This window comes from Mus musculus, chromosome 11 (genome assembly GCF_000001635.26).
Source record: "Mus musculus strain C57BL/6J chromosome 11, GRCm38.p6 C57BL/6J".
In the NCBI taxonomy this organism is placed as follows: Eukaryota; Metazoa; Chordata; class Mammalia; order Rodentia; family Muridae; genus Mus; species Mus musculus.
In genome coordinates this window covers 17,969,062-18,041,150 of record NC_000077.6, presented here as the reverse complement: position 1 = coordinate 18,041,150, position 72,089 = coordinate 17,969,062, and the positions used below count along the sequence as shown (strand labels likewise).

Sequence of the window (72,089 nt, the reverse complement as noted above, 5' to 3'; positions counted from 1 at the left end):
GAAACCAAAGCCCATGCTATATGGATCCTTTGAGCTGGTAATCAATGGAAATGACCGAGCAGTTCTGAAATAGGAGGAGCAACATGGAATAAAAAGGAGGACTACCTAAATACCTACCACAAATGCACAGAATAATTTCCTAGAGTTATTTCTTAGCTACACAGAGAACGGGTTTTAGTTGCTTTATTTAAGAACTAAAGATCTAAAATGCTTACATTGAGAGCATTTCTCAATACACACAGGCCATCTTACAAGCAGTAAAAGCAAATTCTGGGCCACCGAATAAAATATGGAATCAAAGAAATGGGCAGAGAGTGTATTCTTTCAACCCTTCATATAAACAGGTTCTTTAAAGGTTTGTCGGTCATTATGTATTAGGCCGTATCCTAGGCACTGACTGAGGCCGAGAAGACCAGGGAACAAAACAGAAAAAGAAAAAGAAAGAATACATCTTCCATTCTCTTGGAGGAAAATGAAAGAAATATTTCTAAATATATACTCTATTGTAGATAATAATGTGGAAAGGACGGTGTGTGTTGAGAAAGCAAACTGTTGGGAAACGTTGTCGCTTTCTGCCTTTCTAGAGAAAGAGCAATGCCCGAGCTTGTTTTTTTGCTGCTGGGATAAACATTGAACAAAAACAACTTGGAGGAGGAAATTATTTCATTTTCACATCATAGTTTACCTTTGCAGGAAGTCAGGACAGAACTCAAACAGAAACTTGGAGACAGGAAATGAAGCAGAGGTCCTAAAGGAAGACTACTTACCGGCTTCTTCTCATAGCTTGTTAGGCCTGACTTCTCCTTCTCCTTCTCCTTCTCCTTCTCCTTCTCCTTCTCCTTCTCCTTCTCCTTCTCCTTCTCCTTCTCCTTCTCCTTCTCCTTCTCCTTCTCCTTCTCCTTCTCCTTCTCCTTCTCCTTCTTCTTCTTCTTCTTCTTTTTCTTTTTTTCTTCTTCTTTTTTTATTAGATATTTTCTTTATTTATATCTCAAATTTTATCCCCTTTCCTCATTTTCCCTCTGAAAATCCACCTATCCCCTCCTCCCTCCCCCTGCTCACTAACCCACCCACTCCTGCTTCCCTGTCCTGATATTGCCCTACACTTGGGCATTGAGCCTTCACACGACCAAGGACCTCTCCTTTCGCTGATGTCCCACAAGGCCATCCTCTGCTACATATGTAGCTGAAATCTTGAGACCCTCTATGGGTACTCTTTGGTTGGTAGTTTAGTCCCTGAGAGCTCCGGTGGGGGTAGGGATACTGGTTGGTTCATATTTTTGTTCCTTCTATGGGGCTCCAAACCCCTTTAGCTCCTTCAGTCCTTTCTCTAGCCCCTCCATTTGGGACCCTGTGTTCAGTCCAATGGATGACTGTGAGCATCCACTTCTGTAATTGTCAGGCACTGGCTTGACTTTTATACAATGCAGAAACAACAGACTAGGGATGGTACCTCCCACAGTGGGCTGGGAACCCCCCCACATCAATAATTAATCAGAAAATGCCCCCACAGTCTTTTCTTTTAACAATTGAGGTTCCTCCTTCAAAAATCAGCTCCAGTGTATGCAAGTTGACTAAAAACTAACCAGCATAGGCAAGTTTTATGGATTTGTATCTAGACTTAATCAAACATATTTAGCAAAGTCAGTTATTATCTGATTATTTACTGTGGAGAGAGCACTAAGATTGACCATAAAGTGGAGAGATGGTTAAGAAATATTCTCAAGGATCGTATAGGCCAGAACAATGGTCATATTTTTACAGTACAGCCATCTTTCTCCACTGAAACCTCCCAAGGGAATCAAGAAATGACTTCCCTATGAATTCACTAGAAGGAAAGACTGGTCCTTCCTCCTATGCATCAAGAGAGTGCATGAGTGACAATATACTCCACTTGGAATAATGGATTGAGGCATTTGTAGTTTCTATCATGTAAATGAGGGAGCTTTGAAGAATAAGGTAGAAAGAAGCATAGAATAAAGAATCATTTTTACTTATTTTTGCTTTTATAATTGTTTGGGTTTTTTAAAGAAGTATTATATATTATATTTATGAGTATTTTGACTACATGTATGTCTGTGCACTACATGCATGCCATGCTCCCAGAAGCCAAAGGAGGGGTTCAGATCTCATGGATCTAGAGTTGCATGATTATTAGCTGCTATGCAGATGCTGGGAATTGAACTCAGGTCTTATGCAAGAGCAACAACTGCCCTTAATCACTGAACCATCTCTCTAAGTCTCCTTAGTCCCTAGGTTTTTTTTTTTTCCTGGAGATGTTGCAACCATTTTGATGGTTGCTACAACATAAACATGTTGAAAATAGTAAGACATTTTCACTTTTATAATTCATTTTTACTAAATATGTACATTAGAAAAAAGATCTGTATAATATTTACTTAATTAGATTTAACTGTCACCAATTATCTTCCTTAGAATTTTATTTGAGGTTAATCTGAAACTGAAATGATCTGAATTTCACTAGACTGTCTACCAAAGAACAGGGAGTGGCATCTGTCCTGTGTTTGTTAAGTCATTTTGATAGAGTTGTTCCACATACGGCTTTGCCCATTCCCCAGCGCAGAGATGTTTTAACTGTTTAACAGTGGAAAACTGACTTACCTGAATTGTTTTGTCATTTGCTTGGTGATATACTGAGCATGCCCAGTGCACTTGGCTACTTTTTCAAACTTTTAACCCACTCCATCTCCCACATTTAGATGGAATGAGTATCTTCCCTTCAGAAAGATTTTTGTATCTCTTCATAAATAATAGGCGGAGGCAGCCTTTATGCATGACTACCAAAATTATTCGGTGAAAGGTCAGTGGGAAATTTTATAACAAATGTATCAATCTGACATCACCTAGAAAATGACTTGGGAATTAGTCTGACAGCGTACTTATTGATACCCTGAGATAGGTCGGACACAGCACTATTTGTCCATTGTACTTACTACAAATTTGAATCTTAACCTAATCAGGAAAAGCAAGTTAAACCACACCATAAAGGAGCAACTAATCAACTCCATCCCTCAGAAAGATTTTTTTTTTAATGTGCTGCTCAAATGGAAAGTAGAGGTGAGGAGGAGCCGTTGTGGGATAAAGGAAGGTAGATGAAATCACAGTCAAATGTGATTACACAGTGTCAACTCCACCCAGTGATTTCCACAGTGAGCCTCTTGGATCTTGGCATGGCCATAAGCCTATAAAACCTTGTGAAGCTCTTTGCATTGGTTTGCCCCAGAACCAGTAGACATGTCTAATCCAATGCCTAAGAAGTCTGCTTTATTGCCTCTCCCAATCTTTCTTAACTAAATCCTTAACTGTCATTTGGTGATGACTTAGTCTTTGCTGTTAAAGCAGTGTCTTGCAACTAATAAAGTAAGTATGCACATTTGCATAAATACTCTAACCTCAGAAAAAATATTGTTGAACTAGTCCAATAACAGTGTGAAAGAAAACTTGAAAGTGCCTCATAATAATTTCAAACTTGCCAATTTAAATTGGGTCTTGGAGATTGGAACATATCACAACCATACCCAGACCATAACCCAATCTGGCTCCTTTATCAGAAATCCAGCTCTAGGTTGGGTGAAGTTGGACTCATCCCTTAGTGTCATGTCCAAGAGCATACACATTAGTAATTAGTAATTAGCTACTGAACATTAAACAGGACCAGTCTTTCTTTCTATGTATGGGGTTTTATTTTTGCTTTATTTGATTTTGTTTTGTAGTCCTGGAGGTTGAGCTCAGAGTCTTGCACACGCAAGGCAAGCACTCAACTACTGAACTATATGCCCAACTCTCTACACATGGATTTGATCATTCCCAGCAATCCCAGGAAACCTGACTTGCTAAGGGCATTTCACACAAATCAGACACTGAAAGCCACTGTGTTCATCCCACACTTTGTGCTGAGCTGTCTGAGACAGAATTGTATCAGCAAGGACTCGAATGCATAGCTTAAAATGATTGATTCAAGACTAAGCCAGCAAGGCTAATTTCTTACAACGCTAGTTACATATGTTTGCATTAATATTCCTTTAAAGAAATCCAGCTGAGAATCATTATTTACTGAAAGGCTTACAAATTGCATCCCATTTGATGGCTTTCATTGCAGATTCTTTTGTAGAAACGTAGGAAATATTTAAGTGACCATGTAAATGCTGTGCAACATTTCTAATGAGAATTTTAGTTACAGTTACATCAAAGATATGCAAGTGTATTTCTTTGTTACTTTTTGGTTGCTGTGAGAAAATACCATCACAAAAACAACCCAAGAAGAGAAGAGCTTAGTTTACCTCCCAACTCCAGGGGATAGCCTCTCATAGTAGGAAATATAAGGTCACAAGTGCCAGAGGTAGCTGGTCACTTTGTGTCTGCTGTCCGAAAGCAGAGAAGAGAATTCTACTCTCCCGCCCTATTTCTCCTCTGAATTTAGTCTAGGACCCTCAGAATAGTGTTGCCAACACTTAAAGTAGGTTGTCTCCACCTCAACTAACTTAATCTAAATAATGCCTTGTAAGCATAACCAGGAAGCTGTGGCTTAGGTGATTGTCTAGTCTCTCTGGTTAATAATCACTACAAACCATCACAAGTGTGCCTCTTGACAATGGAACAGCTAAAACCACATCACTACTAAGTTATAACCTTCTTCTCCTTCTCTGAGAGGCTCGTGGCCACCTCATAATGCAAAAATGCATTCAGCCTGACATCGAAAGTTCCCATAGTCATTAAGAGTTGGACCACTGTTTAAAAGTTCTAGTCTTTGTAAGACTGTAATGTTAGAATCCAGCTTCTGCGGGACACAATTCTTCCCTTCTAACAGATAGAGATGGCACCCCACTGAAACAGTGTCTATGAATATCTAGCCAACAGTCCTCCAGGTGACAGGATTTCTCACCTGGAGAATTGAGTTTACATCAAAGGAGCTATCAGTGGCCATGCATCCTCCTGCTGTGAAACCATCTCCATCCTCAGAAAAGAGGCTCCTGCTGCTGCCATGGTTACTTTCTTCAGAGCTCCTGTCAAGCTGTCTCTGGTACTGGGGCTCAACTCTCCTTAGAGACTTGAGAATGCTATCACATGTATGTCTGTTTTGGGCATTAGTATCTCTGCTAGTAGATGTCTGACCCTCCCCCCAGAAATGTATATCTTTGTCCATCTTAAACCTGCATCTGACACTTTTCACTCTTCTGAAACGTATAACAGTTTAAGTATGTGTGCTCTTCTAAACTAAAAATCAAGTCACACAACACAAGAATAAATTGTCACAAAATAAATATCCCTATTCCACAAAGGGGGAATTGAAGCACAGCAACAAAGGGTCAGCCCAAAACCCAGGAAGAAAAACATCAAATCCTGCATCACCCTGTCCAGCATCTGGAGCTCAAAATGGAATCATCTAAGCTCCAAAGGGTTTAATTAGCCTTGCCCCACCCCAGCTTTGATGTCTATGGCACAAATAGTTTCTCACTTGAACTAGGTCCATTTCTATATGCAGCTTTCCTCCTCAGATGTCACATAGTTTGAACATCTTAACACTCTGGGGCTTCACTATAACTTGTCTCATTTTCTCAGCCTCCCATGCTGGCCTCACAGGACCTCCTTGTAGGAACTTCAAGCCAGCCTTAGATTACCTGGCATTAGCATGTCTCAGGAAATATGGAGGAAGATTCCAGAACACACTGAATATCGCATCTGTCATGCCTAAAGCCCAGCACCACATGGTTTAAGATGGCAAATTCTGCTGCCTGATACATGCAGCCTAGCCTCACCATGTCACTGTAGTAGCCTCTGTATGCCTCACCATGTCAGGGAACCCGTGGTTCCCAAAGCATGAAGCAGCCTGTCGCACTCCTTCCAAAATCAGGATGCAGAAAGCAATGAGTGCTAGTATCCTGCCTGCTTTCTCCATTTTTTTCAGTCTAGAACTCCATACCATTGAATGCTACTGCTACCATTAAAGTGGGTCTTACCATGATGATCAATCGAATTTAGAAAATATTTTACAGGCAAACCAAGAGGTTTGTCTATTAGGTGGTTCTACATGCTGTCAAGATGACAATTTGTCACAGAAATGAACTGATATATTACCACTTTTACCCAAGATATTTAGTTTATCTTAAAATCCCCTAAAAGCTGTCAAGAGACTCCAGTCTGATTTACTGTTTGCTCCTTTGCAGTCACATGGCGTTCTTTAATATCACCAGTCCCTTCTTCACCGGACACACACTTCACATAGCCCCCCTTCATGGTGTTTGAGTTCAGGATATGGGTTTATTTTGGTTTGCTTCTTTAGAGGTGTTACAGGAGTTCTGAGAATATCAAGACAACTCAAGGATGTAGAACTATCAGTGACTGAAACTCATTGCCAGTATGATGTGTTGATTCATCTTTTAGGGAACACTCTTGTCCAAACTTTCATAATACAAATGCTCTTGAAGTCGTTTACTGTCAACAATCATGAGAGTGTCACCTGCTTTATCAGATGCTTTTCCAAATGAATATCTTTAGCCATCATGATAACTATTGACATACATGTTATGAAACTAATTTAAAATATGGGGGGAAATGAGGTTGTGAGTTTTCAGTTCATATAAGAGGAGAGTCCAAAGGTGTACACCACCTCAAAAATCTCTGCTTTGTACAACTGTTTGGATGCTGTGGCCATACATTATTTGTATATTATATGTTTTAAAACAAAGGCTGATATATCATCAGCTCATAGAGCCCTTGCATGCATGAAGCAATGGCTTTGTTAACTATCTCCATAAGTGAATAAATAAGCTAATATTAATTAATTAATTAGTTAATTAACTTGCTTTCTTTCTTTAAAGGGGAAAATTCATTTTCAATATTCTAAATTTGGAGTAAGAAAGATGTCACAGTAAAACTCTTACACTTTCTAATTCCCCTTTAGCATGCTTAAAGTGGTATAAATTCACAAATGGCTTCGAGCACTTAGGTGAAGCTATGAACCCCCTTTAAACCAGGAATTCAGTGTCTATCATGACTGTCAGAAATCTGAAGAATAACCCCGATTTTTCTTCTGCTTTACCATTGCCATTTCTAAGTTATCTCACACTCTATTTCCTAGGAAATTAAACAGATGGTTCAGGCATTGCATTGTTTGAACATGCTGATGAGCATACTCAGTCAGTCTTAACGCTTGGCACTGTCTTGGCTAGTTTCTTACCACTTATGTAACTAAAGAAAAAAAATACCTGCTACTTCCTCTAAGATTATCGTGGTTTCTTCTACATATGAATTCTGGCCATAGTCATCAATGAGTGCTGGCTATATGTCAAATCCTTAGAGATAATTTCAGATGAATTGACCATCTTAATTAAATCTTCAGAAACTATCTGAGAATTCTCTTTTCCTTCAAATATAAATGTTCTCTTTCACACTGGATTCACTTACATGTGCACCTGCTCTAGCTTACCCTTTAATGACGTTATCAATATTCACGTCAAAAGAAAAGACCCCGGTAATGAACCGCTGTGGTCATTAAAGGCTGCTAGCGCTTTCTTTGGCCACTGAGTAGGTAAGTAAATTTGAATAAAATTTTGTAGATCTCTAACATACCAAAGGGATTTGAAAACTCCAGATATGTACCAGTAAATAAATAGTTACTTTGAACTGCCGTTATATCTTTCCTTTTCCAGCTACTTTTATAGTGACTTATTCTAAGCATGTAGTCCCAAAACAAACAAACAAACAAATCCTAAAATATTTACTAACTGATCCTTTATTAAAAACAAACAAACAAACAAATGGCAGAATTGAGGGGAACTTTGGTTCCTGGCGATAGTTTAAAAATATTGAAAACAAAGAAAGTTTGTGTTAGATAGCCTTCTCTTAGCCAGGAATGTAATACTTCCTCTCATCTCGAGCATTTATGACCATGGTGATCGCCATGGCTGCTGAAAAGCCTTGAGGCATCTTTTGAGTCAACAAAATTAAATCTCACTCACAGCGTGTCTGTTGCTCAGATTCATATTCATAAACCCTCAGCTCTCATTTTTAAAACCATGTAGTCTTCTGGTCTCTGGTTAGAGGCCAATGAGAGAAGACAAGCATTTCATACATTATCCCTCCCACCTGGTGGCAGCTTGGCCATCCTTTTGCTTTGTTACGTTTTCTCCCCAATTTTGAATTTCTATCTGTTCCTTTGCCATTCTATTGCCCTGCTGAAATGGTTAGACTTGTAGTAAATTATAACTGACACATACACATATTTTAACAGTCAGAACATTAATTGAATGGAGTGTTTCACTCTCATACTGATTCACTAGTGTGGATGAAGATGGTTTTGAGATACAGGTTTAGAAATAGAAAGACTTGTGTTAGCCTCCAGTCTCCCCATTAGACATCCCCATGGCTATAGACCGATTGCTTCCACCTCTCTGTGTATTGATTTCTTCAGTTGCTAAACAGGGAAAACTCTGAAAGATGTAGACAGGACGAGCTTAAGAATATCAGTAGAAGTTGGGAAAAAAAATAGACACTTCAAATGTGCCGTAGACAAATCTAAAAGTGCCAGAACATTTCCAAACCATGAATATAAGTTAGCGGCACCACCAAGAACCAGAAACATCTTAGAAACTAGAGCATATCCTTTCAAAGGATAAATATAACCAGGGAGTCTGTGGCAGAGCACTTGCCTAGCTGGTTTCAGGTCCTTGGTTTGAAACAAAACTACCAAGTGATTAAAACCGAAGAGACTAACATCACCTTAGATATGCAATAAATATCCCAGGATGAAAGTGAGTTAGGATTTCCTCATGCCTCTATGCAGAGCTAGGGATCTCCATGCCTGTTTTTCTCAAGGAGATCCCAGGGGCAAGCAGTGTAAGCAACTAGTCTAAACACAAACAAGAATTGCACGAAACACGTTCACCTTCATAGTTCAGAGAAAATGCAGATGGAAAAACTGCCAGCCTAACAAGCCAGCTTCTAAAAGTCTGCCTATGTTATACACAATTATCATGTCTTATAAAATGTTGCCATGAGTGCCAGACTATAGCTTGATGATTTTATGTGGGTTTTGACTCTGCCCTTCAAGGAAACAGGTCTCATGTGATAAACACACTCTGGATGAGCTCCATGCTCATGCATCATGAGGCTGCATGTTCTGAGCTACAATTGCTCAAGCCCACATTTCCAAGAAAAGAAGGGGATGCTCGTCTATCCGCTCAAATGAGCTGATAGATCACTGTAGGCTTCTTATCAACCTTGATTTTGAATCAAGTGTGAGGTTTCCCCAAAATGCCAGTCTTGTCATTTCTTCCTAGCAACCCTTGACACTGTGGAGGATGTCATTTGGACAGGCAGGCATCAGGAGTTACATGTCACTAATCTTGTCCCTGCACTGCTAGTCAAAATGGACATACTGCACTCTTATGACCCCAATCATCAGTAAAGCCACACAGAGCCATGTATATTTGGTGTCTGATGGCAACATTACAGAAGGGGAGAACTTTGGTTTTCCTGACTTTCAAAGTAGCTGTCAGCTAGCAGGCTCACACACTGATCAAAGTAAATAGTCATAGTACAACCTGTTTCTAACCACTACTGAAATTTATTTTGTTATCTACATCCATTACAAAACTGTGTCGTGTATACCTTAAATATATACAATGATTTCAAAATCATCTCTATTGTGTAATAGCATTTCAGAAAGTCTTTAGGATCAGACTGCTTGCCCATTTGTCAGCATCCCCTAAGCACAGTACTTTAGACATGTTCCACTGTCTGATCCAACAAATGTTAAAATAGATGTCATTATGATGTTTGTTTTCTAGAAACTAAGACACAAAGAGATGAAGTAATTTCTTCCTCAAAGTTATAGTTTGTCCGTGATGAAAGCGGGCTGTTGACCACCATATTTTCCTAACTCACATCTTACACTTGCTTCCCTTTTTTTGGGGGGGGGGAGACTTTCCGTTCTACTTTCCTCTAAGTTTCAAATTGCTATGTGCATTCATTTGCTCATGCATTTACTTATTCAGCAGATTTATATCAGGTAGTTATGCTAAACTCTGAGGCTGTAGAAGGAGTCAGAAGAGGCAAGGTCTCTCGGGGACCTCATGATTTGGAGAAGCGACAAATAAATACATAATAGGTAGCCGGACAAAACAATGCTGAGATTATACTAATGCAAAACAGGAAGCAAACACTTGTGTGTAAGAATATTAAATTTAAAAATTCCTGGGATATTCAAGACACAGAAATAGACAAGATGAAGCCAAAGTAGACAGAGGCCAGCTCATGATGGACTGTAAAGACCAGATTGCCTTATTTTCTAAGTGGACTGATGAGTCATTGACAAGGTGAGTTTATTTTATTCGGCTCATTTTATTCACACTGCCTTATGGTAAAGAACTGGCCAGCCATGATGGTGGTATATATTATCTCAATACTCAGAAAGCTAAGATACAAGCATTTTTAGCTTAAGACTCACAATGAAAGGACTTACAATCAAAAGAAAGAGAGAAAACCGATACACGCATGCAAACACATGCACACACAAACACACACACACACACACACACACCATGTATACCAATGAAAGAACAATCCATACAATGTCTGGCATCAATTACACTTCTTTGAAATGACTGTATGTACTACATGGAATGTATGTCATTGTTCTTTTAATATTAAACTTAGTTCCTTATTATCGATTGCTTTGTGAGTAAGAAGAGTGCAGATGGAAATAAGAGAGTACTCCAAACTACAGGTGTATGATGGCGCCAGAAGCATGTGTGAGAGAAGGATCTGTTGAATAGACACCTATCTATAAATTCATTATCCAGAAGAGGCTTAAGAAGGGTCCATGTGACCCTGTTATCATGGTTGTACCTCCACTGAAGAATTAAGTTTACCCCTAAGGAAAATCGCCAGTGTACAGTCTCAATTAGATAGAGCCTTTCTTCTACATCAAAGCCTGGCACAATACTCTATCATTGGTTTTCCATAATATTTGTTGACAAGGAGAGGGGATGGAGGGAGGAGGGAGGGATGAGGACTTTTGGCTGTAGGCTGACATCTTTATGTCTTGGTTTATGTCTTCTTGGCTGCTTTTATATTTTCAGTACTCCTCAACCTATCTTTCTGGGATTAAAAAAAAAGAAACCAACATGACACTTCTGAAAGATTAATATTTTCATTTCAACATTTCTGAAAGTATTTCAATGAAATTGCTTTCAAATGGTTTGTTTTATATTAGATCATTGAGAGATAGATTAATGTCATAAACGTACATATGAGCAAGCAATATTTTTGTCTCCTATGTGCACCTACTGTATATTTCATATCCTCTAATAACATCAAATCACTAATTTAAGTCAAATTAGGGAAAGGGCAGTATAATAATTGCTGTATTTTCAGCTCCGTTTTAATAACAAATAAGGCTTTCTTCCTTTCTTCTGGGAGATAATGTGCCTTTTCTTCTGTTAAGCTATATTAACACTGCTCTACATGAACAAAAAATATTTTTAGTGGCTGTGTTATTACTGAGAAATGCATTGGGAAATGCAAAAATATTTCACCTTTATGTTGTGGAAAATAAACACTGTGGTTTAAATAAAATTTTTTACAACTTTTGACATGTTCCATATGTAATGTTTCATACACATCTATATAAAGAGATTTTAGCTTTGTCCTGAGTTTGGTTTGTGGGTTGTGGGTTTGTTTTTAATTTTTGTTGCTGTTTTATTTGTATTTTGGGGTTTTGTTTATTCACATGTTTGTCCGTTTGACACAAGTTACAGTAATCCAGAAGGCACTTCAGTTGAGGGAGTACCTCATCAGATTGGCCTGTAGGCAAGTCTGTGTAACATTTTCTTTATTATTAGGTGGTTTGGGAGGACCCAGACCACCATAGGTGGTGCTACCCCTGGCCAGGTGTTCCTGTGTTGTATAAGATAACAGGCTGACTAAACCACAGGGAGCAAGACAGTGAAGCAGCATCCCTAGGTTACCTCTGCTTCCTTCTTACCTCCAGATTCCTGCTGATTTCCTGCCATGAATACCCCTTGTAATAGATGATGAGGAATGATGAAATAAACCCTCTCCTTCCCCGCTTGCTTTGTTCATAATGTTTGATGACAATAGAAAGCAAAATAAGGTAAGTGTCAACCAAGAGTGAGACGCAGAACTAGGAGGACCTTAGTTATTGCCCAACTACCTGAACAAAGCCCAGCAAATCGAGGAAAGGAGAACCAAAGCAACCAACAGTTCATAGAATTCATTAAAGAAGCAGTACTTGAATCAATCCAGTGCTCAAGCCATTACTGAGCACTACCTGATGGTCCCTGGTGGGCAAGAAGAGTGTGTTGGAGGCATCAGGCCCATGTAGTTAATCTTAATCTCAACACCAACTTTCCCTGTGAACTGTGACAACATATGTAAGCCTGGTCTTACTTCGTTAAAAAGAACTTTAATGATGCCTACCAAATCATAAATGAGGCACTTACCCTAAAATGCTGGAACATAGTAAGAGACAAGCAACTGTCATTTATTGTGAGTTAATATTGGCACTGTCGTGCACCATTGTTATCATGTTCAGACTTAAATACGCTCAGAAACCCTTTGAGCTTGCTAGTGATTTCTTTTTAATATCTCTCTCTCTCCCCCCCCCTCTCTCTCCCTCTCTCTCTCTCTCTCTCTCTCTCTCTCTCTCTCTCTCTCTCTCTCTCTAAGTACCCTACTTGTATGTATGCCTGCATGACAGAAGAGGGCATTAGATCCTGTTACAGATGGTTGTAAGCCACCTAATAGGTGCTGGGAATTAACTCAGAACCTCTGGAAAAGCAGCCAGTGCTTTTAACCACTGATCCATCTCTCCAGCCCCTTCCTAGTCATTTTTAATTGACTGATTGGGTAAACTTTGAATCTTAAACATTTATATACAGGCTTAAAAGTCTGGTTATAAGTTGTCCTAATTTTCTGATTTAAGTACATGAAATATTAAGTATGACTGTTGACAAACTTTTAAATTTTAATGAATTTTAACAGTGTATTACAAAGACAACACACTAGAAAATGAGCAAGAAGTGCCCCTTTCCACAAAAACCAGAGACCTTATTGCCATGGGATGGGTATCACTAAGATTTGTAAAATGTGAGATAGGGGGTTCATGATATGAAAGAAATGACAAAAAAAAAAGAACTTTGGAATAGCATAGGTGACAGGAGCACAGTTAAAAAGAGCAAAGAATGGCTTCGTGGAAGAATTACTGTTTGTTCCCAACATTGAATGATAGAGAAGTAATTTGACCAGCTGCAGATTCTTCATTTTCTAGACAATCCTAAGTGGTCAAAGGCTATGCAAAAACCCATATACTTCACAATGGGGAGAATACTGGGACATGCTGGATAGTACTATGTACACAGTCACTATGTGGGAGATAGGAGGAGAGCAGGTGAAGGAAGGAGGGGCTGAAAAGGTAGGTCTGGCCTGAAGAGTCTTGCTACTGAATGAAAGATGGAGATGCCAAGCTCTATGGGGCCAAACCACTTAACTTTTACAGAGTAACTGAGATAAATCAGTGAGTAACTGCATTGAGGTCATTACCTGGAATGTGGAACTCAGTAATTGTTAACAACTGACACCATTGTTGGCATATGACCCTGATAGGTACCTAAAGATCTACAGAAGAAATGAATAACTATCTAAGGATGCACTCTGAGTAAAGTACTAGGTTGGGGAGATGATTGTGTTAGATTTCTAAATAATTTGATGTCAAATTTTATACAACTTAATCATCACTAAATAAGGAAAATTTTCTTATAGAAAAGAAAGTGTATCAATTTGTCTGGCTGATTGAAGATCAATAGTGTATTCCAGCACAAATTCTATTGATGAATTCCTTTTAATGACTATATATATATATATATACATATATATATATATATGTGTGTGTGTGTGTGTGTGTGTGTGTGTGTATGCACGCACACATATATGTATATATATATGTATTATTTTTTCTAGTTGAAAAAATGCAAAGTGCTTCTAGTTAGAACATGAGATTCCTTAACCTGAGCAACATCTGTTTCCATATCTTTCTGCTTAGAATGACTTCTCTCCCAAAGTCTGCTACCAGAACTCTTCAAACTTTTTATCTTTTAATAAACAGTTATTTTGTTTATGAAACACCCACATTTACCTGTTTTTTCAATACTTAATTTATTTCTCAAATATAGTCAAATGTATTATATCTTTGATATTGTATAGTTATCTATGATAGCTTCTTGGGTACCTTTTATAACACCACATCACAATTAAAATTTAAGTGTTTTCTTAGTCACTTTTCTATCCTCCTGTGTCTTAACTTATTACTTCCAAATTAGAATTGCCCAACTATCATTTATGGATTGACTACTACAATGCATTCAATGAGCAATATACTGAGGAAAACAGCATTAGAATATTAGATCAGCATTTGCTCTAGCATCTTCAGCATATTAATTTGTGGTGGCATTATACAAAGTCCTCGTCCAGTTTCTAATTTGTCACCTTCTTAAATAGTGCTGTAGATCCTCAGAAAATTGTTCTATTTCTTGATAAGAAATTTTGTTTAGAGAATGATTCCAAAAAAAAAAAAAAAACCAGTCTTAGCTCACATATTTCTGATCTAACTATGGAAATGATTATTCCTTCCCCTAAAATTCTGATGGGTCTCTGACATCTCTTATTGTACTTTTTCTCTAATAATGGGATGATTTGAGAATTTTAAACAACCTACTTTTATCATATTCATTCCCTACTCCAACTCACAACTCCTCCCAGATCCAACTTCTCTTCCCTACCATTCTCCACTGTGTGTGTGTGTGTGTGTGTGCCTAAGCTATTAGCACTCTCAGCAGATGCCATTGTACTCTAGGTTTTACAATATTTTCTGTCCCTCTTCTACAATGTTCTTTAAGCCTAAGAACCCCTAAGGTGTAGGGGTTGTGCTTTCCATTTGGCCAGTTGAGGCTGTCTATGATGACCTCCAGCTGCTGCCAATAGAAGCTTCTTTAATGAAGGGAGAAGTAGAGTACTCTCGCCCTGCAACATTTTTTTTAAAGTTTTATTTACCCAGAAAATAAAATGAGGGGCTGGGAATTCCAGGCTCACATTTTTAAAAATCTGCTTTCAACTACATGTTGATGATCTGTGTTTTATCAGAAAATCTTAAAGCTGAGATTTAAAAACAACATTATCAATTCAGCCATAAGCAGAATTGTTTTAGTGACAAACAACAACCATTTCTGGATTGTCCTGGATTGACTACTACAAGTCGTGATGTTTAAAACAGTCAAGACATATTTTACCTACAAAATCAGACATCAAGTTCTCCTTGTCTCTGATTTTATAAGTATCCAGGTTCATATAATTGTTATACTATTTGACTTAGCTGTTTAGCTATGATGGTGTAAGAGTATAGAAAATATTACACACACACACATACACACACACACATACACACACACACACACATATAATGTCTTCAGAAAGTATGATTGGAAAGTTATATATAATTATATAAACATACATTTATTTATATATAACTATGTAAAATACATAATTATAATGTTACAATACATGTAAAACTTTCTAGTCCTATTTTCTGAAGACTTCATCAATAGTTTAACATCAAACAATAACAAGTTCAACCCCTTCACCTTCATCAAGTAGTGGAATTCCTACCTGGGACAAAAAAATGAAGAATAGAAACTTGGAAAACTCATACAAATACTAAAGCCATAATATGTAACTTTTTCTCAAAATCATCACAGTATATATACACTGTTTGGTTTCCCTTTCAGATGCAAACATATATATTTTGAAGTTTAATTTTAAGTTCTTCAAAATATACCATCCAAGAATACAATTTGAGAAGTAAATTATTTTTATGCTTGAAAAAAAACTCTCATATATGTATACAATATATCTTGGTCATAACCACCTTCCAATCCCTCTCTCCACTCCCCCCAGGTTCCCAACATATCCCCCTCTGAACTTTACAACCTCCTTTTAAATTAAGCCCAACATGTCATGTTAACACTGACCACATGTGCAGGGAATAGCCTCATCTAATAGAGCATGAGATACCTATCAGTAGCCAAAGACCCAAAGAAAATGATTTGCTGTCTCCCAGCAGCCATCAACTGCTAAACACTCCCCAAGTGGGGTTGGACCTCATGAGCCTCTCCCACACCTACATAGCATTTCTTAAAATTTACTTTTGCTTTTATTTATGTGTTTTATGCATGTCTGTGTGAGTGTATACTGCCTATGTGTAGGAGTCCAAAGAAGCCAGAAGAGGATGGAAGTTGTATCTTTTGGAGCTGGAGTTACAGGTAGTTGTGAGACACTCAATATGGGACCAGGGAAATGAACTCTGGGAGTTTGCAAAAGCAGCAAGTGCTATTAATGGATGAGCCATCTCTCCAGTCAAACTGTTTTTCTTTTAGAGATTTATTTATGTTTAATTGCATACAGACATGTGTGTGTGTGTGTGTGTGTGTGTGTGTGTGTGTGTGTGTGTGTGTGTGTGTGTGTTTGTGTGTTGCTGTATATCCTACATGCATTCAGAGGCCAAAGGGAATCAGGAGCTATGGGTAGTTGTTAGCCACCTGCTGACAGTGCTGAGAATCAACCACATGTCTTCTGCGAGAGCAGCACGCTCTTAGACTTGAGCCAATTTTCCAGCCCCATAGTGGATTTTTTATGAAGATCTTGTGAAGACAACTGCAGCTGCTATGAATTCACGTGTGTGACATCCAGATAAGATCCAGAAGACATTCTGCAACCCTCCTCCCATTCTCCAGTTCTCACACTCTTCAGCAATGCTCTCCAAGCCTAGGGGAGATGTGTGATAGAGGTCCCATCTACAGTCACCTTAGCCTTTCTGCTTTTGTTTCTGGAAAGACCTCACAAAGATCTAGGTTTCTGGAAACCAACACATTTCTTGCTGGGGCCTCTAGCCACTTTCAGCTAGCCAAACTTATACAGTGATTTTACCAGGAATGTTTTCTTTAGCTTTTCCAGTTACACTTGGATCAAATAGCTAATTTTCTTCTTATTATTATTATTATTGATTGATTGGTTTATTTTTGATGTGGAAAACATGTATTTATTATTAGATATTCTTTATTTACATTTCCAATGTTATCCCTTTCCCTGGTTTTCCTCCTCCCCCTGCTCACCACCCCACCTACTCCTGCTTCTCTGTCCTGGTATTCCCCTACACTAGGGCATTGAGCCTTCTCAGGACCAAGAGCCTCTCCTCCCTTTGATGTCCAACAAGGCCATCCTCTGCTACATATGCAGCTGGAGCCATGGGTCCATCCATGCGTACTCTTTGGTTGGTGGTTTAGTCCCTGAGAGCCCTAGGGGTACTTTTTGGTTAATATGGTTGTTCCTCCTATGGAGCTGCATCCTTCAGCTCCTTTGGGCCTTTTTCTACCTCCTCCATTAGGAACCTTGTGCTCAGACTAATGGTTGGCTGAGAGCATCCACCTTTGTATTTGTCAAGCACTGGTAGAGCCTCTCAGGAGACAGCTATATCCAGTTCCTGTCAGCAAGCATTTTTTGGCATCCACAACAGTGTCTGGGTTTGGTATCTGTATATGGGATGGATCCCCAGGTGGGGCAGTCTCTGGGCAGTCTTTCCTTCAGTCTCTGCCCCAAACTTTGTCTCTGTATCTCCCCCTATGGGTATTTTGTTCCCCCTTCTAAGAAGGACCAAAATATCCATACTTTGATCTTCATTCTTTATGAGCTTCATGTGGTCTGTGAATTGTATCTTGGGTATTCTGATCTGGGCTAATATCCACTTACCAGTGAGTGCATGCCTGTGTTCTTTTGATGATAATTTCTAGTTCCATTTGCCTAAGAATTTCATGAATTCATTGTTTTTAATTGCTGAGTAGTACTCTATTGTGTAAATGTACCACATTTTCTATATCCATTTCTCTGTTGAGGGATATCTGGGTTCTTTTCAGCTTCTGGCTATTATAAATAAGGCTCAAATAGCTGATTTTCTCCTTTTGCTCAGGCTGCACTTTGGAATCCATAGCATTGGTCCATAGAGGCCTTCCTTATTTCTGGCTAAAGCTGAATTCTAGGATGAAAGAAGTAAAAAAATACCTGAAATGTCATACACAGCTCACACCAGTATGGCAGAAATTAAATTGTTTATTGTACTATTGCCATGCAACCATTTATTTTGTTGTGATAATGTGATGTTTTTAAAAGAAAGTTTTAAAGATGTTTTTGTTTTGTTTTGTTTTGTTTTGTTTCACTTGGCAGTGTAGCTGACTGAACTCATACGTTCCCGTGTGCTACACAAGCACTCTGCCACCGTGAAAACACCCCCAGCCCCAATCATTGGTTTTCCTTTTGAAATTCCCACATCAGCTCTTTAAATATGCTCTGTAAATTTTTATGATGCTTCTAATAAAACACACCATGCACTTACTTTCTTTTCTGGACATGTTACTCAATCTGAGATTAGAAAGCTCCAGTTTCAAAGTCAGAACTTAGTTGAAATCACAGTAATTTCCAGTGACCTGATAGGACCAAAGAGGGAGTGAATGCTAGCGCAGGCCTTGTAAATTAAAAACAACATTTTATAATCTTAGCAAGATGTAATGGGTAGTCAAAGTAATGAAGCTATCCAAGGCATAATGATTAATCTCTGTGTGTCACAACCCGGCAGCTGCAGTTTAAATGAACTGCAATCTACATAATGTATTCTCAAGAATATCAGACAGGAAGTTACATCTATCTACAGTGCAAATGGTAAATGTGTTCAACTCTGGCCTAAGAAAGCAGAGGTCTGGATTGAGCAATAAAAAGACATCCAGATGCCGAGGATATCAACTGGCACCAGTTTATCAAAACTAAGTATTACGTTAGCTCTTATATGTCTCAACCAAGTAGCTGTTGATCAGAGTATTTCATAAAGAGAATGATGAAAGAGAGTGGAACATTACAGAAGGGGATGGGAGTATGCGCTCCCCTTAAGTATGAAATATTTCTCAGGAATGTTTGAGGCAAAGGGATTGATTAATCTCTGTCAAGTTGGAGAACGTCAATGATGGTAAGAACAGTGAATGATGAAAATGTCAAGGTTGTTCTGTGAGTCAAGCATTGTAGCAACGCTTCTCTAGGAAAGACTCACAAAGGAGGCCATGACTAGTCAGTGGTATGATTGGTAAAGAATCCCATCATATAGGTAGACAGTATTCAAGGCAAACTTGTTTATGGTCTGTGGAATGTATCAATAAATTCACCTGGGTCTAGTTTGCATGGCATCAAACCAATGATTGGTCTGAAAGTTCTGACCATGTCTAGTTCACATGGCATCAACAACCACAACACATTACACTAAGAGGGATATGGAAATTATTTCATGACATTTCCAATATCAGTATTAGGACCCACTTCACAGAGCTGTAGTTATCTATGAAAGAAAAACATTGGACCAAAGGACTCCCGAGGATGCATGGGCAAACAAGGAATTTTTACCACAAACAGTGATCAGAACTTTACTGTAGTCAGTGACAACTATTTTGATAAATATATCTGAAAATGGTACTTACTGCCTATCTGAGTTAATACACTCTTGTTTTCTGAATATGTGCAACAACAAAAAATAACCTGGAGCCTGCTGTCTCCATGTGTTATAAGAGTTGATGTCTCATAGCCAGCTACTGAAGTTGAACTTGATGATGGCATCCAAAGCTTTCCCACAGACAGGATGGATAATCTGCCTAGGTTTGCCCAGCTCATTAATGTTAGTGCTAGGACTTGAAGATGGGCCATGAGCTGCAGGACCTTATGCTCTTATATACTACATCTCTAAGCATTATCTCTAAACACATGGTTTCATGTGAGAGTCCTCACTTTAGAAGCCATATTGTCTGTAAGTACACTAAGATACAGACATGGTCACTTTTATACCCTTTAAGCATTCATGACTAGTGACAGCAAACATGTCCTAGCCTTTAGTTTCAATTCCTTCAATAATCCCTACTACCTATGCCAGCCAAAACTGGCTGGGTGAGGGAACTGTGAATTGTATACAGATAGTCTAACTTCTAGCGTCCAATCTGGAATTTTTAATTCCTGAGTGTCCTGGAGATCCAGGACATGAGGGATCATAGTCCCAACCAAAGGCCTCTCTCCAAAGTGCTAATTCCTTCTCTCTAATGCTTGTCTGACAGTCTGATGTCACTCCTGAAGCATGTCAGTTGCTTTTCAAGTTGACTGAGCTATATGTCATTAAAGACTCTGCTCAAAATCTCCAAAGGCCACTTACTCTGCCCAGGGTGTCAGAGGTAAAAAGTCTACATGGATTTTATACTCTGGCCTAGGCCCAGAATCTTTGCAGCCCACACATTCTCCAGACAGCATGTTGTCTATGTTTCTGACACTCTTAGGAGACGATCCAACGTGTATGGCAAAGATGACATACTTTTCTTGCCGATCATTTTACTAAATTAAAAACATTAAACATAAGTATCTCTTGAGGTGTTTTTCTTCTTCAAAATTATTTGGATTAAAATTTGTTTGTGTGATTTTAGATAAGAATTGAGCAATCTTCTCTTTTTTTTTCACCTGCCAGTGGATGTCTGAGTGCACAGAAAGGCTTGCTTTATGCAGGTCCCCAGGGTTACTGGTGTAATTCTTTTTACTCTGGGGTGCTCAAGCACAGAATTGCCTACAATCAATTTGCTTTCACATCCTGGCACTAAACTCACTGTATATAAAAGTATCACAAGAATTTTCAATATAATTCTAAGTAGCAGTGATTTAAAAGGCTTTTTACTGTAATGAAAAAAATTACAAGGCATAGTAACAGCTGTACAGCTTATTTGAATGAATCCAATCAAAAACATATAAGACTCTCCATAAACCTCAAAATGGATAAAAATGACTTAAAATTAAGAAGGGGAATTGATAGGAGTGATTTTGATGTCTTAAAGATGAAGCAATTTTCCTGAACAGTATTTTGACCCTCTGGATTCTATGAGTATAGAATAAGTCGTAATTTAACTTAATGCTGTGGGAAAGCAGAGGTGTGGCAGTGATGGAGCTCAAGGTATAAAATATAGGTATTGATATAACCATAATCTTTAAGTATACAGCTTTTTTTAGAGGTGAAACTAAAAGACTTCTGATAGCATCTGTGTCACTCATTGTCAGTAATGCAGATTATATCCACTGTTGCTGTTTGATTATAAGGCAAGAAGCATGACTTAGACATCTGTAGCCTTTGCTGTCCAAAATAACAGACATTCATACACAAGCCCATACAGAGCCCTGAATTTGAACCTACATAGCTATAATGGGAATATATTGTTATCACTATCCCACAGTCCCACAGTGCCAACACAGCGCCTTCTTTAGAGAAGGTTTAGTAGACCTTCTCTAAATATTTATTGAATGAGCAAAGGAAAGAAGAAATATTGAATTCATAGGCAGTCAGTTTTTCCACACCATTTTAATTGAATCTTCCTTGCTTTTGTGTTTAAGAGGAATGAATTAAGCAAATCAGAGAATCATGCAGTCACAGTCAGTGGTTTGGTAGATTTTTGGAGAGAAGTAGTGCCCCTACCATGCATCTATTTCTTCATCCTTTGCTTCAAAGTCTTTTGCACACTTATAAAAAGCAGAGCCCCTGGCTAACTCCATATTGTGAAATCTCAAAAGACTAGAAAGAAGTCAAACTGAGTTTGTTACTTTACTTATTCAAAAGGGTGAAATAACTAAGTTGCTAAATAAAATATAGGAAGGCCAATTAAACTAAATGTCAGATAAACCATAAGGAATAGTTAAGAATTAGTATGTTATAAATACTATGTGACACATATTCGGACTAAAGTCTGTCTGCCATATACCATATACTTTTAGTAGACACCATAGACTTTTTCTCTCCTAAATGTGACAACACTGAAGTAAAGCAAATATTCTAAGTGCCAAGTGTTTCTATACAGATGCTGGTAGATTCAAGGAGCCCTTGGTTAAGAGACAAGTGTACAATTATCTCAATGCAGCACTGTCTAGTAAGGTCCAACATACTTCAGTTCACTAAAATCGTACCTTTAAAGAGTGTAACTTCAGTCAATCTGTTTGTTGAATACTTCTAATGACAGCTTTGCAGAAAGAATATATTTTGTATTGTATAGATTCATCACCTGTCAACTAAATAACCTATGGCCTATGGCTTAGGCAGGAAATAGGAGGTGGAACATCAGGAGGCAGAAAGAATCCTGGGATAGAGTAAAGCAGGAAATTCACCGGGGAAGATGTAGTGAGACAGATATATCATACCTAAGCATAGGTAACCAGCCATGTGGCAAAATGTAGATTAAAATGAATGGATTCATTTATGATCTAGTCAGAAATGTGCCTAGCTGGGCCGGTCGTGGTGGCACACACCTTTAATCCCAGCACCTGGAAGGCAGAGGCAGGTGAATTTCTGAGTTTGAGGTCAGCCTGGTCTACAGAGTAAGTTCCAGGACAGCCAGGGCTACACAGAGAAACCCTGTCTCAAAAATTAAAAAAAATTTTAATTTTTTTTTAAAAAGCCAAAAAAAAAGAAAGAAATGTGCCTAGCTATATGTCCAAGGTATTTATAAATTTATTTTTGAGTCTGAATATTATTTCTGAGATCATGGGGATGGGAGGAATAACGAGACCCTAACTTCTACACAACATGTTGCAGGCAGACAATGAGATATTGTGCAGAGAGAAATGCAAAGCCACAATACTCACCAAGAGGCTGAAGTAATGATTTTGCAAGACAATCACTTCTGGGAAGAAAGAGCCTGCATGTTTCTACAGACATACTAAGATCAAGAAAAGACAAAATGACTTCTCAAATGGTTAGTGTTTTTGGTAAAATGCCAACTGTCTTCTTAAACTGTGAGAGAAGTGCAAGGCTTAGAAGGGCAGAAGATTGAGTACCGACTGTTTGTATTTATCTTAGATCAGAAGAACCAGAGGCTGTAGGAAACTATAGGCCAAGTCTTCATGGTCTAAAGAAGAAGTGCCTGTCCTGAAACTTCAGGTTATGTTAAAAAGAACATAATGACATATTTGTTGCAAATCAGAGGGTTGATATGTTTGCTCCATGAGATCTGACAATGCACACACCTGACTTAGATTTTTGAAACATGCAAGATTATTTGTAAACTAAAATTGAGCCTCTTCCTCCTGATTCGAGGCCCCTTTGATATCCGGCTATCAAGCAAAGCTCTGTTTCTGAGTTTTCAGTGCATCAGATCTGACAGGAGTGACTAAGAGACGTTTTGCAAAGACACAAACACTAAATCATGATTCAAGATCTCAGAATAAGGCACTTTCTTCCAATATAATATCAGATAGTGAATAGTACTTCCAAGATCTTTATAGAGAGATTGGCAACTATTTGTAGCCATACCTATTATAAATACTGTGTCTTAGAAACCATTGATCAATAGACTATTTGCTGGTTAAAAAATATGCTATTTGTTCCAAGGATAGCACCATATAGGCACCATTGAGCTTTTCATTTTATTGATAGCAAACTACTAGAGTCTATGAGAATTTAAATAATCTCCAAGAACAAGAATCTAATGCATGCTGGGAAGATAGCTTACTGGCTAAGAGCTTCCTGCTATACAAGCTTGAAGAACTGAACTTGGATCCTACAGACTAGAGTAAAAGCATGAGTGTGGCCGTATATGCCTGTTGCCCAGTCCTATAGGCAGCAGAGCTAAAAGGATGGCTAGGACTTCCCAACCAGTCAGTCTAGCTTAAATGCTGTGTTTCAGGTCCAGTGAGAATTCCAGTGTCAAAGGAATAAGTCAAGGTTGTTGAACGTTACAGTTTGGATACCAAAATTAAAAGCAGTAAGTTTATCAATAAGGAAAAAAAAAACCTGTTACATTAAACTACAAAAATTAGAATTCTCCTGAAAACTATATCCAAATAAAGGGGGAAAAATAAAACACTCAGGTCATGAAACAAAATAAAATTTAAACCAGAGAAAGGCTAAAGACACCCTGCTTCTGGTCTTGTAACACAGATTAAAATCACCTCCTCCCCTCTTCACAGCTATGTGACTTTGGCAACCTTCATTGACCCTCTGTGCCAGTCTCCTCCTCTAGAGAATAACTATAGTAGTGGAACCTGCTTCATTAAATGTTATACTCCATGTGACCTGCTACATAAACAGCCTGGCACAAAACAAGAGCCCATAAATATCAGCTCTTATTTTTTATTACTGTTGCTGTGTGTTATTAAAATGGATATATAGGGCAGAATGAGAGTGCTGTATCCACCTCTGCATTTTTCCAGGTTAATATTCCTGGACACTACAAACCCCAGATGTTTTCTCCTAAGTAGACCTTTAAAATGACCTGACAGAAGTTGCCTTTGTTGTTTGTTTGTTTGCTGTTTTGCTTTTGGAAGCAGGTGCTCACTTTGTGTAGCTCATGCTGCCCTTAAACTATGGCAATCCAAGGTGGCCTTAGTTCCCTGAATGCTGGGGTCAAGGGGAACCATATGTGGATAGCTGCCTACTAACCCACTTTCCTTGGATGAAGCACAGATGTCGATACCAGGCTCACCCCAATTATACTGATGTTTTCAGCATTGTCTGAGATCAGAGAAATGATCAGGCTTGAGGAAACAGGAATCCAAAAAGGAATCTTACCCAGGTGTAGCTGGTTAGACCTAATATTCAAGTAGCTGAGACAGAAGAATTATGAGTTCAAAGCCAGCCTGAGCTACACAACAAGATGCAACAATATCAGTGGTCATGATGATGATAGTGATAGGAGGATGGGGAATAGAGAAATGGAAAACACTGGGAAAAAGAAAACATATCACTCTTCCCACTGAATATTCCTACAACCTTACGGTGGGGCAAACAGTGAACAACTCCAAGGTTCATCAATGTTATTCTGAAGCAAAACTGACAACTAATACATGTAGTCATTTATGCGTGTGCATGCTGTGTGTGTGTGTGTCTGTGTGTGTGTCTGTGTGTGTGTGTGTGTGTGTGTGTGTGTGTGTGTGTGTGTGTTCAGGAAGAATGATGTAGTCTCCTGAGGTAGAAGAAATGTTACATTGCTTAAGCTTGGCTGCTCCAACTCCCAGGAATAGTTAGGTAAGTTTTCTTGGTGAAGTGGTAGGTGCCAATTAGACATAGTCCAGCTCAAGGCAGACCGTCCACACTCCTTCAGTGTGGAATATAAAGCTGGCGAATCCCACTGTCTGACACCAACCTCCAGACCTGGGTTGACTGCATTGGTTTTCTTCTGCAGAAATGTACAGGCTATTTTCTTACCCTTCCCCTGAGCTAGGATATGGAGATTAAAATGTACCTACTGAGGAGGTAATGCATTTGATATTAAGGATCCATCCGTGTGTATGTCTTTGGAGTATAATGGTTCCTTTGGAGCTATTATTGCTATGCTGTGAATAGATATTAGGAAGAATACTCACAGAGTGGCTAAAGGAGATCACATATTAACTACTGTCAGACTTTAACATTATTCAAAACTGGGCTTTTTTTTTTCTTTGTAATTCCTGGGGTTTAATGCCTCTCTACTTTGTAAACTGAGCACTTTTCAAAGAAAGCTCTGAATTCCTACAGAGCTTTCTTTAGGTGAGCTTTGATCTTTGCAGAGCACCTATCTTGTGTCTCTGTAATTGCCCTGCTTTAACAAGGCTCCCTAGCACGTGGAGGGGAAAATCCTTTTATTAAGGCTATAAACCTAACTGACCACGGTGATGGAGTGCACAGCTTGGGGGTAGCCTGGAGCTCCCCAGGAAAGGAGGGGGAAAAAAAGATGGGGAAGTCTTCATGTTAAAACAAAATGAAATATTTATTAAATGTGTTTCCGGTGTTGCAGGCGGTCAGGAGCTGCACTGTAGGCCGCTGAAAGGTTTGTGAATGCTGATTTCAACAATAGGGTAAAAGCTAAGGAAGTTATGCTGTATTTTTGGCTAAAGATGACAGCTCCGGGTTTCAAGTTGCACAAAGCAGTCTGAGGGATTAAACTGACGAAGGCTACTTAAAAGTATTGAGTTTCGGGAAGTGTGATCTTCCAATATGGGGGATTCCTCATTTGCTCTGACTTAACCGTATTAATCTTACTTTACAAATGCACGTGGTGGTTTGTATCATGTTTAATTAACTGATGGAGGAGGGTTCCAGTGGTAAAAGTGGCACCCCGCTAAGCTCTGTCCGTATGGCAAATTCGAATCACATCCTTAGCCTTGCAAGAACAAAATATCCCACGAGTCACTGATGACAGGATGTAGGAATTGAAATCAGGTCCCTCCTGTTGTTTGAGATTCCGTGGAGGGCGCCTGCCATATGCCCATCACTGGCAGTGGTGGGGGAGGGTTGGGAAATGACAGGATAAAAGAAAGGAGGATTCTAGTTTCCCCAATATGTTCAAGTCTCAGATGAAAACGATGCACAGTGGTGCTGTACAGAGGCCAAAATTCACATGAAAGTGTGTCTCAAACTTCTCAGCGAAATGAAAGGAGTTTGTGGTGGTTTTGATATGCGCCCTTTGTTTCCTCTGTAGAAAAGGCTGCTGGGGGGAGGGGGGGTTGACAATGGCTAGGTGAAAATGCTTTGGGATTGAGTTTGATATCATGTACAGAAATGTGTTTACTTAAGTCGTTTTTAAATAGAATGTATTTGTATTAGGTTTGACACGGATAACGTCTTTAGAGTTTAACTTTTTTTTTTTTGAAGTGGGAATTTGGAAATTGTCTAACTTACCTCAAAAGTCTGTAATAACTGATGTTTAAGATAAAAATATAAGTTAACTCTTGATTTTCTTAACGATTTAATCATTTTAAAATGCATTTTAAGTACTTTGGTATGATAATAGAAGCTTGAAAATGGGTAAAAAATCAATTTTGGTCCTTAATATGATGACAAGCAGACTTGTATGCGCTCTTTAAGTTTTTTTTATTATTTGCACATCACAAGCTTATTGTAATCATCTTACAACTTAATCTTCTATTCTGATTTTTCTCCCACTTCATATCTTGCCATTTATTTCCCACATTTTTGATATAAACCCATCATTTTTATTGACAGCATAATTTTCCATCAAATGAATGTTATTTTTTTTTAAATTGTGTGCGTGTGTGCACGTGGATGCTTGAGTTTGCTATAGGCATGTGTGCATGCCGTGTGGTATATGTGGATACCATGAGGTTGCCAGTGGGAAGTCTTTTCTACTGAGTTTTGTTAGGCAGGGTCTTCTGGATTTTTCTCTTTCTCAACCCTTAAGCACTAGGATTACAGGCACACACCACTCTACAGTCGTGAGAATTAGAGATCTGAACTTGTGCCCCCATGCTTCAGACCAAGGAGTTTGCCCACTGGGCCAAGCCCACTATCTTCCTTTTCTAACCATGCTCCTGTTAATTAAAATTAAATTAAAATTAACAGGATGATTAAAAACCTTCTAGTTTTGGTGTTACAAATGTCATCAAGACAATATTTTGGTAGGCATACATTGTTCCACGTTTTAAATCATTGCCTTAGAAAAGATCTCCCTCAGATGCACACTTCTTTAATAAGTGAACATAATTCTGTTCCAAAAATAAATGGAAAATAAAACACTGTGAAACCCTCGCTGTTGATTAAAGTGAACACGTACCCAATTCATGTGCACTTCTATTGTCATCACTAAAAAAATTTTCATTTTTGCTCTGGTGTGCCTGAGTGTGCTTTTCTTCAAGGTAAACATGCAGAGATGATGAAGTTAGTCCAGACTGTCTCACTCTGCCTTAGGTATCAATGACATTTCAATCTAGAAAAATGGTACTTTTGATGAGAGTGTTTACATTTATAACACTTTCAGAGAATATTACAAATAGTCAAATAAGTGGAAACAGAGCTTGCCTATTAAGAGGGCCGTGCTTTCAGTTAAATCTGAATGGTGCTTCTATTAGCTAATAGTCCCAGATGATTTCATGGTGCTGATGTAGAATATGATGAAGTGGATAAATTAGACGATGTATTTTTATCTAGCACAGCTTTGGAATTTGAACAAGGAATTCACATTTTTCAACTGTGCTGGCTATCTGCTCAGGAAGCTTGCCGAGAGAAAAAACACCTCTACCATGTCAGCCTCACAGCATCTTTTAAGTGAGCATTGTTCGGGGGTGTCTCACTACAGAGCACTAACTTTGAAAATTCAGGCTGCAGTCGTGGTTCTGATTTTTTAATTCAGTTCACAGTGATGTAAATTTGTTTTTAGCCATTCTTTATTTTGAGAAAAATATATATAATTAAAATTTCTATTTTTTTTTTCAGCCAACTTTATCAAGAGTTCATCTGGTCTGCTTAACTTGATTTGTTTTCAGGAAACACTGCCCGATTCAGTCCAAGTGTGCATGAATTAGTGAACACTTTCTTGGATTTTAGATTGCTAAAGTGCATTTCTCATTTGCTCTAGTCAAATTTATTATTGCTCTTCAGTAGCAGAGCATCCTTTGTTTCCCAACTCTATTCCTTTCAGTGAAACCTATTTCCTTTGTGGAATTGAGAAAACAAAAGGTGAGCATTCTCAAGGAAATACTGGATAGGACAGTCTAACAAAGTGCACTGTACCATATTGGCAGTGAAAAGCCTTGCTTATTTAGTAGTCGGCTAGTTTGGTGGTTAAATAATGCTCTTATTTTGGCATTTATTGTATATTTGTTCTAAATAAACATAATTTATGAATATTTTAACACATGCGTACTCAGTGGGGTGGGTTCTCACACTGATATAAATAGAATTAATGAGCAGTCAGCTGCCACATACCATGACATATGACCCGGCAGCAAGAGCTCAGAAGTGGTTCTCATGGCTTCAGAAAACTTTGCCCTTAGTTTAACTTCTTGAAACTACGTCTTATTCTCCCCTCATCGTGACAGAATCCAGGTTTTGCTAGAAGAGTCTAGTCAGATGTTGAGACAACCATTTGTCTTGCCTTCTTTAAAGCAAAACAAAAACACATGGAGGGCTTAGCTCCACTCAGCTCAACTTTGGGACTAGAGTCACAGAAAGATGAATATTTTATATATTTCTACATGAATTGTCTCTTATTCCCATTTTTGTGACAATTAACATGATTATGCCAGTTGCTACAGATCTTTACAAAGAAAAAAGAAAACTTCCAAGTGTTTCTACATTTTAAAACAGATCTGACAGCCCCTTGAGTGGGGAAAACAGGAAAACAGAGAACACATCATTTTAGCCAGTTACCTACTCTCCTTGAAAACAAAGCAACAAGCTGTTCAGCAAGCCTAAGAAGATTTTATTTTTTAAGGAATAAGCCCAGCAGTAGAAAGCCACCCCATCAAGGAGTAGGCGTGGAAATTAACACTGGGATGCAGAATCTTCAAATTAACAGGATTTAATTTGACAAAGAATTATTGTTGTGAAGATGCAAAGTAGAATTTAAGAGTCACCTTTCTTCGATTTTTTACGGCTTTATTATAGGCAAAGCAGAAAAATAAGGCGAGCATGTGCACCGTGATGCCCAGATGATCTGGCAGGACCGCAGTCTTGGCAAGAGACTCGGGCTGTGCTGTTTATGCACACAGATGGAGGGCGCAGCCTTTATTCCTCTTCTCATTCCAAAGGGGATGTTTGAGGCCCCTCTACTCCCACCCCCACATTTGCAAACACACACTCTCTCTAAACGAAAGCTGTGTCCTAAAAGGGCAAGTCCGGTATGCTTTAAGGAAGTGAGAAAAAAACAGGACACCATTCATTCTCCTGACCACCTCTTAGAGGAGGACTTCTCACTGACTGAGGAGGCTGGGGCCGGATGAGTTTCCCCAGAGTTGCTCCCCTGGGGAATCCCCTTTCCACTGCAAAGTAAATGGGCACCACCTAGTGCTCTTTCCAGGCAAAGGCTGTGAGTCTTGGTCTGGATACAAGTGGGCGCTTGGGATCGCTGGCCTTTACAAAGGTAAAATAAAAGGAGGCAGCTGTCTTCAAACCTTTTACCTTCTAAGGATGGGTCGAGAGGGAGGGGCAGTAAGGAGGAGGAGGAGAGAAGGAGACGTAAGGGGGAGGGGGAAGAATAAGAGTCTTAATGAAAGCAATGCTTCCAAATAAGGAATTTTCTTAGGGCTGGTCTTTGTTAATAGTTTCCTCTTATCTTTTTTTTTTTCAGTTCCCCCCCCCCCGCCCACCCTTGTTTATTTAAAGACAGGGCTTCACTTCCTAGCTCTGGTTGACCTGGAATTTCTTAAATAGATGAGAACTCTCAGAGATCCCCCTGCTTCTGCCTCTACCTTAGCGTGCTAGGATTAAAGGTATGCACCACCAAGCCTAGCTTCCCTGATCTTCTGCTTTTAAAATCATCCCAAATCTGAGAAATAAAGTCTTTATTTCCCCATATGCTAATTTCCCCCTCACCTTGCTCTGTTTCTCTTATGGTTAAGCAGAGAACATTTCTAAAACTCATTCACTATAAAACAAAGGAGGTTCTAGTAGCAATGTGCCCTTGGCAGCCAAAATCCATTCTAACAAGGAGTCTCTCTGGAGTTTTCCTAACACAACAAATCGCACTTATGAAAAATGATGCGTAGCACAGACTCTTTCGAAGCACAATAAGATCAAGTTAACCACTCATGCCTCTAGGAAAAAGATCTAAGAGGCTTTATCCGATTGGCAAAATGGACCTGGATATCAGCTCAAGGATTGAGGACACTTTGATAAAATTTCAAAGCAATGAAGTCCGATTATCTGAATGATTGCTTAACCCCTTTAAAATATAACTTGGGGAAGAACAAGATTTTTTTTTTTGAACTCATGGTCTGTCAGAGAATAGAAAGAGCTACTTTATACTGTTTGCTTTTTCTATAGCGTTTTGCTTAGAAATATTCTTAGCACTACTGCTTTTACAGAGTAATGATAATCATTTCTTTGTTGCTAAAAGTAGGTAATTCTTCAATAAAATAGAAATCTTACTGTACAGCAATGTGGGAAGAAATCCTGGGGAAAATACCACAGAGAATCAAAGAGACCGATGCCTACTGCTGCTCTGGAGCCAGTGACTGGGGCATTAAAAAAAAAAAAATCAGACAGAAAACAGGTTGTACAGAGGTGAATTAACATGACTAAAGCTTCTCTTGATGAAAAACCAAGAATCTATGCAGAGAAACCTGGAAGAGGGTAAAGAAAATGCAGTCCAAGTTTCCAAACACTTTCTACTGACTAGATAGAACAAAATTACTTTGACAGGTTTTCATACCTTCACTTTAACGTAAAAATTTTACAAGTCCAAAATGTTCCTATCTTTAGCCATTTTGCCGTAATTTAGGATATTAGACAAATGATTTACTTGACATGTTTTTGAAATTACAGAAGAAGAAAATTCGAGAAAAGGAGGGGAAAAGTCCTCCATCGAATTCTTCGTGTCACATTTGCAACTAGGAACAAATCAGCAAACAAGCTGACCTCTGTGCTTTCAGGGTAAGAGGTGAAGTGATGGCTTAATGGTAAAGAACACTTGCTGACCTGCAGAGGACCTGGGTTCGATCCCCAGCACCCACATGGTAGCTCACAACCATCCAATAGCTCTAGTTCCAAGAAATGCAGGGTCCTCTTCTGGCCTCCATGGGTACCAGCAATGCTAGTGATACACAGACACATGCAGGCAAAATAGCCAAAGACATAAAAAGAACAAATAAAGACTAAATGACGGACCTTGTCCTAAATTTAAGTTATCTGAATTAGTCAGCTGAAGCTAATGAGTACTCCTAAGTCAATGTGTTTCAAATATGTAATACGCAAGTATCGTAAATTGTAAACTCAATATTGTAAATTAAATATTGTAATATTCTATCTTAGAGTGATAGAAAGAGGTAAACTTAGGCACCTAGAAATGAAGGCAGCGACTCCAACTCCCCCAACCCAATGTGTCCATCATCCATCCCATCTTGTAGTTAAAGAAAAAACGAAAACATTTTCTTCCCTACCTCTTGGCCCTGACCTTTGCCCTCTGGCTGCCTTTCTGTAGGTGCCTGAGTTCAGGGAAGCCCTGTGGTAATGGCAGCCTGAAATGCTAATGTACTTCCCAGCTTTCTCTTTGTTTTTTTGGTTTTTTTTTTGGTTTTTTTTTTTTTTTTGGTTTGTTTTGTGTTTTGGGTTTTTTTTTTCTTTTGGTTTTTGGTTCTCTCTCTATATATATATTTTTTCTTTTATTAGATATTTTCTTTATTTGCATTTCAAATGTTATTCTCTTTCCTCATTTCCCTCTGAAAACCCCACTATCCAATTCCCCCTCCCCCTGCTCACTAACCCACCTACTCCTGCTTCCCTGTCCTGGCATTCCCCTACACTGGGGCATTGATCCTTCACAGGACCAAGAGCCTCTCCTCTCATTGATGTCCCAAGGAGCCATGAGTCCCTCTATGTGTACTCTTTATTTCAGTACTGGCTCAGTAACAGAAGGATGCTGTCATCTGTTCTCCTGGCAAAGGGAACCTGTTCAGCTCTTAGTGACAGTTTCTTAAGTTCTGGTATATCCATGGGTGTTTATTAAAGAGTAGGAAGGAGAAAAGGCCCGGAAGAGGCAAATCAGTCTCTTCCTATTTTGTTTCTTCTCCCTGGAATCCAGCAGAGCATCCAGCACAGTAAAAGAATCCAAGCAAGGAATATCAAAGACACGCACCGGACTGGAGGGCAAGGTGTGGTGTCATCAATGGAGCCTTCATGTTGAGCTCTGGTAGTTTCTCATCTGCCAAGAGGAAGCTGTTCTCTGGCCAACCACAATAGCACAGATCTGCTCAGCAACAGGACTAAAAGTAATCCGTGCTCCTACTCAAACACGTGACTAAAAGCTAAAGCTCCAGGCTGGAAGCTGGGCAGGGTGGCAGAGGTCTATGCCGAGGCCAGATGACTGTGAACCTGAGACCAGGCTGGGCACCATAGCAAGATACTGTCCCAGAACAATAAACAACGAATCTGAAAAGGAATGAATGAATGGATGGGATGGATGGGTGGATGGATGAATGAATAAGAAATTTCAAAATAGGGTCCTAGTTATTTGTTGGGACTGGGTAGCTCAGAAGACACCGTCTATTGTAGCTTTAGAGAGCACTTGCTTTGCCTCAGTCTAAATTTAGCCAACCACTGGACTTCATACATAGTACATAAAGTCACCTTCACTACCTTCCTGTGTGATTCCCTAAGTTTGAACACATGAGGAGAAAAGTAGGGCTTCCTGTGGACAGGAGCAGGAGAAAAAGGTCTTTATTGCTGTTGGTTTATTTGTTTGTCTGTTTCAAGAGACTTGTTGAGAATGAGTGGATTAATGCAAGCTCTTTTGCATGCAGTTTTCAATGAGTTGGATATTGGAAGCCAAATGTAGCCTGCTCTGGAGCCCTCCTTTGCCAGTCCATTCACTGTCCAAAACTCACAGTGAAGAAACCAATGCACACATACATTACTGAAACAAACTGTCATGAAAGAATGCTTACCTTTGTATGTGCAATTTGCCCTGGACATCCTGGTCTAGTATAATTCAATTGTCATACATTTCTGACTGCTATCCATTGAATAAGCCTCACTGCCTGCTAATGGGACAGCACCCACCCTTTAATAAACACTGCAGTGTACCCAAACTCTATTGCAAAAGGGAGTTTGAAATATATAGTGCTTTTCAAGGCAGAGTAACAGGGTAGTGGTCAGGAGTTTTCTTGCAGGTAGTGCATGGAACTTTCTTTTTTTTTTTTTATTAGGTATTTTCCTTGTTTACATTTTCAATGCTATCCCAAAGGTCCCCCATACCCACCCCCCCAATCCCCTACCCACGCACTTCCCCTTTTTGGCCCTGGCCTTCCCCTGTACTGGGGCATATAAAGTTTGCAAGTCCAATGGGCCTCTCTTTGCAGTGATGGCCGACTAGGCCATCTTTTGATACATATGCAGCTAAAGACAAGAGCTCCTGGGTACTGGTTAGTTCATATTGTTGTTCCACCTATAGGGTTGCAGTTCCTTTTAGCTCCTTGGGTAATTTCTCTAGCTCCTCCATTGGGAGCCCTGTGATCCATCCAATAGCTGACTGTGAGCATCCACTTCTGTGTTTGCTAGGCCCCGGCATAGTCTCACAAGAGACAGCTATATCTGGGTCCTTTCAGCAAAATCTTGCTAGTGTAGGCAATGGTGTCAGCATTTGGAAGCTGATTATGGGATGGATCCCTGCATATGGCAATCACTAGATGGTCCATCCTTTCGTCACAGCTCCAAATTTTGTCTCTGTAACTCCTTCCATGGGTGTTTTGTTCCCATTTCTAAGAAATGGTAAAGTGTCCACACTTTGGTCTTCGTTCTTCTTGAATTTCATGCGTTTGGCAAATTGTATCTTATATCTTGGGTATCCTAAGTTTCTGGGCTAATATCCACTTATCAGTGAGTACATATTGTGCGAGTTCCTTTGTGATTGGGTTACTTCACTCAGGATGATACCCTCCAGGCCCATCCATTTGCCTAGGAATTTCATAAATTCATTTTTTTTAATAGCTGAGTAGTATTCCATTGTGTAAATGTACCACACTTTCTGTATCCATTCCTCTGTTGAGGGGCATCTGGGTTCTTTCCAGCTTCTGGCTATTATAAATAAGGCTGCTATGGAACTTCCCACCAATGTGATGTAGGATTTTCACCTAGGAAGTAAGATCTGTCATATGTCAACTTTACTACTGGAATGCCTTCATGGTCTTTATCAGAAACTTCACATTCTGAAGACTGCAGAGATAATGCTGAGGTTAAGAGCATGTATTGCCATGCGGAGAACAAAGTTTTGGGTTCCAGACACCTGCATTCCAGCTTCAAACGAACTGATACTTCTGATCTCCTCAGGCATTGCCCTCAGGCATGCATACATACAAGACACATGGCACACAGGCATCCATCCATACATGAACATGGACACACAAGCATGATTAAAAATAAATTTTAAAATAAACACATTTCCCATACTAACCTGCCATCAAATATCACAAAAGATGAAGGAACCTGTGGCAATGACTCACGAAATTTACATTTCTGTCATGTGTTAAAACCTAGGATACCCAAGATATAAGATACAATTTGCTAAACACATGAATCTCAAGAAGAATGAAGACTGAAGTGTGGACACTATGCCCCTCCTTAGAATTGGGAACAAAGCACCCATGGAAGGAGTTACAGAGACAAAGTTTGGAGCTGAGACGAAAGGATGGACCATCTAGAGACTGCCATATCCAGGGATCCACCCCATAATCAGCTTCCAAACGCTGACACCATTGCATACACTAGCATGATTTTATCGAAAGGACCCAGATGTAGCTGTCTCTTGTGAGACCATGCCGGGGACTAGCAAACACAGAAGTGGATGATCACAGTCAGCTATTGGATGGGTCACATGGCCCCCAGTGGAGGAGCTTGAGAAATTACCCAAGGAGCTTAAGGGAACTGCAACCCTATAGGTGGAACAACATTATGAACTAACCAGTACCCCGGAGCTCTTGACTCTAGCTGCATATGTATCAAAAGATGGCCTAATCGGCCATCACTGGAAAGAGAGGACTTGCAAACTGTATATGCCCCAGTACAGGGGAACGCCAGGGCCAAAAAAAATGGGAATAGGTGGGTAGGGAAGTTGGGGGGAGGTTATGGGGGACTTTTGGGATAGCATTGGAAATGTAATTGAGGAAAATATGTAATAAAAAATATTTAAAAAAATTAACTAGAAAAGTCTATGTCACCTAATTGGTTTGAAGAATCTGTATTCAAATCAAACTCTAAAAATTAACATTGGTGTAACATAATGCTCTTGTCTAAATTTAAGACTTAATTCAGATTTTACCAAGTGTTTTAATAATGCTTTTATTGTTTAAAAGAAGTCATGGAATAGAAACCACATTACATTTTCATTTTTCTTTAGTCTTTTTTTATTCTGAAACACTTTTTCAGCCTTTCCTTAGAAAATTGCTTTTATTATCAGTCTTTTGCAAAACATAATTAAGAGGATAAATATCATTCCAGGCCAGTGGGTTTGTACTGATGCTTTGCAGAGAAGTTTCTGTTCCTTTTGTATGCTTCCTTTCCCATGGAAGACAGTGTCCCTCTGGCCCTTTGGATCTTTTAGAAATCAGGAACTGCAACACAGAATGTGAAGAACATGCTGAAGAGTCAAGGGATCTATTATTCTGTAACCGATCAGCTCATAGATACCCATAAGATAGCTGTCTCTGAAGCTATAAAACTACACCCAAAGTACCCGAAACAGTGCTAAGATTCTCAAAAGAGAAGCATTTAGGGCATTTTAAGGGTCAAAAATATTTTTTAAAATGTAAAAAATCAAAACAAAACAAAACAAAAAAAAATGTTCCTTTCTGTGACAGCATATGTAGACACAATTTGTAGTTCCTCGATGTAAATACTTAGGACAGGAGTATTTGCAATTAGTAAAGGGACATTATTTCTTTAGTTTATTCGGATAAGAATAAAATCATTTAGAACAGCTCTCTCTCTCTCTCTCTCTCTCTCTCTCTCTCTCTCTCTCTCTCTCTCTCTCTGTTAACACTGAAGATTTCAAACACTTTAACCATTTAAAGCACAGTGTCTTTTCTTTCACAAGGTATGTCAGCAGTTTTGTTTAAGGTGCTCAGATACACCTATATAGCAACAAGCAGCTACGTTAACACCAAAGCATCCTCCTGTCTCTCTTTCTGGAGGCCCAGTGCAAGCTTTCCTGAAATATCTTCATTGTATCTTACTGCATGAGTGAAAACCCACCCTGAGAACAGGATCACTTGCTGTGCTCCTCCCCACGGCCTCCCCACTCAGCCCTCTCTCGACTCTATGGAAGGAGGAGGTTATTAGAAACTGAAAAGAAAATTCCCAAATAGGCCAAGCGAAGGTTTCACAATTGAAAGCGAAATCTACAAACTACTTAGCTTCATTTCTTAGCCAGGCTAGTGGTATATGAGCACCCTTGCTCTCAGCATCCAAGGCAGAAGGATCATGAATAAGGGGGAAACTCTTGAGTACAAGGCCAACCTGGGCAGCATAGTGATGATCTTGTCATCTCTAAAAACCAAATCAAACATGAAAACAAACAAACAAATGAACAACAACAAGAAAAGATTAAAAAATAAAAACCAACCACACATGCATAAAAACCAACTATTGTGCTAGGTGACTTTTTAGACCTATTTTAAAAGTACAACAGTGCCCCTGAAGTTTAAATTGCCCATGCTGTAGTATGAAGCGCAGTTAGTAATGCTGAGCAATCAAGCCCTTGCTTGCATCTTTTGCCACTACACAGTTGTAATATAGAAGCAGTATAGAGGTCATGTGTCCACCTGAGTTGCTCAGATTATAGTGGTCTGATTGCAAAAGCCCATTCAGATGGAAGAAGAGACAAAGACAATTACCCTCTGGAAAGAGTGTCAAAGGCTTTATGTTCTCAAGATGAAACGGAGAGAAATAGTTTGCTGCTGAAGGATGATGACTTAGGAGTCTTTTGTAGAGAAAATCCTTTGCTACGATTTAAAGTAGGATTCTTGCTTGGTACAGAGTGGAAGATTGGAAGGGGTAGGTTTTTTTTTTTTTTTAACATTAGTCAGAATGTTCAGGAAGTTTTTAAACGTGAACTCTAAGGAAATGGCTGGTCCGTAAAAGATCAACTGAGCCAAGTAATGAAACCGGAAGTGGGTCATAGAGTGATCGTATTGCCAGTGACTCTGGAGGAAATACAAAAGGCCAGTTAACAGTGACATGGGTCACCTTCTGAGTAAAGGTAGACATTAATGAAAATTCAGGAGAGGACACGATTTATACAGTGCAGATTGTGCTATGGCCACGTCATGACAAAGAGCCGTGGCAGTCACAAGCCCAGATGATTCTGTAAGGCTAAGAATTTATCCAGTTTCAAAATGCACCAAGGCATGCTTCTAGAAGAACTACCACATGCTGCAATGCTGTTAACAAATACTACAAAAGCCATGCTTGGGCTTGACTGCTTCTAAGATTTGATACTTCTAGAGGTGATGCATACAGAACATGTAGTGCTGTGTGGTGTGTGTGAAGAGGTCACCCGAAAATTTATACATTGAAATCTGAATCCCTGGGTTAGAAGTCGCCAGATGATTGGCTCACAGTGCCTTTATTCTTAAAAGGCACAGGAGAGAGATTTGTATCCTCTTTCCTCATGTGAATATGTAACAAGAAATTAGACACCTGTACACTAGAAAGAAGTCTCTTACTGAGAACCCAGTGAGCTGAGCTACTCGCCTGTCTCTGTCTCTGTCTCTCTCTTTCTCTCCTCTTGTCTGTCTGTCTGTGTCCCTGTCCCTCCACCTGCCATGATGATATCATGGTAGCTTTTCTCCAGAACACACTTTCTTCTATGAGTTCTGCTCACTTTAAAGGCCCAGAGATAATGGAAGCAAAGTGAGGAGGGACTGAAACAGGAGCCAAAATAAGTGTTTTCTCCTTCAAGTTCTTTATCACAGGCATTTTGTCACCATGTTCGGCTGGAGGTTCCAGAAGAAAACTTGTTCTTGACATTTTCAACTTATGAAAGTTGTTATTCCTTAGTTTATGATAAAAGCCATAACCAATCACTATACTCTTGGAATCATGGTTTTATTAACTTCTTTTCTATGTGCAATCGCCCTTTGCCTCCCTCTTCTCCCTCTTGTGAAAGCACTTGTGAATACTCTTAAAAAAAAAAAAAAGCCTTTTTAAGGACTTTGGCTTGATCTCAGCTGGAAGAACCAGACCGTGAGCCTTTTGGTGAGGTGATCCTCATTACATGTTAATAGTATTACATTTTCTAGGTAACTCATACAAACATGCACGGTCAGATTTTGAGTGACAGCAAAGAAGTAATGGGGTGGGATATTCTGGCTGAATGAGTAGTTTGGAATAACAGAAAAATTAATGGCTAATTTGGTGAAAAGACCACATATCTGAAATATGAGGCATGCTGGAACACATTGCTGCTGTAATAATAGAATACCTAAATTCCTTTCTAATAAGCCTGGCATCATTCTGTAAGTCTTGAGTGGGAGTAATAAATATTTTGGGGGCCACAGGAATCAAACTAATGTATTCACTGGTTAGTTAAATATACAAAAGGCTTGGTAGCCATTGTGTTTGTCAGAAGTGATTAAGCACTTCAAATACCTTGGAATATTTTGTTCTTGGAGCAACTTTAAGGAGTAGGCTTTATTGCTGTGACTGTTTGATAAATGTGGAAAATGAGACAGAGAAAAGCCAAGTGGCCTTCCTAAGGTCACACAGGGCACCGAGACTTCAAGGTAGGTCTTGGGGTTTTACACTGGACTGTTTATCCTCTGGACGGAGAAAAGGAAAATAAAGGATGAAGGCAGGCAAGCAAAGAGAGAAAAATACTAGTAATAAAACCCAGAGAATTAGAAGAAATAGTCTGAAGGGCACCCAGGGATAACATTGGGACCTAGTCACTAAAACCAACACCAAGAATCCTCCATGCTTCCTTTCCATGGAGCTGACTTATCTGTGTGAGACAGCATGAATACTGATGTATTCCGTAGGAACTGGGCTGCTGGTGCCTCTGTTTGTTTGGTTTTTTTGTTTTGTTTTGTTTTTGTTTTTGTTTTTTGTTTTTATTTTTTAGGACCTTGTCCTTTTGGTGGAAAATCTATTCCTTTAATAATTCTCCAGGCCAGAAGATAAATGCCAATTATACTTTTGGATAATTCTGATTTCTCCCTAACAGATCTAAACAACAAGTTCAGTATGTGGATGCTCTAGCACTTCAGAGAGGTGTAGGCTGTTTCAGTACTTCAGTAAAGTGTATGGTGATTGTATTTCTTGGAATTTTTATTTTTTTTAGTAATTTATGTATGATACCAGAGGCTTTAGAGTTGTGTTTCTTTTCCATGAGATTGGAATAGATCATTGTAGTTCCAGAAGTTTGATGATGGTGATGAGGATAATGATGCAAGATGTGTGGTCCTTTGTGCCTCTAGTTGTAGGCAGGCAGCACACAGGGATGTGCCCTGAAACAGTCTCTGTGCATCTTACAACTGTTCCTCCTTAGCTCCCAGTGAGAGTGTCACACCGGCCCCCTTTCAGCTCTTTGTTCGCCACAAGTCTCTGGCAATAATCACTCAACACATAAGCACTGGTCCCTCTCATGACACTGTTTAATCAATAGTGATGTCCTCACATTGGCCAGACATAGAGCCATTAGTCACAAGTGCTAAATCCATGAAACACATACAGCCTTGCTTCTGCAACCTTCCTATTAGCAAACGTGCATGGGGTGTTTTAAATACAAAACCCATTCTCTCTTACATGGAAAACTGCACACACATACACACTCTGGAGACCAAAAGTACAATCATTTATACGATGCCGAAACTAGATGGTGGCTCACCTTCCCAAGACACAGTCAAAGTGGGTGAAGGTGTAGCTGTAAAATGTGCCCCTTTACACTCTTTCGATTTCCTTGCCCTCAGAGGCTTGTGTTTCCTTACTCATTTGCAGGCTTGTGAAGCAGGCACATCACCATCGTGGGCCCTTCCTCCCTAAGGGAAAAAGAGTTCCCTCTGCTGCTCAGTCTACCTCGGGGGACAGCCACATATTTCTGTGCCAAGGACCACATGCTATGATGGAATGGTGGTTCCCAGTACTTAGGTGGGGTCTATTTCATCCTCTTTTGGCTGTTCTTCAGAGGATATAGAGAAAAAAAGGTTCTGATTCTGCATGCTGCATATGTGGGGGGATATGCCTCTGTGTGTGTGTGTGTGTGTGTGCTGCATATGTGGGGGGATATGCCTCTGTGTGTGTGTGTCTGTATGTGTATGTGTGCTGCATATGTGGGGGGATATGCCTCTGTGTGTGTGTGTCTGTATGTGTATGTGTGCTGCATATGTGGGGGGATATGCCTTTGTGTGTGTGTGTCTGTATGTGTATGTGTCCTGCATATGTGGGGGGATATGCCTCTGTGTGTGTGTGTGTGTGTGTGTGTGTGTGTGTATGCTCATGTGTGACTATTGCATTGTATATTGTGTGGGTGTATATGTATGTATATGGATGTGGGTGGGTGTGTCTGGGTTGAAGGTATGCATGTGTGTGGGGAGGGGTTCTGTTGCATCACATGACCAGCATCATTATTGCCTGTATTTTACATATAGGACACAGTCTCTGGGTTTCCTGACATTTTGGAAACAGAAATCACCCTTTTATCCTAAGTTCATCCCAAACCGTTCTCTATGGGAAACCCTCACTCCTCCTCAATATTTTTATGTGTGGGACTCAATTTCAAATTCCTCCTTCTGATACTAAATCCCACTTTACTTTACCCCCAAGGGAGACATTCTATACTTTCGCTTTGTCTCAAACCTGGTGAATTCTTCCTTACATATCACCCGCAGTAAGAACCTCCGTGAAAACCTGATTCTCCATCCATAGACTGTGGGAGAAAACTGGATTCCATCACAGACAATGTGCAATTACAATGGAATCTTTACATCATAGAGACTCTCAGCTGTTTGCTCAGAGACCAAGGATGTGTATCCTCCTCCCTTAGGCCCTGTCTATTGACCATGTTCTCCTGCTACTGAGATGTTCTTGCCCCATCTCTTTAAACATTGCTCAAACCTTAAAGTAACTTGCTGACGTGTGAAGAAGCAATTACCCAATTCCTGTTACTCTCCTCAGAACCTAGATGAAAATGGGTGCTCCATTCTTTCTCATAATCAAAGGACCTAAAATAGGGTTTGTCTTACACACACACACACACACACACACACACACACACACACACACACACAATATCTTTTTATTCAGGGTAGATATTTCATAAGATACATCTTAAAATCATTTTCCACCCTGATTTAGGCGATTAGCAGAGGCTTTCCTACTTAGTGAAAGATGCCTGAAGGAAGCTGAGAGTCCCTTCCTAAATGACACAGAAATAGCACCTCCTAAACTGTTGAAAAGCTAGTGTTGGGATGAATAACATGTTCAGTGTTGTTCGTCAAATATGTGTGAACTGGTAATGACAGATACTTCTAAGAGAAAAAAATGAACCAAAAGTTTTAGGTAGTACAAAAGTACTGTATTTTTACTAAAAGAGTGAAAACCTTATTAATTGCTCTGAGTCTATTTTAGCAGGAATTAGATACTTGGTTTTCATTAACAAAGGCATTCAGAGGTATTTGTCCTAATGAAAATCTAAAACCAGGCCTTTAAAACAGATTAGTGATAGTGATGATTCTTCAGAGCGCTCACTAGTCCTCAGCCCTGTGGGACATGTTGATCATTCACTTTATAGGTCAAGAGCAAGTGCATTTATTAATGTATGTTCTGATATAACCCACATTGCAGGATTAACGTCACAGCCCTTGATCAACGATACCAAAATTAATGGGTTCATCAGCACTGCCTGTGGAGACACCCTCTTCATTTATAGTGCATTTCTTCAAAGTTGTAATTGGGCATGTAATCTGTGCAGTCTCTAAGTGCACTCTGGAAATGAAACCTGCCTCTGGAAGAAGAGTTAAGACCAGCATCTTCAAGACTTTGGTTCACTGGTCACTCTGTCCTGTTACATTATTGCTATGGAACTTTGACATGGATTTTATCCTCAGGTGAACTTTCCTCTATCCTCATAAGTCTTTCAATCAAAGATTATATTTTGTATCCATCTTTTTATCTGCCCATGAAATTTGTTACTACTACTCTGTTGAAACATTGATACTACTACCTTTTGAATAATGTTGCTTCTACTCCTTTCAAACAAGTCATGTTCCACAGAAACAGTGGCACCTTATGTTGCTGTCCCTGCATTCCCATGGGGCAGCCAGCTAGACTTGACACTGCACTCTACAGATCTTCTCCCCATCCTGACTTTCTAGTCATAACTTGCCAGAGTCTTTGTTTGGTATTTTCTATTGGCTCTTAAACCTGCTTTTCACTAACACTCCTTTTCAGCATCCTTTACTCTCAGTCTTACCAATGTACTCACTTGAATAGTAGTTTCTCCAATCACATACACACACACACACACACACACACACACACACACACACATATATATGTATATATATATACACACACATACACACATACACACACACACACACACACACACACACACACACACACACACACACACATATATATATATATATATATATATATATATATATATATATATATAATTTCCTATGTAAACTCTAACTACTGCCAAAGAAAACAGGAGAAACATAGGAAATGTACAAGACATGAATCTCCAAATTCTATTAATAAAAACACATGTAAAAGACCCATGATTTCTGTCTGATTAAAAAGATGTTCTGTGAGAAGAAAAAGTAAACATCACCAATTTTAATATCAAGTGAGCAAAAATTCACAAATTTAAAACAGAGACACAAATTACAGACAAAGAAAGTTTGAAGATAAAGGAAGAAAAATGATTCAGTGGGGAGTTTGAAATAAAGACAACCATTACATATTCTAATCATCAACATCTTATAAAGAAGACACGATTTTGACAACTTGTATGTACCTAAGAACACAGCCTCCAGAATGGGAAAGATGAACAAGGAATGGAGGCACTTGCCTGTGATCCCAACGTTCCAGACAGGAGGCAGAAGGATATCAACTCTGAGGTCAGTCTAAGCATCAGAGCAAAAGCCTCTCTTTCACAAAATGCAAGAACCAGCGAGTGATGCTGTAGTCCAAGTGAGAGATTTGAATCCCCTTATCTTAATAATTAAAGAGTCTAGTGTAAAATGCACCCATTACTAAAGCAGAAATATTTTGTGAGGTGCAACTACAGTAATACTTGGAGAAGTTTTATGATCTAAAACTTATTTTAAAAAAAAAGCAAAGACGTATTACTCCACTGTCTAACCCAGAAAACCAGGAAAGCAACAAAGAGAAACACAAATTATAAGAATGACTGTCTTAGTTAAGGTTTTATTGCTGTGAACATACACCATGACCAAGGCAACTCTTATAAGGATAACATTTAATGGGTTCAGTCCATTATCAAGGCAGAAGCAGGACAGCATCAAGGCAAGCCTGGTGCAGGAGGAGCTTAGAGTTCTACATCTTCATCTGAAGGCTGCTAGAAGAATACTGACTTCCAGGCAGCTAGGATGAGGGTCTTAAATCCATACCACACACCTACTACAACAGGGCCACACCTTCTAATACTGCCACTCCCTGGGCCAAGCATATACAAATCATATCAATGACAAAAATAAACAGAGGAACCAATGAAGGGCCTTGCAACAACAACAATAGAGTAACAACAGCAAACGCTGCTTCAAAAACAAAGGGAGCAAAGCCACCAAGTAGGACTTTTTAATAAAAGAAAATGCAAGTAAATAAGAACAGGAAAATTAAGGTTAGCTACATAAATCGCAGGCATTAAAAAGTTCGTGTGTGTGTGTGTGTGTGTGTGTGTGTGTGTGTTCGCGCGCGCGCGCGTTTCCATGCATCCACTGGGGAAGATGTATGGAGGACAGAGGACAATTTCCCAGTGAAACAGGATGAGTGTGAGAGAGCATCCCTTCTGGATCGGCAGCCAGTAGGCTGCGCATGCTCACAGTATTCTCAGCAGTCAGACACTGTGAAATAAATTCTTTGGATGTGCAGGCAAACAGCCTGCAAATATTTTTGCCATCTTCTCTCTTGGCTCCGGCGATCGTTTTCTTCCATGTACAGAAGCTTTGTGGTTTGCTGTCACCTGCAATCCTGTGTTCACATTTTGCTTTTGGTTCCTGTGCCTTGTGAACACTGCTCAGAAAAAAAAAAAAAAAAAAAAGTCAGTGCCTTTGTGTTTTCTCTCTGCCGCCTCCTCTGCAGGTCTTGGTTTATGAAGTAGAGATCATTTTTATTGACTTTGAGTTGATTTTTGTAGATAGTGAGACATGGGAGCCATTTTTCAATGTTCTCCACATGGCTACCTGGCTCCCCAGCACTATTTGTTGGAGCTGGTCGTTATCCCCTCTTTAAATAATGTATGATTTGTCCATTTGGCAAGAATCAGTTGGCTGTAGATTTGTATGTCTATTTCTGAAGTTCCTGTTCTACTCCATTATTCTGTCTTATTTTCTACCAGCACCACACTGTTCTATTTACTGTGTCTCTGGAGTATGCCTAAGACAGGAGTGGTAAAGCCTTTAGCCTTGTGCTTTTGCTTAAGATCTCTTTCTATCTACCTAGGGTGCTTTGGACTTGCATGTGAACTTTACAATGTTTTAAAATACATCTATGAAGCATGTCATTGATAGATTGACAGGCTTTGGACTGAATCTCTGTATTACTTTGGACAGTTCATTCTTCTCATCTGTGAATATCTTAGACTAATATCTTTCATCTCTTAAGTCACTGGTTTAAGTCTCCTGTCAGTGTTCTATAATTTCCATTGCAAGTGGCCGCCTCTTCCTTGGATAATTTTTTTCTTACACATCCTGCTGTTTCTGTGTTTTAACTGTTTCTCACCAAATACGTTATTTCTATATTAAAAACTATTGATCTATACATCTTTCTTTTCATTGAATTTGTTTATTACTTCTACTAATATCTTGGTGGAGTCTTTGGGTATTTTCTATGTATAGTATCATATTTTCTCCAAACAGATAATTTGACTTCTTCTTTCCTATCCATGAACCTTTTCTTTCTCTTGCTTTATTCCTCCAGCTAGTACTGTGTTGCATAGAAACAGTTGATAGTTGATATCTTGTCTCTAATCTTAGAAGCAATGCTTTAACTTTTGCCATTCAGTATAATGCTGGCATGTGTTAGCTATAGCCTTTATTTTGTTGAGTTACTGTGATATCTAACTCTTTCAAGGTAAGGACTACCAGAACCATGAGCAATTTACTTTTTACTGAAATCCTCTTTACTATCCCAGTCCACCTTCTGTAGTTTACTAACTGATGAAATACGGTATAACACACACACACACACACACACACACACACATTAGGGGGAGGGACCAGAGAGAAAAAGAATGATTAGAACCCCTCTGATTATACCCTAGCATTTTTTAGGGCAAGAATTTTATTTTACTGTTTTTGTTTTATTTTGTCATATGAGGGAGGGGTGGTCAGTAATATAAACCAATGACTCTGTGAGGGCCTTTACCTTCCTTTGTTATAGCACCCTCCTTTGTTGATAACACCTGTCATCACCATAGGATGTAACAAGAAATGGGTTTTGTTCCTTAGCTACACAATTTCCAAAGTAGCTGGTGAGGCCAAAGCAGAAAGATCAAAGGTCCAAGATCAGCCTGGGCTCTATAACTATCATGTCTCTTAAGTTTATTATTTAATTAAAATACCCAGCTATATAGCCCTCCAGCAAACAATAAACAACCAAAAATGGTTAGAGAAAGGACTGCTGACTACTATGATCTATCTGGTCATTCTGATCTGATCTGGTCTGACCTGGTCTAGTCTAGTCTAGTCTGGTCTGGTCTGGTCTCAGTTGGTCTCATCTGGTTTCATCTGGACTGTACCAAAAAGAACCAGCAGTTCATTCTAAGAATGTACAAAGCAATAAAGTACAAGTATATATCCTCATACATGATAATCATGTTTTATATTATGGATTACAATTTTAATTAAAGTTGGCATATTTCTGCTGCCATGCTTTAAGAAATTAACTAAGTTGGACAAGCTCTCAGCTCTTTAACTACACCAAACCTGTTTGTGATTTTTGGCACTCCACACATGAGGTGTGTTATGAAGATGACAACGTGCCAGTCATCCAAGCTGTCAAATGCCCGCTAAAAGCCACTCTGAGCCAAACTCATTTGCACTCAGATGAACACCTTCTGAGAAGCAATCACTTAAATACTTACAGTTTCAGGTGCCACTCACAGACAGTAAAACAAATTTTGCAATGAGCCCAGAATTGTTTTCGTCCAAAGCACTGCAGTAATTCCACTGAATAAACCAAGGCAAAGGATTAGGACAGTTATTATACGGAATCACAGTCCATCAAACATTCACAGCATACGTCATCAGGTTTGGACATGTGTTCAATTACATGGCTTAAAAACGTAATTTTAAAAGTAAGCCTTGGGGCTGGTGAGATGGCTCAGTGGGTAAGAGCACCCAACTGCTCTTCCGAAGGTCCAGAGTTCAAATCCCAGCAACCACATGGTGGCTCACAACCATCTGTAATGAGATCTGACTCCCTCTTCTGGAGTGTCTGAAGACAGCTACAGTGTACTTACATATAATAATAAATAAATTTAAAAAAAAAAAGTAAGTCTTCTCTTTAGCAGTAAAAGCACTGCCATGTTTTTCTGGCAAGTGACAAACAGTACACACGTGTGCATGAAAATGTAGCACTGTGTGCATTCCTTCCTTTTCAGATCACATGGGAAAGGCAATCCGGAGAGGTAAACGGGGATCTGGACGGTAAGAAGCACGCAAGCGGGAGCACCGTCTTGTATAAAGCATAGAGTCGAAGGGTCTTTCTTTCCACTTTCTAGAAGTGTTAATGCCCGCATTCCAGGGCTGGGTCTTCCTGGCCTGCTTCATCCAGTCCTCATGAAGACGGTTTGTAAGTCAGGTGTGCTGAGCTGTGACTGTGCTTCAGTGGCCAGGACTAAGGAAACTGTACAGGCAATAAATCCTCTCTGAGAATGTGTGGGCCTACTTGTTTTTGTTTATACATCATTATGTTTTTAATGAGACACACTGTAAGCTGGGAATATTTCGACATTGGAGTGGGGTCTACGGTGGTTTCTCAGAATAAGAAGTGATGAATCTGCTTCGGCAGGGTGATAAGCACACAGAAATGCAGCATAAATTATCTTGGGTAGAATTAAAGGACCTTACAGATAAATCTTTTTTAAATTAGACTAATTTAAAATATTTTTTTATTGTTTTTTTTTTCAAGACAGAACTTCTCTGTGTAGTCCTGGCTGGAACTTAGTCTATAGACCAGGCTGGCCTCAAACTCAGACATCGATTTGCCCCTGCCTTCTGTACTGGGAGTAAAGGTATGTACCCTATGCTAGGCTAATAACATTTGTTTTTGATGTAACTCCACACTTACTCAGTTATGCCAAGCATGCCAAAACTTAGAAAATATCAGACTTAAAATGATATTTTATTGTTTCTTTTCTCATGATATTGGCTTTGTGTGTGCTAGGCAAGCATTTCCCACTAAGCAATATCCCCAGTCCTTGGTTCCTTGAGACTGGGTTTCACATAAGGAGCTGGTTCTTAAAACCTTTGAATGACAGTAACGCAGAATTAGTCCATTCATGTTTTGTTGGCTACAGAAAACTTCTTGGTATGCTTCCAGTCCCAAGTATTGGGTGGGATGAGTTTATCCCCCTTCACAATCTGACAGTCTCTAAGCAGCTTTATCGTTTGCTGAAAAGTTCGCCTACGTGCTTTATAAAACCTGATCAATAAATTGTGATATATTTCCTGATAGTTTTAAGGGCCTGCAAAGTATAAATGCAAGACCATGAGACGACGTGGGATCATAAAACACTAGCTCAGGCCAATGGCATTGTGCAACGGTAACCACGACTCAGCACTGGACAACAGTCAGAAGAAGTCACCGTGTGCTGGAAACGACGACGGAGCAGAGAGATAGCTGAATGGTCGAGCTGGCACAGCTGTAGAATGTCCCTTATTACTAAATCATGGAGGAAAGGGAACAACAGTAGAAGAGAGATGGCCAAGAGCAAGCAGACAACTGAAAAAAAGAGGATTTATATTTCTGAAACACAGAGGACAAAGTGCTCTGGCCTCCAGGACAAAGTGTTGTTTTTATCCTTCACAGGCTGAAGTTACAGGTGAGGAAAACAAGGATAAGTACTAGATCCAACACGGGCCTGGACTCTAAATCTAACATAAGGCACATGATATTTTCTCATCCCACAAATAAGGGCTTAGAGTCTAAGGTTCTCAGCCTTCCTAATGCTGCAGCCCTTTTATACACTTCCTCATGATGTGGTGAGGCCATCCCCACAATTACTTCATTGCTACTTCATACCTGTAACTTTGCCAGTGCTATGAGTTGAAATGTAAATATCTATGTTTTCTAATGGTCTTGGCATGCCCAAAGCATAGATTGAGAACTGCTGGTTTAGACCATGCACACACTAAACAACTGGATAAAGCAAAGAAAATCTACAAGTTAGGGAACTGCCCCTCCCCTCCAGTACTCCATCTTTGTTACCCTTTGATTCAATTGTGTACCCATCGTCCATGCGAAAGATTGTTCTGGAACCTTCTTCTGAACATGGGCCAGAGAATGAGAGACTGCGGAATGTACATTTCCAGAGGGAACATATATATCACACCCCCTCCTGCAAAGACTCAGGGATCAATGTGGAAAGGGGGCAGGAAGAGGGTAAGAGTGAGAGATTCTGGGTGAAGCGCAGATCTGCATGCATGACTCATGACAACTGTACTAGTGTGCACAAGACTGGGAAAGCACAAGCCAGACCAAAGCTAGTGTGAAGAGGGGCATTGAGAGCAATGTTCCATCCTTAGCTAAAGAGTTATTAGCAATTCTTAGCTGCTGGGAGAGGAAAGGTCCCTTTCTGTAAAGTGTGTAGGCAGGCCCTGATAAGTCTATCACAATCCATTTGATGTCCACACACTCAAGAATATTTGGACAGCACAACTGGCCTTGATGTGCAGGGTCACAAATTTAAGTGTTAAATTCGGGAAGCATTGGGGAAGAGAGAGTGATTTTAACCAAAATACGTTATGCAAAAATGTCAAGGAACTGAGAAAAATATTTTTTTTAAAGAAAAAGGCTTGACACACACACACACACACACACACACACACATCACCATAAGAAAGGAACTGCCCTAAATGAAAAAGCAATCTGTATTGAACGAGTCAAGCAACCACAATAATATGGAGTATAGCAGAAGAAAGAACAGAAATAAATACATAAAAAGTAGTAGATTACTAAGCTTGCAAAGGTAACATTGGGAGTTAGAGTTTTAAAAATAATACTATGCTAAAAACAACTACAAAAGTTCAAGGAAGGTAACAGTTGGATACCTCCTGAGTTTATAACAGAAATGTTCTCTCTCTCTCTCTCTCTCTCTCTTGCTTTCTCTCTGTTTTTAGTACATAGAAAATTAAAAATATTGTTGCTTGAACTGTTAAAAAAATAGCTTAAGATAGGATGTGCTTAAAATAGCTTTAAAAATATGCAGAGATACACAAACACCTAACTCGAGATCCTTTTGGCTGGAAAGAACTGAAAACTGGTTTTTATTTATTTATTTTCTGGAGTTTGCTGGTTTTTTATTCTTTTTGTTTGTTTGTTTGTTTTTTGTTTTTTTGGAGGGGGTGTTGTTGGTTTTGTTTCTTGTTTGTTTGCTTGGTTTTGTTTTTGACAAGTCTCTGTGTAGCACTGGCTGTCCCGGGACTTGCTCTGGCCTCAAACTCAGTAGTCTTTCTGCCTCTGCCTCAAAGCTGGTTATTAAACAATAAAGACATTGTTTGGATCAAAATCCTATCATGAAACAAATAAAACATTTATTAAAATATTTTAACTCTATGAGAGTTTATATATAGAAAACTAATAACATAGGTGTGAATGGCAACTAAAGGAACCAGGAGGACAAGGGACAAGACTCTTGGTTCCATGGCCACACAGAAGAAGGAAGGGAGATTAGAACACAAAATAGATGCTCAGTGAGTAAAACCTGTCTAAATAAAGAATCTGAGAAAAGTTTTCAGCTCCTAAAGGACTGAAAGGAACTAAGAAAAAAAAAACATTAAAAAATAAAAAAAAAAGAGCCCACTGTGTGTTTAATCACTGCAAGAGTTGCTCGGCTATGTTGCTTGTGGGGGTTCAGTGTTACACATACTGAACAGTTTTTGGGAGAAGTGGCTCTACGAACATTCAAGACCACACATCAAATATGGGTTTTTGGTTTTTTTTTTCGTTGTTTTTACCAGACCATAAAAAATAATATTAAAAACTGAGACAGATGTATTATTTCTGGGAGGTCTCAGAATAACTCTTGATGTATTGCTTTATACCCGTGAGGAAGAAACAGTGTGATATAACCACTGTCAAGATGCAATAAGCTTCATTTTGACATCATTTGAAGCAAAATTTGTAAAACAAGAACAAAAGACAGGACTAACATGGCGATCCCTTTGAAATCAGATCAAATTATATGCACAATAAAAATCATGATGGTATCAGTTACCAATACATACTCTTGTAGACATTACTTAAAAGTAATGGCATAATTTTCTCATTTTGATACTACACTGAGGTTATTTAAAATATGGCTTTGTTTTTAGAAATTCATACCAAATTGCCAAGGATTTGGTAACTCCTAGGATTCCCATGCTCCAGTGCATGGTCTGACACCCTTGCACATACAGGCAGCACTAACTGGACTTACTGAGTTATCAAAAAGAAAAAAGTAAAACAGAAAACATTTACTTTCAATTTGAACTTCACCTACAATGTTGTCATTTTTCATTCTTTTTATGGCACTTTCATCTTAAGCATTCTTCCATTTGTGTAAAGGCCACATTGATTTGTCACCAAGAGACAAAAGTATAGCATGAGTACTTCATTTGTTTCCTATGGATGAAAAAAAAAGTAGATATGCAGGAGCCAATCACTGATAAACTGGAAATACTGGAGATTGGTCATTAATGATATACATCTATTATTATGTATATAGTTGTAGATAAGGAAATAGAAGTAGAGTTAGCACTCCATATAATTACTTGGGTAATGTGATGGTTTGTATATCCTTGGAGCAGGGAGTGGCACCATCTGAAGATGTGGCCTTGTTGGAATAGGTGTGACCTGGTTGGAATGGGTGTGCCACTGTGGGTGTGGGTATAAGATCCTCACCCTAGTTGCCTGGAAGTCAGTCTTCCACTAGCAGCCTTTGGATGAAGACGTAGAAATCTCAGCTCTGCCTGCACCATGCCTGCCTGGATACTGCCATGCTCCCACCTTGATGATAATGGACTGAACCCCTGAACCTGTAAGCCAGCCCCAATTAAATGTTGTTTTTATAAGACTTGCCTTGGTCATGGTGTCTGTTCACAGTAGTAAAACTCTGACTAAGACAGGTAATATACTTTAGTAGCTGAAATTTGAATATTTGGGGTGAAATGATATCATTTAATTGCATCATAGTGACTGAAATAAAAATCTATTAGAATCACAATAGAATGGAATACTTTCTCATTTGTAAAGTAAGCCATATTTGCATGTAAGTGGTATTAATCTGATAATAGTGTCCTCTTTAATAGCAAGCACCATAAGAACATGGACTGCCCTAACTTTTGTTAACAACTGTATGGTTCATGTTGCATTTTCCAAACAGTATCTCAATTCTCACAACCCAGTGAGATACTTATTATTAATCTCATTTTATATATGAAGATTTTGAAGCTGAGAAAAACTAAATAATTCAGTCTTGTTTTGCAGAATCAAATAGATACATACTCAAATACTTATCTTCACAACTGAAGCCAAGATGAAAATGTCCTCATTCCCTTAAACCATTTAGATCAACCTTGGAGAAATACAGCATAGTCAATGAGGGGTCCCTTTGGAAGCCACAGCACCATGCTCTTTTATAAAAGCTACACAATACAAGCAAAAGTACAACAAATATCATACACGTTTTTACTAAAATTCAGATGACCTTAACCTTCAAGCCAAGGATTTCTAAAAGTTTAAATTTGCTTTCTCCAAACTTCTAATGAAAATGTTTATTAAATTCATTAAAATACTGAAACTAACAAAGACACCGACTAAAGGTAAAATGACTTTTCTAGCCTAGGGGCGGGGGGGGGGGGGGAGTATAATGTTTCAGTAAGCAATAGGAATGAACTAAGACATACATCTTGAATTACACTAACAGGAATTTGAACCAAAACTGTAGGAAAGGCAACGGGGAAGCAGAAGTAGGATTTGATTTGGGACTGGGGCTGGGATAGAGTGCAGAGGAGTGGGAGGGATGGTGAAACAAAGTATGGAAGGTGAACATAGTCAATGATACAGTTGAATAGAAATGGCATGATGAAACATTGTATCATGGTTTCACTAACACTAACAAAAATTGTAAAAAAAAAAAAAAGTCCCTCATTTTTTAAAGAATAAGAAGAAAAAGCATTCCTGCCTAGCAATTCTGAGGCATCTGTTACAGTTATAAGAAATCTCCTACCATTTTCCAGAGAGATTGTCTTCTGAACTGGTAAGCCCTTCTCTTCCTTCTCTGCTTTCAAAGCTACTCTTCATCTATTCGCAACAACATAACATTCTCCTCAGGAGGCGACAGTGTATCAGTAATCAAAAGTATAGGGCAACTAGGGGCAGTCTCAAGATCCTTATGTTAATGGCCAACTTGTTATATTGGTATAGTCTCTTGGAATGGAAAAATCACTGTTATCGTCGTATTATTATTTTAGTGTGGAGAGCTTTTGGGGGCCAGGAATTTGACGTTGGGCAGGGACAGAGAAGTAAGTCCAAGCAGGAATCTAATTTTAGGCTAGAACAAAGAACTTCAGACTTTGGGCTAGAACAGGGAAGTAGACTGAGATATCTTGGTCATCCTATAAGCCCTTAGAAACAGTGATCATGGGAGTGATCCCGGGACTTTGTTCATTGACAGTTTGTGTTTATTGTATTGCTTATTCCTCAACCTAGAACTGACCTTAATACTTGCATGTAATTAAAATGACATAAAAGCAGATTGGGGAAAAATTAAACCTGCCTCAGCTTCAGAACTGGCTTGGGTCATGCTGCAACTTTGTCTAGTTGTCCTTTTTCTTTTTAATCCTTGCTCCTGCCCTGGAGAACTTGTTGACTGACTGAGCTGGCTTGGTCATTTTAGCAATAAAGATTCTTAACTAACAACTTAGGAAGTGCCCTAATTTTCTACTTTTCTACTGTAATAGGGCTAGAACCCTCATTACAAGTATTTATTACTCACAAAACTAATAGAAAAAGGGGAAATCAAGGAAAAGGCAGGGGGCACTTAGGGAATGGGTTAATCAAAATTAAGAATGCATGGGCAAAGTCATAAAGAGGCTTTCATAGTCTGTTATTCAAGAACTCAGACAGCTAGGCAAGAGATTCTCTCAGATTTTGAGACCAGCCTTCTCTTGTTATCTACATAGTGAGTACCAGGCAAACTATAGGTACATACTAAGACTGTGTGTGTGTGTTGACAGATATAGATAGATGGATAAACACACACACACACACACAATTTTTAAAGTCTGAAATAATAGTTTCCTGAATGGTTAGTTAATGCTCCTTTAAGAAGAAAGTGTATCACCTAAAAATCCATGTTCAGGGTGTGGAATGCTCCACTGTGAGGTGTTGGTCAGGAAGAATGAAAGAATCCCCCCAAAACTTTAGGCTACTGCCAATACTCCTGGTTGCACATCTGAATAAGATCATAAGTACCTATTGTATTAGTCAGGGTTCTCTAGAGTCACAGAACTTATGGGTAGTCTCTATATAGTAAAGGAATTTATTGATGACATACAGTCTGCAGTCCAACTCCCAACAATGGTCAGTAGCAAGCAGATGAAGGAGAAAGAGTCTTCTTCCAATGTCCTTATGTAGGTCTTCAGCAGAAGGTGTAGCCCAGATTAAAGGAGTGTGTCATCACATCTTTAATCCCAGATGGCCTTGAACACAGACATCTCCTTGCCTTAATCTTCTGGAATTCATAGCCACTATGCCTCAAGATATCCATACCAAGATCCAGGTCAGAAACTTGTATCTCCCAGCCTCCAGATTAGGATCACTATATCATTCCAGATATAGTCAAGTTGACAACCAGGAATACCCACTACACCTATTGGTAATTCCCTCACATTGCAAGAAACTGAGAGGTAATTCTGTGTCGGAGTGAAGTTTCCTTTGTGCTGGCTAGCTTTGATAGTTCTGGCAGGAACCATACAAGCTGAGGGGGGAGAAAGTCATCAGTTATCTAACTGTGACAGCATCAGTGAGTGGTCTGTAGCTGTGCTGACAGATTCTCAGGGAGGAAATATCAGAGGCACATATGCCAGCATTGCGGCTGGGCTTGCTTGCCTGAGTTCCTCCTACATTCATTCAAGAAGCTTCTTTTTGCATTAGGCAATGTTTAATGCAGACACTCATGAGTAATCACAGTGCAAGACACAGTGCTCATCCTTAACAGGATATCTGCATCTCCCGCTCCTGAGCTCTGTTAACAGAATAGAAGAGTGGGTAAAAATTTCAGAGCCAGAGATTGAGGAGGAGCGCTACAACACACTGTCTCTTGAATGTGGCATGGTTACTGCCTCATTAATACACTGCAATATGGCTGCCTGAACAAGACCTGTACAATATTGGGTCCATTATGTCATACTTAGATGAAGATCTCTTGAGGGCATTCACTGAGGCACAATGGACAATTAATGGGTGCAGAATATGATATGACCTTTTTTCCAGTGGGAAGCTACTGATAAATTGCCCAAATTTCAGTAAATAACTCATTATTAACTCTCATGAATGCAACCATAATTAAACTCATGGTTCCACAAAAAAGACAAGAAGGCAGCTTGTTATGAAGACAAAAGGTTTCAACAGGATGAGAGAAGGAACAGAAGAGAATGGCTGAAGACTCAGTATATACATGTACGAAGTTGTCAAAGAGTAATAATAGAACTAAAAATATCTTTTCAACATTACAAGTTAGGTTGCCTCTAAGAATCTGTCAACAGTTTCTACTCCATTTATTAGTATAATAGCTTAAAATATTCCAACATATATGTAATATTTATCACAGTTTGTTAGTTTTTCATTGCTATAATATTTTTTAAGATTTATTTATTTATTTATTTATTTATTTATTTATTTATTTATTTATTGTATATGAGTACACTGTAGCTGATGGTTGTCAGCCTTCATGTGGTTGTTGGGAATTGAATTTTTAGGACCTCTGCTCACTCTGTCCCTGCTTGCTCCAGTCCAAAGATTTATTTATTATTATATATAGGTACACTATAGCTGTCTTCAGACATGCCAGAAAAGGGTGTCAGATCTCATTACCGGTGGTTGTGAGTCATCATGTGGTTGCTGGGAATTGAACTCAGGACCTTTGGAAGAACAGTCAGTGCTCTTCATCTCTCCAGCCCCTATAATATTTTTAATAATTGACAAGAGGCTATTTAAGGAAAGAGAGATGACTTTGGGCCCTCGGTTTCAGAGGAGAAATACATTGTAGCAGGAAAAGCATGGTAGAGTCCAGGGTGACTGGAGCATGTGGTTGAGAGGCCTGACATCTCAACAGATCAGGATGCAGGAAACATAAAAGATGTGGGACTAGAATATGAAACCTCAAAGGATCTGGGGCCTCAAACCTGCCTTCAATAACCTACAACTTCAACAACTTCCAAAAACAGTGCTACCAGCTAGGAGCCAAGTGTTCAAATACCAGACGTGTGGAAAGTTTTTTTTTGTTTGTTTGTTTGTTTTGTTTTTGTTAACCAAACCACACCTACTGAAAGAACTTAGAATAAGAATTATTAGAGAAGTTTAAATGAGAATGGTCTCCATAAGCTCATATGTTGAATATTTGGCTCCTCATTGAGGAGTTAAAGCTATTGCTGTCTGACACTCTAGAGCTGGGCCTACATAGTTCACATTGCTCTCACCACTGTTGTTTTCAAGCTTTTTCTCCGATGGTGCACTAAGCCACGTCCCACTTACAGAACCCATCCACATTTTTAGTCCAAACTCCCAAAGTCTTCCACATCCATCCAAAAGCCCACATGGTTAGGCCTGTCTGACATAGCAATAACACACTTCATGGTACAAATCTCTGTCTTAGTTACTTTTCTATTGCTATAATAAAACATCAGGACCAAGACAACTTACAAAAGAAAGTGTTTTAACTTACAGATTGTAGTACTTGACCATCATTGTTGGGAGCATGGCAGGAAGTAGGCAGATATGACACTGTAGCTGCAGCTGAGAGATCACATTTTGGGGCACAACCATGAAGCAGAGTGGGGAGACACTGGAAATGATCCCATTTCCTCCAATGACACACCTCCTCCAACAAACCACCTCTTAATTCTTTCCAAATGTGATCTCTCAGCTGCAGCTACACTGTCATATCTGCCTACTTCCTGCCATGCTCCCAACAATGATGGAGATTTGTACCATGAAGTGTTTAAGGAGAGCCTAAATTTCAAATGGAATGGAGGGAGGGGTAGCCTCAGTAAGAGAACTCACCCAACTAAGCTTCTAGTTTGTAAGGAAAAGGCCTGAGGAATTTTCTGCTCCTAAAAAACAACAATAAATCAAAGCTATCATGAATGTAAAAACAAGGGGCCAGGTAAAGCTTGAGCTTTTGTGGTTGTAGTCCAGCATAGTTGTCTTATTCAGATGGTTGGAGTTTTAGAATCATGAAGGATTCATGAGTAAGGCTGTGGAAACTTCTTCCATGTTTAAAGACAGCTACTGAGGCCAGACATACAGCAGGAGAGTCCCTGTCTGGAGGCCTGAGGGTTTTCCAGTCCCACACCCTCCTTACAGCTTCCCCCTCCCACCTGGGGTCAAGGCTAGGCCAAGTTTCATTCTCCACCCACAGGAACATTCTTGAGTAAAATGTTCTCACAGTGTACTGGCTAATAGTCACCTGACCCTCTGGAAAGTCCCAGGTAGCGTTTAAATGCATGTCATACTTGCTAATCAATAGATTTGAAGATCAATATGCTTAGCCAGTAAGTTTGAACTGTAACCTTGCTGATGTAACGTGTGCATCTAAAAAGTCTAAAAACTGTGTGTAATAACCATTTGGGTGGCCTTCTTATCACTCACCTCAAGGGACTGATTGAGGGTTGACCCCAATGTTCTAGAAAATAAACCTCTTGCTTTTGCATTGATCTGCATCTCAATGTCTCACTTGGGGGGAGGGGGCATCTTGAAGTAAGTTCCACTTACTGAGGGTCTTACAGGCCCATAGAGGTCATTGTGTGAAACTGTGACAGTGGAGCCTGGATTGCATCAAAGACTTCAAGATGCTTGAGGTGCTAAAGTAATGGGATATCTGCCAAGGAAAGTGGTATGCAAGGAAGCATCCCAAGAGAGAGAGAAATGTGTTGTAGTCAGCAAAACTGGAAAGACAGAGCCTGGTAAGCCCTGTGACATTAGATATGCTTGATTTCGGCCTTGCTTTGGTCCAGCATTGTCTCAGTATGCCCTGGTTTCACCCTTTTAGATGAATATTCCGCACCATTATGTGTTGGAAGTATGTGATTTTCTTCTTTTCTTTTAGCATATACAATTAAAAGACTGCCTTGCGTCTCAGAAAAGAATTTGAATATTGATCTTTGAAATAATGTAGAGACTGTCAAAGATTGTGGGGACTTTTGTGGTTGAACTAAATGTATTTTGCATTATGATATTACTGCAGCCTATTAGGGACCAAAGAGTGTAATTTGGTATTTTGAATGAAAATTCCATCATTGGCTCATATATTTGAATAGTTGGTCTCCAGTTGATGGGACAGTTTGGGAAGGATTGGGACGTACAGCCTCGTTGGAGGATTGAGGATTCAGAGGCCTAGGCCATGACCCAGTTCGCTCTCTCTGTCTTCTACTCACAGATAAAAGTGTGAACTTTCAGCTACTGCTCTAGCGAACATGCTTGCCTGTCTGCTCCAGTGCTCCCAGCCACTTCACTCTGAAGTCATTATCCTCAAATAAAATGATTTCTTTCATAAGTTTCACTTGTCATGATATTTTATTACATCACTGAAAATATGCTAAGATGTAGATTATCCAGTACAACGCATAAATTTCTTCCCTCACAGTATACTATAATAAATTCTCAATAAAAATTAAAACAACATAAAAATTTATAAATATAAAATACACCTGAATAAAAACAAAGGAATATACTTTCAAACTGGGGAGAAGTTTCCTCTATTTCTGCCATTGATAGAATAGATTAATAAATGCATGCAGAGGGCCTGGAAAGGTAGCTCAGTGGATAAGAGTACTGGTGGTTCTTCCAGAGGACCTAGCTTCAAAACCCAGAACCTACAGGGTGGCTCACAGCCATCTGTAACTCCAGGACCAAGGGATCTGCTGCTTCTGCTGTTCTCCGCCATCACCTGGCCATAGTGTTAATCTCTCACCTCTAAGTTCTGGCAAAATCACAATCTAATATCAGGAGACAACTCTTGTATTGAAAGCATCAATGGACTAAAATTTGTTCTTAGGTTTTATTAATACTTAAAGTATAAAACAACATTAGCAAAAGAGGAATGAAAATTCTAATAAAAAAGAACAAATGACATAAAAAAAAATTGTTCAGAAACACATATGCACACTTGCTTTGACTTGCCTTATTTCCCAGATGATCTTAATAAGAAAGATAGGCTTTCTGTTTAAGCCAATGTTTGGGGATTTGTTTTTCTTCCTTTTTTGTTTTTATAACTCAGTATCTTTCTCCAATGCGTTCTCATGTATCCCAGGCTGGCCTCAAATGTCTGCAGCTGAGAATGGCCATCAGCTCCTGGTCCTCCCGAGTTCTGGGATTCCAGGAGCCACACCTGATTGTTTTCAGTACCAGTGATTGACCCCAGGACCTTGTGCATGCTGGGAAAGCACTCTGATTTCCCCAGTGTAGGTCCTGCATGTCAGAAGAGCTCTCAGGTGCTCTTCATGTTGCTCCGTTGTAAATCACACTGAATAGTTGAGGTTTAGGACAGGAAGAGGTGGGGCAGGTGCAGAGCAGGAGGTAGAGTGGCTGCCTGGTCAGACCCCTACAAGTCACAATAACCCTTAGAAAATTTTTCCAATACTCGAGTAAATAAGCCTATACTTTCCATGTTTGATTTTGGTTTCTGTCAATGAGATAACAACTTCCAGCCCTACATTTCCCTAATCTTATTTTATTAATTTATTATTTTATTCATCTTATTTTTTAAAAGAACATGGAAAAAGAGTGAGAGCTGTCCCAGCACCCATGTCAGCCTATAACTCCAAGTCCGGGGTTACCTGACACCTCTGGTTCTCATAGGTACCTATACTCTCATTCATATATCTGCACACAGACACAGATATATACATACACAAATACATACACATACAGGCACTGACGCACAGATATCAACTGACACAGATGTACATAGACACACACATAGACACAGAAACAGACATACACACACAGATACCGACACACACACACACACCAATACACACACTAAACAAAAATAATTTTTTAAATTAAGATTTATTTTTACATAGGTGTTTATGTGTGTTACATGTGTGTATGTATGTACCTGAATACATCAGAAGAGAGTGTTGGTGTGGAATCCCCCAGTGCTACACTTACAGGCAGTTGTGTACTGAGAACTGAACCATGGTCCTCTGGAAGAGCAGAAGAGCTTTTAACTGCTGAGCCAACTCTCCAGTCCTTGTCTTCTCGGTTATTAACACTAGAATAAAGCCAAAAGACGCTATTACAGTTTTTGTGAAATAAAATACTCATTTCCCCAACAGTTTAAAAGGCATAAAGAAGAATGATCAAGGAACATTGGCTTAGGACTGGACGGAATTGAAATGAGTAATGTCAGTTTTCACATAAATATACGCTTTGCAATTTAACTGACTTTTTTTCTATGCAATATTTTACACTCAAATCACTCTAAGGTGTTATTTAAATCGTTAATGCATTTTAATGCTGTGATTTTATTCCTAAATAATCAAAGTCCATTTTCCATACTTGCCAGACATTCAGGGTAAATAATCAGTTACCAAAACAACTACTCACATGTCGAACATTTCAGTTGTTCCCAGCATGCCTCTGGATTGCCTAACAAGAATACTATTAAAGAATTTAAAAGAAATTTAAATGTTGTTTTTATGAAGACGTAAAGAAATTCGTGATACTCCTGAGGATGGTTTCGGAGGGTTTTAGGTTAATGTTATGGCAACTGAGTGAAAACTCTGAATTTGATTGCTTGAGGTATCAGGGACAAGCTTCAAAATCAGGCCATCTTCCTGGCACTCATAAGAACCCAAAACCTCACAGAGGATGACTAAATTTTATTGTTCATTAACCCACAATAAGATATACGGGGGTGGTGAATTTTAACACTTTGTTGTGCAATTTTCACTTAAAGCAGCAAAGGTAAAGGTCTTTTGCAGCAGCCTAGCTATTATTCATAGGTGCGTATAGGCCAGGTAGAGTTTGGTATCAGAAATGATTGGTGACTTTGAAGGCAATAAGTGTTGCTACTTCTGGGTGGTATTTGTAGAAAATATCATCTTCAAAAATACCCCTTCCCACTTTAGACCCGATTGTCCTGTTCTGCTCTCCTGCTGAGACTCACGAACTTAACTCCCAAGGATGACAAAGTACAACCTTCCTTGCTACTAATGTCACAACTCTGGTATATAGCTCCAATTCCTTCTTTACCTTCAACATCAACTGCTTGGCTTCTCTGGCATGCCCAACCCACAGCACAGGCTTCTCTCAGCGCATATCAAAGTTCATCAACAGAATTGAGAGGCTTAAAACAGATACAGAGCTTCCAAGCAACCAAGATGAGGAAATGTCCAAGACCCCGAAGTTACTTAAGCTGGAGAACAGAGGATAAACACTAACAGGAGCAGCAACTCTCTGGATGTTCCACGCACTGCTAGCTCCTGAGCAATAACTGTTGCAGTTTCCTGAAGTTTGACAGTCTCATAATGTTGCTAATCTATGACCTTTAATCAAAAGTCAGTCTTATCAATGTCCCTATTGCAAACAAAAACTAATTCCAAGGGCATGAGAAAATTTGAAACTTGAGTAGACGAGAGAAATTTTCAGAGAATACATTTGGTATTGTAGAATGATAGCTAGCACAGTACAAATCTTTTACATTCTTTTGTTTTGTTTTGTTTTGTTTTGTTTTTCAAGACAGGGTTTCTCTGTATAGCCCTGGCTGTCCTGGAACTCACTTTGTAGACCAGGCTGGCCTCGAACTCAGAAATCCTCCTGCCTCTGCCTCCCAAGTGCTGGGATTAAAGGTGTGCGCCACCACTGCCCGGTCTTTTACATTCTTGTATGAAGTTTCATGCAAGATGTTTTATACTTCTATTTTAGTAAGAGAGTCCTTTATTCCTCACAAGAAGTTTATTGTTATATTGATTATTTTAAAATCTAATATATAATACTTGGGATGCATTCTTTCAAAAGGCAATGTGCCTTCATTGTAGAGAACTTAATAGCAACCTTTTTAAAAAAAAACATTAGTACAATTTCAGAATTCAAAGAAAAATATTGCTAATTTTATATTTCCTTTAAAATTTGTATGAATAAAGCATATGCAGACTATATAACTGCTAACTTGCTTTTCTCCTCTACTAAGATACATTTTTAACAGCTCATTTGGTTATACAAAATCTTTTATACACCAGATGTTTACATAGTAAGAATAAGAATGTTACATTTTAAAAAGGCTAACCCAGTGTCTCAGCAGAACATCTGCATAATACAATGTGAAAAATTTGCACATGGCTTTGAGAACGCCCAAGAAGATCATGTTTTAGACATTACAGAATCATAAAAATTAGCTGCAGGCCTATCAAAGCTGAGATACCTTCCAGCTCTACACTGGGTCTCTATCCAGTGAGTATAGAATCATATCAGAATACCAATTTCCAGTCAGTTAGTTAGTAGTGATACTGATTCTGCTATCCTTAGAAACCACACAAAGAAATACCCTTCAAAGGACAGTGGAGGAACTGTCCCAGAGGCTACCCAGGCTAGGTCCCATATTATATGGCATTGTTTGGAATTGAGGCTCCTTGAATTTTCTGGTCTTCCATACCAGTTTGGCTTTCGGATTCAATGAAAGTCTCTGAAGGTTCTTCTGTCCACTGGAAAGAAGCACAATCAACAATCAGCTATCTTTTAAAGATTTGCTCCCTAACCTACACCCATGGAGTACTGCTTTGATTTATGGGTAGAACTTTGTCATATAGACCCCATTAACTATAAAAGACTAAAAACAGTATTTAGTGATTGCATGATTTTAAAGTTAGATATGTTTCATCATTGAATAAATATTTGCTATTGCCAGGTGTGGTGGCGCACGCCTTTAATCCCGGCACTTGGGAAGCAGAGGCAGGCGAATTTCTGAGTTCGAGGCCAGCCTGATCTACAGAGTGAGTTCCAGGACAGCCAGGGCTATACAGAAAAACCCTATCTCAAAAAACCAAAAAAAAATAATAAATAAATAAATAAATAAATAAATAAATAAATAAATAAATAAAAATAAATAAATAAAAATAAAATAAAATAAAATAAAATTTGCTATCATGAACATTCTTGTATTTAAATTTTGATCTGTTTCAAAACAGGGTATCAGTCTGTAGTACAGGCTGTCTTGGAACTCACCATGCACCCCAGAATGATCTTCAGTTCATAGTGATCTTCACGTCTCAGCCTTCCAATAGATGGGAATTCAGATGTAAACCAAATTACCCTGATTTCCTTCAAAGATTGATAAAAAAGTTACAGGTCATGCTTCCCTCAAGAAGAATGCCAAAACTTTTTTAGTCAAGAAAAAAAAAATAAGTGAGTTGGAAAAAAACTTGTAGACAGTTGTAAAAATTTGGAAGGTCCAGTTTGGAGGATGAACTAATCAGTGATGGCTTGTTATCATTGAAAGTGGTTAGGTAAGGACTACAGATTCATGGCGCTGCCCTTAGATGAATTATAAGAAATAGAGTTCTGGCTCCTCTGCAAAGAGGAATGCCACTGTAAGGGACATAGTCTCACTTTTTGGAATAAGGATAGGCCTTTAACATCATGGCTTTCCTTAAAGTCTAAAGCTGCCCAAAGTTCTCAATTCAATCCCTGACTCAAGCAACTGAAGACCCACCTTGCAATAACCTAGGCAACTCTAGATATAATAGGTAAAAATGTTACCCATCCTTCTAATATTGCAACTTCATTCTCTGCCTTAATAACATAGGGTCAGTTACTAAGTAAACTTGTATAAAGATTAGTTTTTGGTAAAAATTCACAAAAGCTGAAGAAATTTTTGTCAGTGCCAGCCTTGGGGAATGCATCTCAATAAAAAGGCATTAAATTGAGAGTCCGCAACTAAAGGCAAAGGGACTTCTAATGTTTGTGGGCACCATAGCACAGGTAGAGTCACTCAGACCAATAAAACTCAAGAAATATTCTCCTGATTAAAATCTCTCTCATCTACTGGTTCCAGCATGATCTTGATAGGGACAGAATGACATGGTTCCTGCCCATGCGGCAGAGCTAGCAAATGTGGGCCTCTGTCTGCTGTGGGTGTAGGCATGTTTGCATAATAATATACATTTTTTTACATTCCTCCTTTGAGGAATGCCCTCCTTATTAACATTAATGACTCCATGATAATCAGTGACATCACAAGTTCAGGAGGCAAAAGTGTGGCTAATGTCTCAGCAAAATGGTAAAGGTTGGGACCTTCTGGCAACCCTTAAGGCTGTAGAAAAGAACTCTAAAAGCATGGGTTCAAAAATAGGAGGAACAAAAATATGAACTAACCAATACCCCCAGAGCTCACTGGGACTAAGCCACCAACCAAAGAAAACACATGGTGGGACTCATGGCTCTAGCTGCATATGTAGCAGAGGATGGCCTAGCCAGTCATCAATAGGAGGAGAGGCCCTTGGTCCTGTGAAGGTTCTATGCATCAGTATAGGGGAATGCCAGGGCCAGGAAGTAGGAGTGAGTGAATTGGTGAGCAGGGGGAGGGGGAAGGGGATAGGGGGTTTTTGGAGGGAAAATCAGGAAAGGAGATAACATTTGAAATGTAAAGGAAGAAAATATCAAATAAAAAATAGATAATTTCTCAAAAAAGTAAGGATGCAGTATGAATTATACGAGGGGCTTCATGAATCTGAAGAATCAAAAGCAGCTGTGTTGTGAGCCAACTTGTCAGAAAGATAGTAAGGAAGGAGATAAAGAGATCTAGAGAGGGGTGGCTGCAGGAGACCCTGCTCAGCTAAGTTTTTATTATTATTATTATTATTATTATTATTATTATTATTATTATTATTATTTACTTATTTACTTATTTATGCTTACAAAGGCAGACAGAGTCCTGAGTTCAGGGTCTTTGTGGAAGGTTAGGTCCAGGTGTGGTTAAAGTGGTAATTTCAGGACAGGGTCCCACCCAGGTAGCTTATCCTCTGTGCTTAACAGAGGCAGGCAGGACAATAGACTTTACCTAGGTTGGAAGACTCCGCCCTAGGTGGGCTAGCAACCGTGGCAAGCCAGATCTGAGCAGCCTGCTCAAGGGTGGGGCAAGGGCACAAGAGTTGTCTGGAGATCTCCAGAGAGAACAGAGCATAGAGAAAGCAATCTGCAAACCTGTCTCAAGAATAACATAGGTTGCCAGCTTGGACCCCCTATTTGACTTCGAGTTGTATACTTTGTTGCTCCTGAACACTCCTTCCTCAGAACCCTTCTCCAAGTTGAGGCTGGTCTTTGGTACCCATCTGAGTTTCTTTTTTTTTTTTTTTTTTTTTTTTTTTTTTTTTTTTTTTTTTTTTTTAAAGATTTATTTATTATTATATGTAAGTACACTGTAGCTGTCTTCAGACACACCAGAAGAGGGAGTCAGATCTTGTTACGGATGGTTGTGAGCCACCATGTGGTTGCTGGGATTTGAACTCTGGACCTTCAGAAGAGCAGTCGGGTGCTCTTACCCACTGAGCCATCTCACCAGCCCCCCCCCATCTGAGTTTCTACAGCCTCAAGATTACCATAGAGATAAGTCTGGATACACTTCCAAACTGCCAAAATTATTATGCTTTCTCTCAACAGAGACACAAAGTTGATGTCTCACAGACAACAATAAATCCTATGGATGAATCTGTAAGTAGTTGTAACTTTATATTCTTGAGGCAGTGGTGCTATTATGTTTATTTATTACTTGCATCCTCATGCTATTTTCCTTTCAAAATATCAGATTCTTTCTTGGAATTGTTTTGCTACCATCTTAATATATAAGTGTATACATATATCCTATACTATATATTATATGTAAATTATATTAAATATATTTTATATAAATATAATATATATTTCAATCATATATACACATATGATTCATGTGTATATATATGTGTGTGTGTGTATTTACAGTTCAAAGGCACACAACACTTCCTTGGAGCAGTCATGGTCATGGCTTTCCTGTCTCTTACACTGTTTAAAAAAATGGGCTCTGCTCCTCCCTGTTCCAGAGACAGCCGCATTTTCTCGTGCAGTGCCAGTCTCGTCCCGTAGACAAAATGGTGAAGGTCAGTGTGAACGGATTTGGCCGTATTGGGCACCTGGTCACCAGGGCTGCCATCTGCTCTCCACATGGAAAAGTGGAGATTGTTGCCATCAACGACCCTTTCAACTACATGGTCTACATGTTCCAGTATGACTCCACCCATGGCAAATTCAACGGCACAGTCAAGGCCGAGAATGGGAAACTTGTCATCAATGGGAAGCCCATCACCATCTTCCAGGAGCGAGACCCTGCTAACATCAAATGGGGTGATGCCGGTGCTGAGCATGTCGTGGAGTCTACTGGTATCTTCACCACCATGGAGAAGGCCAGGGCCCACTTGAAAGGTGGAGCCAAAAGGGTCATCATCTCCGCCCCTTCTGCCGATGCCCCCATGTTTGTGATGGGTGTGAACCACGAGAAATATGACAACTCACTCAAGATTGTCAGCAATGCATCCTGCACCACCAACTGCTTTGCCCCCCTGACCAAGGTCATCCATGTCAACTTTGGCATTGTGAAAGGGCTCATGACCACAGTCCATGCCATCACTGCCACCCAGAAGACTGTGGATGGCCCCTCCGGAAAGCTGTGGCGTGATGGCCGTGGGCCTGCCCAGAACATCATCCCTGCATCCACTGGTGCTGCCAAAACCGTGGGCAAGGTCATCCCAGAGCTGAACGGGAAACTCACTGGCATGGCCTTCCGTGTTCCTACCTCCCAGTATGTCCGTCGTGGATCTGACATGCCGCCTGGAGAAACCTGCCAAGTATGAGGACATCAAGAAGGAGGTGAAGCAGGCATCTGAGGGCCCACTGAAGGACATCTTGGGCTACACTGAAGACCAGGTTGTCTCCTGCAACTTCAACAGCAACTCCCACTCTTCCACCTTCGATGCTGGGGCGGCTGGCATTGCTCTCAATGACAACTTTGTCAAGCTCATTTCCTGGTATGACAATGAATACTGCTAGAGCAACAGGGTGGTGGACCTCATGGCCTACATGGCCTCCAAGGAGTAAGAAACCCTGGACCAGCCACCCCAGCAAGGACACTGAGAGCAAGAGAGAGGCCCTCGGTTGCTGAGGAGTCCCTATCCCAACTTGGCCCTCAACACTGAGCATCTCCCTCACAATTTCCACCCCAGGCTCCTATAACATGAGGGGACTAGGGAGCCTTCCCTACTCTCTTGAATACCATCAATAAAGTTCGCTGCACTCCTCCCCAAAAATTGGGTAGGTACTGAAAGAGTAATAAACTCAATGCTCTAAGGTATGCTAATCATAAAGCAGATAGCGACATTCCTTCCTCCACCCACCCTCCACAATCTAAGAGCCCCTAGCAATAGCACCTTTCCTGGGTTCAAAGAGTGTTCATTCAAAGAAACTCACCCTGACCCACCCTGACCACTACTGGAACCCACTATGCAAAGGTGCTATTGCTAGGGGCTCTTAGATTGTTAGGGGCTCTTAGAAACTGTCTTGAGAGATAACCTGACACTTGTGACTTTGTACTTCCTTGTGACTCTTAACTGTTATTTTTGGTATTTTCCAACAACGCCCTTCCCACCTCCTTGAGTTGTGGTTCCTTCCTTTAAATACCACCTTACTCAGCTACTTGGGGCGCCACAGTCCTCTACCCCTGCGTGGTGTATGACCGTGGGCCCGAGAGTGCTCTTGAATAAAAATCCTCTTGCAATTTGCAGCAAGACCGTTTCTCGTTGGTGATTTTGGGGTGTTGACTCTCCTGAGTCAGAACGTGGGGGAGTCCTCACGTTGTGCGTCTTTCAGTACAATCATGTTACTCTTACTTGGACCATGGATTTCTAACATCCGTATAAAATCTGTCTTCTAGGATATATCAGTATTACATTAAACTTGTTTTATAGCAGGAATCCTTGCCACTTGCTACCATAGAGAATCAAGCTCATCCTTTCCAACTGATGGATGTATAGGGAGAGATTTTTGTAGTTCTTTGTAAGTAGGGATTATGCTCACCCCGTTACCCCCCCCACCCCCAGCAGCAGGAAGTAGTTAGAAGACAGACCATCACCCTTCAGCTCCCCCATAAGGTGTCCTAGCCTACAGCTCCCAGGGAAAGATGAGCTAGGAAGGAGAACAGGGTAGAGCATGGGATCCAGTAGACCTTATACAAAGGCTAGAAAGTTGGTATATGAGATAACCTGTTGGCAAAGAGGAAAATTGGAAATCCTCCAATGTCAACTATAAAATATGCTTAAGAAGTTAACTCTGTACACTTCTAACGTTTAAAGTCCTAAACACTCTCCTTCTTCTGACCCAATCCCACACTTGGAAATGTATTCATGAATAAATGATCATGCTTTGCTTTACTATTCTCCAATACCCCTGTCTAATTCTCTGTTCTGGAACACAGGGATGAGGAGCTCCTCTGGAGATGCTCACTGAGTCTTCATCGTCACTGATGTACCTGACAGGAACGTTAAAAGCGGCACTCACAATTGCAGGTGTGTCAGGACACAGGTAGAGTTTGGGTAGAAACATTAGTGTTGAAAAGTTACTTCTTTAGAATTGACCATTAAAAAAAATACTTTTTGAATATAACAATGACTGAATTGTTGACTTTGATGATTTTTTCCTGAAACAAATTCTAACAAAACTGTTAGCCAGTTTATAATCAGATAATAGCATTATAATTTGAATATGGTAGGAAACCCTTACAGAGAAAGTTCCCTAGAAACACAGAATAATAAACACCACCAAGCCTATGAAACATTTTTCTATGTGAACTAAGCAAAAAATTTTAGTTTGTTATTTAAGTTTCCCAAATGAAATATTACTTACATGTGAAAATTTCATATTAAATTTCGTATTAAATCATTTTATTGTGACAGGAAGATAGCTCAAGAGCTGACGGTGCTTGCTGTGCCAATCTGATAAGCTGAGTTCAATCCCAGACCTGAAGTAAAATACCAGGAAGGAACTGTTCCCACAAAGTTGTCCTTTGACCTCACACATGCACTCTGACATTTATACAAACACATATACCACACAATAATAATACAAAATGTAAAAGGCATTTTACTTATATAGTAATTGTACTATGTTTATTTTAGGAATCAAATTCAAGAACTATATTTAATTTGGAAACTACTTACACCTGTAAGAGACCATCTATGGCAGGAAAACTTCTTATAGTACAGGGGTCGCAGAGTATGGTCATCTTGAATGTGCTAATTTTTATAATTACATGAACAATATAAAATTTTGACAGTTGTGAGAAGTTATTCAGTTACACTTCAGAATTATTAAGCTTTAAATAACCAACATATCTTTCTTTTTTGTAGAAAATGATTTTAATATTTACAACTGTTAATATGCAACAAGCAGAATAATTATTTTAAGATATATTTCATTGTTATGTCTCCCTTTTCATTTCTGATTTTATTAATTTGGATATTGTTTCTGTGGCCTCTGGTTAGGCTGGCTAAGAGATTATCTATCTTGTTGATTTTCTCAAAAAAAACAGCTCCTGGTTTTGTTGATTCTTTGTATAGATCTTTTTGTTTCTATTTGGTTGATTTCAGTCCTGAGTTTGATTATTTCTTGCCCTCTACTCTTCTTGGGTGTATTTGCTTCTTTTTGTTCCAGAGATTTCAGGTGGGCTGTCAAGCTGCTAGTATAAGCTTTCTTTACTTTCTCTTTGGAGGCACTTGGAGCTATGAGTTTTCCTCTTACCACTGCTTTCATTGTGTCCCATAAGTTTTGGTATTATGTGTCTTCATTTTCATTAAATTCTAAAAAGCCTTTAATTTCTTTATTTCTTCCTTGACCAAGTTATCATTGAGTACAGTGTTGTTCAGCTTCCATGTGTATGTGGGCTTTCTATTATTTATGTTGTTACTGATGATCATTCTTAGTCCGTGGGGATCTGATAGGATGCATGGGATTATTTCAATCATCTTGTATCTGTTGAGGCCTGTTATGTGACCGATTATATGGTCAATTTTGGGAGAAATTGGAGGTGTTGAGAAGAAGGTATATTCTTTTGATTTAGGATGAAATATTCTATAAATGTCTGTTAGATCCATTTGGTTCATAACTTCTGTCAGTTTCAACGTGTCTGTGTTTAATTTCTGTTTTCATGATCTCTCCATTGCTGACAGTAGGGTGTTGAAGTCTCCTACTATTATTGTATGGTGTGCAATGTGTGCTTTGAGCTTTAGTAAAGTTTCTTTTATGAATGTGGGTACTCTTGCATTTAGAGCATAGATTGAGCAGAATTGAGAGTTCATCTTGGTAGATTTTTCCTTTAACCAGTATGACGTGTCCTTCTTTATCTTTTTAAAAATAACTTTTGGTTGATAGTTGATTTTATTTGATATTGGAATGGCTACTCCAGCTTGTTTGTTGGGACCATTTGTTTGGAAAACTGTTTTCCAACCTTTTACTCTGAGGTAGTGTCTGTCTTTGTCACTGAAGTGTGTTTCCTGTACACAGCAAAATGCTGGGTCCTGTTTATGTAGCCAGTCTCTTAGTCTGTCTTTTCATTGGGGAAATGGGGCCACTGATGGTAAGAGATGTTAAGGAAAAGTGATTGATACTTCCTGTTATTGTGGTTAGAGGTGGAATTAGGTTTGTGTGGTTATCTTCTTTGGGTTTGATGAAAGATTACTTTCTTGCTTTTTTCTTTTTTTTTTAATTAGGTATTTTCCTCGTTTACATTTTCAATGCTATCCCAAAAGTCCCCCATACCCACCCCCCCAATCCCCTACCCACCCACTCCCCCTTTATGGCCCTGGGGTTCCCCTGTACTGGGGCATATACAGTTTACAAGTCCAATGGGCCTCTCTTTGCAGTGATGGCCGACTAGGCCATCTTTTGATACATATGCAGCTAGAGTCAAGAGCTCCGGGGTATTGGTTAGTTCATAATGTTGTTCCACCTATAGGGTTGCAGTTCCCTTTAGCTCCTTGGGTAATTTCTCAAGCTCCTCCACTGGGGGCCCTGTGACCCATCCAATAGCTGACTGTGATCATCCACTTCTGTGTTTGCTAGGCCCCGGCATAGTCTCACAAGAGACAGCTATATCTGGGTCCTTTCAGCAAAATCTTGCTAGTGTAGGCAATAGTGTCAGCGTTTGGGAGCTAATTATGGGATGGATCCCTGCATATGGCAATCACTAGATGGTCCATCCTTTCGTCACAGCTCCAAATTTTGTCTCTGTAACTCCTTCAATGGGTGTTTTGTTCCCATTTCTAAGAAGGGGCAAAGTATCCACACTTTGGTCTTCGTTCTTCTTGAATTTCATGCGTTTAGCAAATTGTATGTTATATGTTGGATATCCTAAGTTTCTGGGCTAATATCCACTTATCAGTGAGTACATATTGTGCGAGTTCCTTTGTGTTTGGGTTACCTCACTCAGGATGATACCCTCCAGGTCCATCCATTTGCCTAGGAATTTCATAAATTCATTTTTTTAATAGCTGAGTAGTATTCCATTGTGTAAATGTACCACATTTTCTGTATCCATTCCTCTGTTGAGGGGCATCTGGGTTCTTTCCATCTTCTGGCTATTATAAATAAGGCTGCTATGAACATAGTGGAGCATTTGTCCTTCTTACCGGTTGGGACATCTTCTGGATATATGCCCAGGAGAGGTATTGCGGGATCCTCCGGTAGTACTATGTCCAATTTTCTGAGGAACCGCCAGACTGATTTCCAGAGTGGTTGTACAAGCTTGCAATCCCACCAACAATGGAGGAGTGTT

General features: G+C 39.4%; 1 long non-coding RNA gene and 1 pseudogene across 1 annotated transcript; one reads left to right on the top strand and one right to left on the bottom strand.

Annotated features, from left to right (window-relative positions):
• Nucleotides 1-35,972: 35,972 nt before the first annotated feature.
• Gm31505 lies at nucleotides 35,973-41,476 on the bottom strand. The gene is made up of 3 exons (XR_381063.2): nucleotides 41,414-41,476; nucleotides 40,446-40,596; nucleotides 35,973-36,171 (listed from the first exon to the last, which is right to left on the bottom strand). It is a non-coding gene; the product is annotated as a predicted gene, 31505 (long non-coding RNA).
• Nucleotides 66,344-67,559, top strand: Gm12017 (predicted gene 12017; annotated as a pseudogene).